The sequence below is a fragment of the Eublepharis macularius genome, chromosome 11, assembly GCF_028583425.1.
Source record: "Eublepharis macularius isolate TG4126 chromosome 11, MPM_Emac_v1.0, whole genome shotgun sequence".
Taxonomy (NCBI): domain Eukaryota; kingdom Metazoa; phylum Chordata; class Lepidosauria; order Squamata; family Eublepharidae; genus Eublepharis; species Eublepharis macularius.
Window position 1 is genome coordinate 73,632,808 of NC_072800.1, and position 72,089 is coordinate 73,704,896.

The window sequence follows — 72,089 nt, forward strand, 5'->3', positions numbered from 1 at the left end:
TGATATGTTTGTGTTTTGCCATTCATCCATGAAGATTATTTCAGGTTTCAGAGGAATTTTATAGTCAGCTATTTGGAAAATCTGATTGAGGATTTCTTTCCAGAATTCTTTTATCATTTTGCACTTCCAGCACCAGTGGGCATATGAGCCTGGCTCTCCATGTTTTTTGGCTTTTGAAGATTTGAACTGTAGGAGGGTAACATCTCAGTGGTTAAGACAGGAAGTTGGAAGTAAACCTTGCCTCCAGACCCTAAGGGAGGAATCACTCATCAATCAGAATGCCCTTTTAATCTCAGAATAGAAGGGAATATTTATGGTAGGTCCAACACTCCATTTTAGTTGCTATCTTTGCTGACCTATATGTGTGCACATGGGGGTATGGGATTGATTTCCAGAAACAAAATATGTTGAGACTTGAATGAAGGGAAAATATATTCCAGTAAAAGAAGTGAAACCTTGATAAAGGATATTTAGATTCTTCACAAAATAAATGAATAAAAATTCCCCATTTATTATGCTATAAATTGATAATCTGGAAGAGACCTTAAAAAGATGCTGATTGATAAGGCTGGAGTCAAGATGTAAATAAAAACTTAGAATAGCTAAATAAAGTTTCTGGGTGGTAAAGATTAAACAGGTATGAAACTATCTTTTACTTAGAAATGGAAACTATTTCCACAAAGAAGAAAAAAAGATAATATTTTAAATTAAAATAAATGTATAATTTTACTGTGATAATTCAATGTTTGAAGCTTTTTATAGTGTAAATTAATGCTTTTGTTACCTGATTTTGAAAGATAAAACAAGCACCACCATGAATGCAACAAAACAAATGAAGCAGACTCCTCTTCAAAAACGCCCAGTATTAGACTACTCTCCTCCAGGTTTGAAGAAGAAAGGAAAACAAAATTTTGAAGTAAATCCAATGGTTTTACTGCCTTCTGATACACCAGAAAGTATTGCTCAGTATTCTATAGATCTTCCATCAGTAAATAAAGATAGTGTACTAGATGAAATGGACATGCTTAAGAATATCACTGTGCATCTAAATCAGGTAGGATATTCACTTCTATTTTCCTATTTTCATTCAATTTTGACTTCTTAGTTTGGGTGCAAATACTATTTGCTTTGATTCTTATATTAAGTGGAGATTAGATACTGTTTACCCCATAAGGACCTATCTGCACTGCACTTCTTTTTTGCTTATTTTGCTTTTGGGGGAGGGCACAGAATTGCATAGGTACTTCCATTTTTCCTTGTTGCATAGATAGCCCTGCCTTGGGTAGTGCTTGGCGGCTTTTGGTCCCTTCCAATTTCAGGTTTTCCTTGTGAGATGATTAGGCAATATGGCTATGAAGGTTTACAAAACTGGTTTGGAACTTTCTGCAGATTGTACAAACAATGGAACATGTCTATACAAAGGATGACAAAACTCAGGAAGAGGGAGAAGAGGAAGAAGAAACCCTACCTGTATGTTAATAATTTTATATATAGCTTTTAAGGACATCATGCTGTCATGATTTCTAATAGCAATGACAGACTCTGTATGCTGTCTCATATAAATAGCTGCCAATGTCAGGAAAGATAAATGCTTATTGTCCAAGAGGGAAATGTAATTTTTAAAATCATGAACAATTTAATGATATTAATTTAATTTAATTTATTATATTTATATTCCGCCCTCCCTGCTTTCGCAGGCTTAAATATTTTGTAGTACATTGTTTAAGAAGGAGGCATTTCATAATTAGATAGGAAATACTGATTAAATGGAAAAGCTGTAGAGCATCAGATTTTCTAAAAAGATAGATACAATTTTTATAAATTGTACAGTGATAATTTTGTCTTCATACTTATAACAGAATTGGACCCTGTTATCTTTTAGGCACCAGACTAAAACATTTTTTTAACCCAAGCCTTTAATTAAAGGGCTTATTTTTTCAGTTTTATGGTCTACTTATAGGATGAAGACTGATTTATGGATTTTTAAAGGCTTTTCAGTTTTTGTTTCATGAAGTTTTTATGCTCTGGCCTGTTGTTAACGACTTGCTGTAGTACTGATGATTAGTATTGTTATGATTTTATGGCATTGTTTTAATGCTATTTGTAATGTATATTATTTTATCCAACATAAGGCCTCAAATACTTGAGCTATATCCAACACAAGAGTTAAGAATACTTATGCCATTAAAATGTTAATTTTTTAAAAGCTCTGAAACTGAGTTAGTGTGATGTTCCGCCAGGGCCACCTGTGGAGATGCCATCTTCTTCCCATAGTGCCAAATGCAAACAAACATGTCAAAAATGTGTCACCTACTTCCTTACGTACCTACCCAACCACTGTGGTCATTTTTGAAGGCCCGCCTTTGGGTGCCCCCATCTTCTGTGATTAGGTGGGTGGCAACCCAGGAGGTAATCCTGGGAGAGGTAACCTTCTCATTAGTGGCACCAAAACCCTGGAACTCTCTTCCTAGGAAAATTTGCCTGTCAGGGCACTCACTTCCTGTTAAAAGTTCTACCATTTGATCTCTTGTTTCCACTCTTGTTTCCAGTGTGTCTACGCTCGTGGATGTAGAATTTTTTGTTTTGTTTTGTTTTGCTTCTCTCAGTGATCCCTTCTTTCTCCCCAATGTTTTAATCTGTTTTAATATTTATTTTAAATTGTTTTAATGATACCTTTATGTGTTGGTTTCAATGGCTTTTAAGATATTGTATTTTTTAAATTTGTTTGGTGCCTTGATGGCCCTGTGAGGGCAGAAAGGCTGAGAGCCAAGCTACAAGTGACGCCTGACACAGGTTGGACACTTGTCAGCTTCCCTCAAGTTTTGATGGGAAATGTAGGCATCCTGGTCTTGCAGCTGTAATGGGGAGCCAAGCTGTTAAACCAGGATGCCTACATTTCCCATCAAAACTTGAATGAAACTGACAAGTGTCCAACCTGTGTAAGGCGTCACTTGTAGCTTGGCTCTGAATAAAAACCTAGTCAATGAAATAAACAAACAAACAGAGACTCTTTAATTACTTTTCTCTTTTACGATGCCAACTCCTTAAGCTTTGGTCCTGGCCACTGCAACTTTTCTTCAGGGTTAAGTTGGGAGGAAAGCCGATCTGCCTGGGTCAGGTGGGAAAAAATCTTTCTGCTTTCCCTCCAGGCCAGAAATGTCACATTTGAATATACAAGAGGCTCTATACTTCTTATCTGTAAAGGCTATACGTCTGTCTGCTTCCAGCTCCTTCCAGCCAGCTGCCATGTTATCTCCTTCAGCAGGGGTCTTTTATTGCTTTTCCCCTGGCTATGCCCAATTCCTACTTCCTTGCTCTTGCTCCTGAGCAGGTCCTTTCTCTCTCCTTGGGAGAGATGTCATTCAAACTCATTTATAGGCAGTTCCCTCGGGGCATTTCGGTGGGTGTTGGCAGAGGATTGGGTTGAACAGGGTCCTATGGGAGGAATTTGTACCCTGGGTAATTGGGAGGCACTCTTGCCCTCAAATAAGAGCAAATGTGGAACTCTTCCAGGGGTTCCACAGGATAACTTGGCAACTATTATGAACAACAGAGCTGCCTCCTACACAGTTACTGTAGGCTCTTCACAATGAGACTGGGGCACTATATTCATAGCCCACAGCATTAAAACCAAGCCAGTGAAGTTGCAAAAGCATGTCTGGAAGAAATCCAGTGCATCAGGAGATCAAAGAAGTAATGGATGGGGGAAATTACAGTGCCTGGAGTATCAGATGATTTTGGTACCTTGACCTAGTGGGAAAATTTGCTAATGCATGAACTTCCAAATAATCAACTGTCACCTGTTTCACCTATGTCCCAGAAGGAGGCATAACTGAATAAGCAAAGGAACCTATTTCTCAAATCCAGATATGGGTGTAGAGCAATTGGTAAATCCTCTTATACACAGATATCATGAAAAAACTCTGTAGCAGTAGTGTTTCAGTACCTAGTAAACTATCATGTAAACTCAGCGTGGGACTTCATAATGGCTTATATGGATGACATTATCATATTCATCCAAAATGAGAAGGACTAGTCACATCATTTTTCCAGGTCGTAAGTTAAGCAGTATTGCAATTTAGCCCTGACGAGTGTCATAGCTTGCAGGCAGATAACAGTAGGTAGGTTCTATCCTGGCACTACAGGCACTACAGAACCTGCTGGAGCCAGCCACTAAAAAGCAGGCTAGGTAACTACTTGGCTAGTTAGCGATTATAGTGAGTTCTAATCTCACTGTTCTTCCATATTTCCTCCTTTGATCCATTAGAGGAAAGCCAGTAGGAATTTTAATTGGTCATCTTTCCCATCATATCAGTTCTAAGGAGCCCATTTTTTTTAACAAAACCACTCTGTTTTGTGACTGGTGTCTCAGAAATGAGACTGTAGGCAGTGCTATCCCAGTATGTGTGTGTGCATGTGTGTGCACACACTGCTTTTCATGAGTCAAAGACTGTTGTTCTGGGAGAAGGTCAGTGGGGACTAATAAAAAGGAAGCAATAACATGCACGTGGGCTGTTACAATGCTAAGAAGCCATCTATTAAACAATGACTTTAATCTGATAATGGATCACATGGCCCTCCATTGGGTGCAGACAGTGAGTAATCCTAAAGTCTACATACAATAATGGATTATTGTTAGGATATGCATGTGTCATTCACTTCTGCCATGAAGGGGTTAATCTGTTTTCTGTCTTAGCTAGGCATAATTAATTAGCATGAGGCCAGTTAAGTGTTGAGTAACTGTTCCCGCCAGGGCAAAGGGGAGTTGCATGCCTAATGAACTAATCTAGGATCGATTATTGGCTGACCAGGTTTATTGGGGGCAATTAACATTCTTTCCTTTGTCCAGGACGCCATTGCCCACTAGTCAGTTACACAGTTACCTCCAGCATGTAAGGATGTAGAAGCTAGTTAGCTCTTCTTTATTTTATCACCGATGTAACCTTTATTATTTTATCCTTTATGTAGTAAACATTATTCTAGAAGCTGAACACGTCTCTGTGATTCTTTATATGCTGTGCAAATCTCTACTCTGCTAAATATTATCATAATAAAAAATTATTAATCATTAACCCATCAATTGTTTACCTTACATGTTCATTGTACACAGAACACTGAATCTCCATACAAATGCAGACTTTCTTTCAAAGTGGGTAATGGGGTGTCTGGTCCAAGGAACAAAAGACAAAGACTGGTCACTACGGAGTGGGGTGTGTTGCTCTTTATTTCTTGAAGAGATTCCTGGAGAAGCTGGGATAAAACCCTACTCGTGGAAGGTTACAAGCATGCTGGTAGATAGGTGGGGCAGCCAGTGACTGAAACAGAAGTAGGTGCCCCTCTGCCTGGCTGGCTTCATATGGCAAATGTGAGCTGGTGGCTTCATCACTGGAGAAAATGATTGAGAGGCACGAACCTGGGCCAGGATTTATCACTAGACCTTCCCTTATCCAGCATACCAGAAAGCTTCACCAGCTGACTACATGCCCCAGTGAAGACATCCAGAAGAGGCGATGAATCTAAAAACTTCTGTCTGACCCAAGAGCCCTTTATTGCTGACATAAACAAGACATATTCACTCTATTAACAGCTTTCCTTATTTCCCAGCAAATGATGGGAGATGATCTGTCTTTCCCCTGACTGGGAGACAAGTAAGCATTGGGATGCTCCTTTTCAGTGGCTAGGGTACCATTTTTTCAAGCCACCCCAGTGGTCACTAATGTGTATACTGATCTGAAGACTCTCCTGGTGGCTCCATGTGGTGAGGCTTCCCATCACAGCCAGAGGTGGAGCTGTCGGGCCTGATGTGGTGGTGGTGGCCTACGTCTACCCTTGGCAGTATTGTTGTCTTTGTCCCAGTATCCTGGCAGCCTGCTACTCTCATTGGTAAAAAAGCCCGTACTGGGTACTTTAATGGTAAGTGTGGAGGTGCACTCCTTCATGTCACCCCTGGACACCTGCATTTTTGTTTAACTGGCAATCCTGGTTCACTGTTGATGCCAGTTAACAAAGCTTTTGCTGTAATAAGCAAGACACTTGATTAAAAACTTTAAGTGCTTTGATTAGTATTTTATTTTAGGATATTTTCAGGACAATCCTAAGAAGACTTTTCTGGGAGTAAACTCCCCTGAATAGACTTGCTTCCCTATAGGGATTTAAGATTCACTAGGTTGAACAGGAAATTAATTTGCCTATCCATTATTTGCAGTGCAATTGTAAACAGAGTTATACCCTTCTGAACCCACTGATATATGTCAAGTTGTCAACCTATACGTCAATATTGTTTATATTAAAGAAAATAGTTCTAAATTGCATGAAACTGAAAAAATAAACAGAATTGAACTGAAATTATTGTGTATTTTGTGCCATCAAGTCGCTTCTAACTTAGGGTGACCTATGAATTAATGATCTCCAAAATGTCCTCTCATTAATAGCCTTGCTCAGATCTTGCAAACTAGATGCTGTGGCTTCCTTTATTGAGTCAAGCCATCTCGTTTTGAGTCTTCCTCTTTTCCAGCTGCCTTCCACATTTCCTAACATTATTGTCTTTTCCAGTGAGTCTTGTATTCTCATGATGTGACCAAAATATAATAGCCCCAGTTTTGTCATTGTAACTTCTAGGGAGAATTCAGGCTTAATTTAGAAGCCGCTTATTTGTCTTTTTGGCTGTCCATGGTATCTATAAACCTTTCCTCCAGCACCACATTTCAAGTCAATCAATTTTCTTCCTGTAAGGTTTCTGATCTCATTACTATTTTCAACAACAATGGTATTTTTTAAAATTAAAGCAGGAATATACTATGTAAAAAGCATCTTTTTAAAACTGCAATTTAATGTCAATTCTATGCCTTCTAGCTTTGGAACTCTTTCTTCAGTATGGTATGTCAAACTTTAGACAGTTTGGTTGTCTTAAATAGTTGTTGGCCTACATTGGCTATTTCATTGTCTTGTTTGCTTGCATTGTTTTTCAACTTTGCAGTCCTAGCCTGCTATGTTGTTTTGTTTGTTAGAAATTTAATTTGTTTGATTGAATTTGTTTTCATATTTTGCCTAGATCATTTTACTCTGTCAATATCTGTACAATACCTGTCAATATATGTTTAATGATTGATTTGTATATACAACTCTTAATATGTTAGACTATTTTATTTTATTTTATTTTTTTTGAAAAATTTTTATTGGGTTAGAATCCATTATTTCCACATTTACATTCAATTTTCCCCAATTTTTTCATCTCTAACCCCCTCCCTTCCCCCCCCCTTTTTGTTGACTTCCAACAGCTTTCCAACCCTTTGTCCCCTTTCCCTTACTTTTATTAGCTTCCTCTATCTAAAACAAATATATATTCTCCATTATTCTAAGCAGTACATCCTTAACTATTTTTAACATTATATGCCCAAACTGTAAGCCTTTGTTTCCATCTTAGATAAACAATTTATCCCAATTTTTCAATTTCAGGTATTTCTATATATCATAAACCATATAGATCATACATTCGTTTATATCAAACAATTTGACTTATTCTCTATATATATTACTCATTCTATCTTTTTATAATAGTTCTATATATCTCTCCTCACGTAGTCAATCAATTTGACCCATCTATATCTTCAGACATTCAGTTTGGTACAAAACTTGTCAGAAAAAAAAAGAAAATATTGTTAGTTAATCGCTCCTTATATTTAGTCCTTATAATTAATTATTTTCTCTATGTTCTGTTTGTTAACCTATATATATCTATATATATGTCAATCTATTAATCTGACTGCTTATTAATTCACATTTATCTCTTCTCCCCCCGGTAAAGTCTCCCCCCTCTACTTCAATACTTCAGTAGTTCTCAAACTGCCACAGTTTTCCTCCCACCTCCCATTTCTTCTCCAGGTATTGTTTCAGCTTCTCCCAGTCTGTGTTGAACTGCCCTGAGTCCAGATCTCTCAATTTTCTTGTCATCTTGTCCATTTCAGCCATATACAGCAATTTGTAAGTCCAATCTTCAATAGTTGGCACTTCTTGTACTTTCCATTTTTGCGCATACAAAAGTCTAGCTGCTGCTGTCATATAAAATATCAACGTCCTGTGTTGGGCTGGAATTCCCTCCATTCCCAAGTTCAGTAGCAGGAGTTCTGGGTTCTTATTAATTTGAAATTGTAAAATTTCACTCATTTCTCTTATTATTTCCCCCCAGTACTGCCTGGCTACCTCACACGACCACCACATATGATAGAGGGAGCCCTCATGCTTCTTACATTTCCAGCATTTATTAGAAGTATTCGAATTCCCTAGCGCAATCTTCTTTGGTGTCATGTACCAATGATAGATCATTTTATAAATGTTCTCTTTGATATTAATACATGTCGTTGTCTTCATTGTAGTTTTCCACAAGTATTCCCATGCCTCCATTGTTATTTCTTTATTAAAGTTTATAGCCCATTTCACCATTTGTGTTTTAACTATCTCATCCTCGGTATACCACTTCAACAGTACTTGGTATACCTTGGATATTCTTTTCTTATCTTCTTTAAGAAGGGTCTGCTCTAGTTCCGAATTCTCTATTCGTATACCTCCCTTTACAGAGTCCGAATTATATAAGTCTCTGATCTGTCTATACTGGAACCAATCGTAGTTAGGTGATAGTTCCTCTTGTGTCTTTATTCTAAGTTTGGATGCTTCAGTTTTAGTTATTTCTTTATACGTTAAACATTGTTGTTCATTATCAACAGCTCTCGGGTCTATCACCTCATATGGAACCACCCACAAAGGGGTTCCTTCTTGTAGATAAATTCTGTACTTCTTCCAGATTATGTATAGACTTCTCCGAACAAAGTGATGCAGGAACATCGAGTTGACCTTTACTTTGTCATGCCATAAATATGCGTGCCATCCAAATATTTTTTTATATCCCTCTAGGGCTAATAGTTTCTTGTTCTTTAATGTCATCCATTCTTTCAACCAAACTAGGCAGATTGCATCATGATAAAGTCTCAGATTGGGCAGTTGCATTCCGCCTCTTTCCTTTGCATCTTGTAAAACTTTCACTTTCACTCGAGGCTTCTTGCCTGCCCAAACAAAATCTGATATTTTCCTCTGCCATTTTTCAAATTGTTTGGAGTCTCTGATGATTGGTATTGTCTGTAGCAAAAACATTACTCTTGGTAACACATTCATCTTAACTGCTGCAATCCTGCCCAACCATGACAAATTCAATCTATTCCATTTAATCAAGTCTCTCTCTATCTGAGTCCATAGTTTTTCATAATTGTTTTTGAATAGATCTATGTTCTTTGCAGTTAATTCGACTCCCAAATATTTCACTTTACTTGTTACTTCACAATCCGTTGTTTCCATTAACAATTGTTGTTTCTGCTTACTCATATTTTTGCATAATATCTTTGACTTCTTTTTGTTAATGAAGAAACCTGCCAAGTCTCCAAACTCCTTGATCTTTTCTATCACTCTTGGCATGTTCTCCAATGGGTCCTCTACAATTAACATTATGTCATCCGCAAATGCTCTGACCTTGTATGAATAGTCCTTTATTTTTATTCCACGAATTTCATCATCTTGACGTATTTGTATCATCAGAATCTCCAATACTAAAATGAACAACAATGGAGATAACGGGCAACCTTGTCTTGTTCCTTTACTTATCGTCAATTTCTTGGTCAATTCATCATTCACCACAATTGCTGCAGTCTGGTCTCTATAAATTTCCTTAATTGCTCTGATGAATCTTTCTCCCAATTGTAGCTTTTCCATAGTGGCAAACATAAAGTCCCAGTTTAAATTGTCAAACGCTTTTTCAGCGTCAACAAAGAAGAAACCAACCTCTTTGTCACAACGCTTGTCATAATATTCAATAGCATTGATCACTGTCCTTAAGTTGTCTCTTATTTGTCTGTCTGGCAAAAAGCCTGCTTGTTCCTCCTCTATGACTTCCGAGAGCCACCCCTTCAATCTCTCCGCCAATATCTTCGCAAAAATTTTGTAGTCATTGTTGAGTAGCGATATAGGTCTATAATTTTTCACATTAGTCAGGTCTTGGCCCTCTTTTGGGATCAATGATATATTCACTTCACTCCAAGTTTCTGGAATCCTTTGATCCCTTAAAACCCCATTCATCACCTCTTTTAGGAATGGTGCCAGTTCATTAGCCATTGTCTTATAGAATTTAGCCGTAAGTCCATCTGGCCCTGGCGCCTTTCCTAGATTTGCAGATTGTATTGCCTTACTTATTTCCTCGTCAGTTACTTCACTATTCAACTTATTTCTCCAAGCTTCCGAGATTTCTGGAAGTTTGGTTTTCTCCAAATATGACGCTATTGATTCTTTGTTTACTTCTTTTTTATTATACAGCTTAGCGTAAAATTTATAAAAGGCTCTACTAATGTTAGCCTGCTCCAAATACGTTTTGTTATCTTCGCAAATTTTATTTATTATCTTCTTTTCCCTTTTCTTCTTCAATTGCCATGCCAGGTACTTCCCAGGTTTATTAGCACCCTCAAACGCTTTTTGATTCAGTCTTTTGAGATTCCACTCCAATTCTTTATTGCTCATTGCTGTTAGCTGTTCTTGAAGTATTTTAATTTCCTGGTATACCTTCTTTTTCCCTGGTCTCTTTTTTAGCTGTATTTCTTTGGCTTTTATTTTCTCCTCAATCTCTTGTCTTTTCTCCTCTTTCTTCTTTCTTGCTCTACCATTTAAGTCCATTAGTATGCCCCTTACAACCGCCTTGTAAGCATCCCAAACTTTATTGGTTGGTACTTCTTTATTCACGTTGTATTGTATAAAAAACTTTGTCTCTCTTCTCAGTATTTCCATATTCTCTCTTTCCTGTAACAAGTCCTCATTTATTCTCCATGCTTTCCTTTTTCTCTTTTTTCCAAATTTCCACATAATTGGGTTGTGATCTGAGCCTACCATAGGCATTATTTCTACCTCCTTAGTCCATAATGCTAAGTCTTTTGAGGCCCAGATCATATCAATTCTTGATAATGTAGAATGCCTTGCAGAATAAAAGGTAAACTGTCTGCTTTTAGGATATTCTCTCCTCCATACATCTTCAAGAGTCTCTTGTTGAATCAACTCAAAAAAAAGCTTTGGTAATAGTCCTCTTTTCTTTTGTGCCGTTGTAGTCTTTTTGTCTAGTTCCAAGTCTGTCACTCCATTGAAGTCTCCAGCAAGAATTATCTGGTCGTATGCAAGATCGTCTAAATGCTTCCTTAAATCCTCAAAGAAGCTTTCTTTTGCACCGTTAGGTGCATAAAGTCCGACTACCAACACTCTCTTTAAATTCCAAATACATTCCACTGCTACAAATCTAGCTTCCACATCTCTCATAACAAATTTTGGCTGTAGCTCCTCTTTTATGTACAACACCACTCCTCTTTTTTTCTTGTTGGAGGCCGCTACATATTCTTTGCCCAATTTTCCAGATTTTAAATATTTTACATCCTGCTTTCTGATATGGGTCTCTTGCAAACAAACAATGTCACATTTTTGTTTTAGTAGCCAGTGAAAAGTATTTTTCCTCTTATTCGGTGAGTTTAGTCCATTTACATTCCAAGATAATACTTTACACTCCATACTCATGATCTTGTTGGTAAGTCTTTTTCATTGTCCTTAATAAATCGCTCCATCTCTCGCTCAGATCTGATGCGTTTTTTGGCCCCTCCAAACTCAAAAGACACTCCTTCCGGTAACTCCCATCTGTACCTGATTTTCATGTCCTTCAAAATCTGAATTAGCACTTTATATTTTTTCCGGTCCAGTAACACTGATCTGGGCAGTTCCTTCATTATAATAATCGTCTTGCCATCAATCTCCAATGGATCTTGAAACTGTTTTGTCACAATCCTCTCTTTCATATTTCGTGTTGTAAACTGCACAATCACATCTCTTGGTAGTTTCCTCTGGGTTGCTATTCTCGAATTCACACGGTATGCCACATCTAGGATAGCCACAACTTCCTCCTCCTCCTTCCCCAGGTACTCAGCCAACACCTCAGTCATCTGTTCTTGCGCTGACTTTCCTTCCACTTCTGGCAAGCCACGAAAACGTAGCTGCTTCTCCATATGTTTAGTTTCTGCAACTGACATTCTCCCCTTCACCAATCTCATCTCTGTTTGTTGCGTGTCTGCTAAATTCTCCATCGCGTCTTCTACTGTTTTAACTCTCTGCTGCGTTCCTTGTAATTCATTTCGTATTGTTTCCATACCTTTTTTCACTTCTGACAGCTCCGATTTTACTGTCTGTGTAACCTCTTTAACCTCTTTTATCAGCTCCAATTTCGTGTCCTTAAGTTCTTTAATCATATCTAAAAGTTTTTTGTCCAGGTTTTTATCCAGGTTTTCTATTGCCGATTGCCACTCTTTTTTTGACATCGTGGGGCTTGCTTTAGCTCGCTCCCACGAATCCGCTCTCTTCCTTAACTCCGTGGCGTAAAATTTAACGTTTTTCTATTTTAAATGTCCCGGTCTTCTTATAGAAATTAAGTTTTAAAGAGTCCAAAATGTTGGGCGTCTTTTCTCTATGGTTTCTCTATGATTTTGTAATCCAAGATGGCCTACTTCCTCTTCCGCTGAAGCCGCGACCCTTCCCCTTTCAAAAATGGCGATTCCCTACTTCCTGCCCTCCAGCAAGGGCCGCTTCTCTCCAGCCACTCTATTGTTATTACGCACTTCCTGTCTCCCGTCTTCCCACAGCAGATCTCGCGATGGTGTCTTTTTCTCACAGCTCCAAAGCCACAGGTATTCAAAACAATAGTCCCATTTCTTTAATAACTTCTTTAAACTTAGTCTCTTTTTAAATTCGATTCCTGCCGAGTCTTCCCCTCCTTTTCACTAGTCTGTTGCAGTTTAAAAATCTACTTTTTTTCCTCTCTGTTTTTATCAATCTGTCCCGTCTCAGAAGATAATGATCTTTACCTTCTCTTCACTTTTCTCGGGTTGTAATCGCTGTTTCGATTTTAAGTTCTCCTCTCAGCTTCTTCCCCCAATCGATGCTTGGGTATGTAGGTCTTATGCCAGCCGAATTGGCCCCAAAACTGCCGCAGAGATTATAGCCGACCCGTCGCAAGGTGGGACCTCAAGGATCGGGGGGAGACTCGTTGTGTAAAGCCCCCCCTCGTCCGAGATCTAGCTCACCCTAGGGTCTTGAGCGTTCTTTGCCTGCTCCCCGCCTGAGAGCAGTCGGCCGCGGGCTATTTTCACCCCGCTGGCCGGTTAAAACGGCAGTCCGGTCAGCTCCGCAAGTGGAGCTGCGTTAGACCTCCATGGATCCCAAACAGGAAGTCATGTTAGACTATTTTATGTGTGTGGATTGTAACGGCTTTTGGCCACAAACAATAAACTCTCTACTACTACTATTTTGTAATTCACATGGAGTCTTGGTGAGAAGGGCAGGCTATAAATGAAGATGATGATGATGATTTTGTTTTTTTAAAGGATGAATGTGAAGATATGCTCTCTTTCCTGGTATTTTGTTCACAACTTAGTAATCAATTAGAGGGTGCACTTCGTGAAGAAAAGCAGGTAAGTAATGTTAAACATATTATGTTTTGTTTTTAGATTTACTCTCTTTGTACTTGTAAATTTCTGCCTTACTGTAACACCTTACTGCACCCTATTTAAATAAGATAATCAACTCACACATGCAGGTATATTAAGGGAAAGCAAACTTTAGGCATGCATTACCATCCCTTTTGCCGTACTCATTGGGTCAGTGGATTGGAAAGGTCCCTCCTCACCTTAACCTCCTTTCTGTATGGTGGTTCAGGTTTTGAATCATTCACTTCCAACACCCCTTGACTTATACGACATTGTATTACTCAGCTATGAGACCAGTATACAGTCTCTGGAGTGATTGGGCAGGACTTACTTTGCCAACCCATCAAAACAATACATATATATATAATATATATGTATTGTTATAAGATATAAGATATAATTAAGATCTTTACTAATAATAAGAAAAGAACAACTTTAGTATAAAAATAAGGTATTATTAATAACGGGGGGTTGGAGTGCTGTTGGAAGTCATTATTGAAAAGGGGTGAGGGGAGGGGAGGGGAGGGGGAAATGTACACAGGGGAATTGAAATGAGGGTAATTCATTTTATGAGGAGATAGTAGAATTGGTTCTTCATGATAAGGCAACTAGCATCAACAAGCTACAGAGGCTCATAATTGCTAAGAGTACAAATAGGAATGCAGTAGAATCCTGAGGCATGATGAACGTAGTTTGGGCTCGCCCTAAGAAATAGGATGGAAGTGGCATTGTTGTGAATTCTAGCCTCTTAGTTAGTGATACTGCAGCCCACTTGAAATTGCTTAGCAGTTTACCTGTGGCTGTGGTCTACATCTGCTCACCTGGACATACATTGCTTAATATCTCATGATGTGATTACCCAATTTAATGACTTACAGCTGCATTTGTAAACTGACTTCTTGGAAAAGGAGTATATAAAGGGGAAACTCCATGGTACATGTAACTAATGAAGCCCCAATGCAACTTTTCTTTAAAGAAAAGCTGCTTTGGGGATAAGGTGTCTTTTGAGTAGTGGAGTATGTGTGTGTGGGGGGGGGGTGTAGGAGTAAATATATATCTGTAACAATTGCTTTGGAATGGAAAAAATGGCTACACCAAAAAGAATAAACACCCTGCTTCTCCCCTCACCTCTACTCAGAATTGCAGCTTCCAAAAACAGTTTTCCTTCAAGAATGGCATTGGAACATTGTTGCATGTAATTTGTAATTTACCCGGAAGCTGACAAAGCTCTGTCTGTTTGATCTATGATATCTTACTGACATTTCAATTGAAGTTTCAGTTAAGTGAAGAACCTGCACATGTGAACATTTATTCATATGAAAGTATCAGATTATATTTGTTCAGAAAAGTAGATTTGTTGATGTTAAATATTGAAAAATAGTGATTATAATTTTCTTTTCTAGATATTAGAATCATTGCTTAAGGTAAGAAACAAAGGTTTAAAAAAAAATTTTTAAAGGCTCTGTTATTTCTGAAAAATGTAATTAGTCAGTGGCTGATTGTTATTATTGTTTTTCCTTCAAGTGGTTTGAAAAGGAAGTCCAGATGCTGGAGGAGGTAAATTACATATGACATCTTAGGTGATAATATTTAATAGAAAATATTTTGAACATGTAACCATGTAAAGTATTTCTCTCTATATTTTGTTGTTTCTTATTTATGATTAACATTATAATAGTTGGGCAGGAGTGGGAGACCTGTGATTTTGTTCTTAAACATACACACTGGTAATTCAGGGTTGAATCTTTTTCCCAGCATCAACAGCAAAGAATCTCTGCCTGAGTTCTCTCATTTATGCATATCAACTGCTCCCTGTTACTTGCTTGTGTCCTAGCAAATAGCTCAGGTGCACTGGGAGAATTTGTTGTTGTTTTCAGTAAAGAAAAAGAGCTAATTTTTAACTTGAGAGAAAGGGTTTGGTGTTGAATTTGATTTGATTTCTGCGCCTCCAGGTGTTCATCCTTCTTAAGTAGTTCTGTCCTAAGCAAAGTAAATCCTAACTCCATTGAAGTCAGTAAGTTTAGAAGGGTGTAACTCTTCTTTAGGATGGCACTGTTACAGTCAGGGGTCATTTTATAGAAAAAGAATTGTAGGAACTCATTAGCATAACTCGTTAGCATATGCCAGACCCCTTGCCATCACCGGAAGTGTCATTAGCATAGCTGATTTGCATATGCCACGCCCCCCTGACATCCTCTATCCTGGCTGTTTTGGACCCAATCCTGGCCATTCAGGGCCGAAATTGGGCCCAAAATGGCAAAAAGGGGGCTGAAAATGGCCGAAAAGGGGCCCAAAATGGTCAGGACTGGGCCACTGCTGAGTGGGAGAGTGATCCACCACCCATCAGAGGCCTGATCTGGGCCATTTTGGCTCCAATCCAGGCCCAAAATGGCTGAGAGTCAGGTGGGCAGGGCCACCTGACATGTGACCTCTTTGGGGAACTGCCGGAACTGTGTTCCTGCGTGTTCCCCCTCAAAATGAACCCTGGTTACAGTGAATATTTTCCTGGGAATATTTTCCAAGCTCCATTGCATACACTTGAGTAGGATTCTGAGTAATCCCGTTTAGGATTGCTCTCTTAGATTTTCAAATAGATAACTCTTATAGGTGAGTCTATGCATGCTTACTTGGAAATAATGCTCACCGAGTTCATTGAAGCTTACTCCCAGTAAGAATGAATAGGATTGTTGCATTAGTGCATGCTGTTTAGGTTACACATATTTTCTGCCTATATTTCTCTAAAATATTAGTAAATTGTATGCTTCTTATATAAAAGAAAGTGATGTGCAGAAATGTGCCATTTTGATATAATCATATCTGTATAGCATTCTTTTGGGGCAGTTTATTAAAATGTATTTGAAGTGGTCTTCCAATTTATGAAAAGTTTGGTTGATACCTGTATATGATGATTTACGTTAATACTTTGATATTCAACTATGTTTTAGCTAGGTGAGGAAGAAATTATACCGGATTCACAAGTTCCAGCTGCTGATAAAAACATAACTGATAACATTAATAAACTAATTAACCGCATCCAGAGACTTGAAGACTTGAAGGGCCGTGTTCAAGAATTGCCCAAATATATCCGGACTTCTACACCTAGGTAGTAAGAGTGCTGTGAAATAGGGTTAAGATTAATAAGAAAAAAAAAGGATATTAGAAAAATTCAATAAGTAAATATTTTATTGCCTGATGGATTTCCCAGTTTCATTTACTTAATCATAAAAGACTCGGGGGGGGGGGGGTTCTCAAACAGGATTCGTCATAGAGGCCTGTAGATATTATTTCAAATCATATTTATCTGTGCAGATTGATCTTTGATTGCTGTTTCACACAGGGAAATTAATGCAGAAATTTGGAAATAGGTATGATCAAAATAAAAGTATATTATGATTTTGACTTGCACAAAATTTTATTAAGAAATTCCTCTTCCTTCTCTTGTATATCATTTCTATGCTACTTGTCTTATAGTACAGCTTAAATAGAAAAATAATATTTATCTGTATGCATTTTTGTTTAGAAATTAGAATAACCTAATTATCTCAATAGGTTTTCTTGATGTAGGATAGATGTTATTATAAGCAGAAGAATTATGCAAAATTGGAAATCATTGCCAGAATGTTGTTATTAATATGCATTTTGGAGAATTTGATTTAACATTTGCAATTCTGTATATTTTTACAGGGAAAGGAGAAGACAATTAGGACCACCACCGCCTATTCCAAAAGACCCCAAGAATATTATAGAAGGTAAAAATTATAATGTTATTGAGAACTCAGAAAAGCAAAAGCTATGGGGTTGGATCCCATGATAAATTTCTGCTAACGGAAGGGAGATTTTTGCTGATTCCCTCCTCTTAATGCACATCTGACTCTCCCTTATGATGTTCCTATTTTAATCTGTTTTAATAATTTTAACTAATTTACCAAATAGTAATTACTTTGCTTTGTTTCAGAACTTGCTATGAAACACACAACTGAAGATGTAATGAATATGGTTCAGGTTTTCCAAGATGACTCAGGAGCACCACGTAAGATCTTCAGAAGTTAAAATGTCTCTATCTTATGTATTGATAGCCCACCGTAGTCAAGTGGCCCTGATCTGTAGATACTTATAACTGGAGACTAGAGCCATGAATGGACAAGACATATTCCTACAAACCTGAGGATGCCCCAGTTTTGCAGAAAAATCTGAAATCTAAAAAAAATACATTGGGGGATTTAAAAAAAACCCAAATGATAAGAGGAACACCTGTAGCTTTAACTAGATGTCATCAGTGGCTGTTGCTAGGTAACCATAACTGTTTAGTTAGTATTTCCGGCTTGATTTCTGTCAGTAAAAGGCAGGGGGAGGGGTCAGGTTCCTTTCCAGGGCTGTTTTGACCTTTGAGGGAGAACTTATTGGGGCTAGGCCCCCAGAAGCAGCCACTTGACTTGATACCATATAAATTGCATTACTCACTCAGGCCTAACTTGCATTACTCACTCAGGCCTAACTGTTTGCTGTTGTTCAACAGCAGCCACCCTCCATAAAAGCCCGTGTAGTGTAGTGAATTTGATTAGAGTTTTAGAGTAGGATGTTGGAGATCCAGCTTTGAATCACCACTCTGCTGCAGAAGCTTGCTGGGTGACTTTGATCCAGTCACGCTCTCAGAGTAACCTACCTCTCAGGGTTGTTGTAAGGATAAAATGGAGGCAAGAATGATGTAAGCTACTTTTTGATCCCTACAGTGGAGAAAGGCAGTATATAAATGGATTAAATAAATAATAAATATAGATGAAGATGGAAGGCAGATAAAAAGTGAATTGTTTAGTGAGTTTGAAGGAGCAAAGGATGTAGTTGTAGGGAAAGGTGAGTATATGGAGGGGCGGTATACATCACCCCGACTCCCTCTCAATCCACTCGCTGGCCTGCTCAACCTGGTCTGCTTACCCTCTGCGTCCCCCATCATCTCCTTCTCCCAGAACTCTCCTCCAAGCCTCCACTCTCGCACTGCTCTGCTCTCACTCCACACCATCTCTCCTTACTCACACCCACCACCTCAGAGCTCTTCCCAGCCACCTTATCTAGGGTTTCCTTTCCCCACCCCACCCTCCTTCTAGGCTTGTTCCCTCTCCTGACTTGGCCCAGGTGTGCCTTCCCTCAGGTGTTTCCCTCCTACCACTAATCCCTTCTTGGCTTCCTTGCCTTACTGGCAGGGTGGGGTTGAATGCGAGCCATCCCCAGCTGAGGTCTCCTTGGCCTTGCTCACGAGGAGCTGCCCCAGTAGGCCTTTGAACTGCAGAGCTTGCCTGGCCTTGCTCACGAGGAACTGCCCCAGCCGGCTGCTGAGCCTTCTTGGCCTTGCTCGCGAGGAATTGCCCTGGCCAGCTTCTGGGCTGCCTACTCATTGCTGCTGGGCGGGGCTACCCATCTCCTCCCCCAGAATGCCTGTGGCAGCTCCACCTGGAGGGGCTTGGGTCCTAGCAACTCCTGAGCCAGGCTACTGTCCTCTTGCCGGGGTGTGGCTCTGGGCTGTAGTGGCTGCTTCTCCTCCTTGGCTGGTGAGGGCTCTGTTTGGGCTGTCGCTGGGTCCCTATTCCCCCTGCCTTGACCCTTTTCCTCTAGCCTGCTTAGCCCTCTCTCTTCCCCCTGGACGGTGGGACTAGCTGGCCTCTCCGTGCTCCCCCCAGCCTTCTGAGGCTTTGGCCTTTTGCCCCTTCCCCTTGGAGTAGGCAGGTTCCGGCTCTGTTTGCCAGTCAGAACGGTTGAACTGCTGTCTCCCGGCTGCCCCCTGCCGCTGCCTGCCAGCAATTCCGGGGGCTGGGCTGCTGATCCCGGACACCCTCTCTGTGTTTCACCACTGAAGTGTAACGCTGTGTGCTTTTAGTGCACGCAGTAGGGAACTCTCGGTTAGAGTCCTGGGCCATGCACCCTACCTGCTGAATTATGGTTTGTCGAGGCTGGGGTTTATGTAGTGCTTGTGGGGCTGTGATTGGAAGCTGGGGAGGGGGTGGGTTGGCCACTGCTGGGGAGGGTGTTATTGGTTGTAGCTGTAGTCAACACCTTGCGCTGCACTGGGGCTCTTGGGTGGGACTGCCCCTGTGGGGGGTGCTGGGCCTGCCCCAATTTATGGGTGCCTATGAGCTACTTCTTGGTTTTTGATGGGGACACTTTCAGCTGGTTTTGGAGGGTGTTCTTGGGCTTAGGGAGCTGATTAACTCTTGCCTCACCCCTGGGTATGCCTCTTTGGCACTGCTCAATGCCATTGCCATGCCAGTGCCTGGCAGAGACATAGCACCACTGAGGTGCTCTGCTGGTACATCTAAGATATGATGGTGCCTTTCAGAAATATGCCAGTGGAGTGCCTCATTGGCTCCCTGTGCTCTTTCACTCCTTCCCTCAGGATTGTGCTGTTAGTCTCTTATAGGTATACTTCCATATTTTCATTTTTTGTTATTGTTCAGAAACTATTGAATCAATGAACAGTCACGTGATAGAAATAATGAAAATATTTGAAAGACAAACAAATAAGCTGCACAGGTAAATTCTGCAGACCCATTTTTTAGGTTGGTTAACAAAACTTATTTATTTATTTGGTTATTCATTTATCTTTTGTTATTGTTCAGAAACTATTGAATCAATGAACAGTCGCATGATAGAAATAATGAAAATATTTGAAAGACAAACAAATAAGCTGCACAGGTAAATTCTGTATATTGTATTTCCGCTCAAACAAATGTATTGTTTTAAATTATAACATATATCAGTAATATTATCTGTACTTATTTGAGCACAGGGGTCATACCTGGAAAGGTCTCCTAGGGCAGTGGTTTCCAACCTTTTCAGTATGGTGACCCACAAGTCTGAATTTATTTTGTATGGTGGTGACCCATCCAGGGCTGGCCTAAACAATTGAGAAGGAGCTGGGGGAGGTCACCCAGCTGAGGAAATCCTGGAAGATGGCAGGTGTTGGAGGAGGTGGGAGGCGACTTGATGCAGTATATCTCCGACAGCAGGTAGAGGGCAGTGAAACACTGCAGGGGTTGGGCAAGAGATTGGGCTGCTAAGTAGCAGTGCCAAGCCAGAGCCTGCACTCACAGACACCACTTTCTTTCCTCTTCTCACTTTTCCATGTGCTGAACAGCTTACCTACTCTCTGGGCCGGATCTAGGGGAGGGGCAGGGTGGTCACTTAACCTGGGTGGCATGGAGGCTTCTACGTGCACGCATGCATGCAGAGCAAGCCTGGCCACCAGCCACCACCCTTTCCCTCTTCCTCGACTGAGTGCCCGACTGCAAGTGGCAGTGAGGTGGCTGCTGCTGTATGCACGTGTGCATGCACGCAGGGCACGTGCTGTGGGGAGCAGAGTGGGCAGTGTAAGAACCGGGTCAGGCCTCTTTCGCGGGCCAGTCACCTCGGCAGAAGTTGTCAGGCTGTCAGGGAGGGAGGGAAAGAGGCTGGCAGTGGCGCTCACCCCTTGCTGTCTGGAAGACAGCTGCTCTGCCTTTGGGAGGCTGTGTTTGCTAGCTGGGTTTGGTGGAGAGGCTGTCTGGAGTGGAGGAATGGCAGGCAAGGAAAGAGTTAAGCTTTTCCACAGGTTCTCCCCCCTCTGCTTCTTCTCTGCTTCCCCTCTCGAAGTAATTTCCCTTCAAAACAACAAACGCCCACCTTAGTTTGCCCTTAAAATGCCTTTTGTTCCTACAGTAATCACAACTAGCCTGGTTATATCTGGAATTGGGAAATTCAAGGATGGGGCTTGGCACATGTTTCCTGGCACCTCTCTTTTAAAAGTACTGGAGACAAATAGAGCCCACTGCCTATGTTGGGATCAGCTCCATTTTCTCTGATGGGGCACTTTAACTGGCTTTGCACTTCCTTTAACCTCCAGGGCTGTTTTTCAGAACCTTTATTCAATAATGTCTTTGGAATCTCCTAATACATGAATGCCTCTGTGCATGTGCAGAGTGCTTTCTTTGTCTTATTGCTAAGCTCCTTGTAGACCCCAGCTTAGCTGCATCTTCAAAGCCCCCATTTGGGGAAGGGGTTCCTGATTGTTTCTTTGGTAATTTCAAAAGATAGGATTCGCAAGCCTCTCTTTAAGGAGTCTCTTTTTTGGACTTTTGTGTAAATCTCCATCTTTTGCTGTCCCAAAGGTTCAGAGGAGGCAATATGTGTTCAGTGGGTCAAAAGTGGGGTGGGGGAAACCAGAATAATGGTACTCACTTAGTTGTCGCATTGCCAGCCTGGAAAAATGTTTTGGAAACAGCCTTGAAAGTAAGTCTATGAAAGGTTCTAGACCTCAAGCCCCCCTCCCTTACCTGTCTGAATTGTGATTATAAAGTTTCTCAGTCTGGTTGCTATTCTGCCTCATCATTGGCAATCAGCCCAGCTAGAAGACTCTTGGGTTTTGGCAGACTTCCAGTGGAAGGGAATACCAGGGTTGTAGGGCAGCCATCCTACATCCATTCTGTCAAGAAGCAGCTTTTTGGAGGAGGATTAATGCCAGGTATAGAGAGTCCAGCTGGAGCGTTCTGGCTGATTTATTTTTGAAATAGTTCTTATTTGCACAATAACCCTGCAGGGTAGGACTCTACTTCCTCTCAGCATATTGAGATGTATTGATATGTCTAAGGGCATACAGTGAGTACAGCTGAGCAAACGTCCAGAAGCTGCTTTGCATAGGCCTGTTCCTCTCTTGGAGGGACAACAAGGATCTGCATGTGTGAATGAGCAAAGTGAAGGGTGGGCTCTCCTAAAACTAAAGGTAAACCATCAAAGCTGACTCCTCCTGCCGAAACATATTGGGACAAGGCTGACATGGCCAGGGAAAATTCCCAAATGCAAGCTGAGCTCATATCAGAGAAAGCCCAACAGAACCTAACTGAAGCACAGGAATGGAATCCCTCCCCCCCAACGAAAGTGAAGAAAGGAGACCAACACCACTTAAAAGAATCACATCCTTTCCTCCCAAACCAAACTGAAGCAAGGCAGACAGCTGCGACGTAAGCCAACAGAAGCAAACTGAAGCAAGGGAATGCCTTGTGCTTCTGGTTGGTTACTGCTTGGTTCTGTTCTGTGATGTTTCCCCACTGGCTGAACCCAGTGCCAGACTGCTGTGAATGACACTGGTTCTGTTGGCCTAAGTTCCAGCCATGTCCCTTCCCTCCGTTTGGTTTGGTAGGAATGGATGTGATTCTCTGATTAGATGTTTGTCCCCTTCCTTCACTTTGGTTGTGGGGGGATTGTATTCCTGTCCTTCAGTTTTGTCAGTGTGGGCTTTCTCTGGGATGAGTTCAGTGTGCATTCAGGAGTGTGCCTACCCATGGCAGCCTTGCCCCAGTAACTTTTTGCAAAGGGAGTCAACACAATTTATTCTGTTGTTTAAAAGAGTTGTTTATTATATATCTATATTAAAAACATTGATCATATACGTATATATAAAGAAAAAAAAATATAAGGGGCGCCATTTTTTACTTTGGCCCCCACTCAAAAAATATGTAGATCCAGCCCTGCCCGAGCTTCCCTCCCTCTTCTTCCAGCTACTGTTGTAAAGTTACTAGTTGCCAGACAGTCGTCCCACCTCATTATTGTTGCAAAGGGCGGGGCAAGGTGAGAATAGGAGAAGCTGGCAGGAAAGAAGAAGAAAGAAAGAGCAGGAGTCGTCATTAGGGATGGCTGGTCTGAGACTCAATTTCAGAGGTTTCATCGTGACCCACTTTTGCGTTCTGACCCACAGGTTGAGAAACCCTGTCCTAGGGCATAGCAGAGTTATGTCCTCTCCCCTTCAGTTCATATGCTCAAACACCACACCAGTCCATTATAGATGCCTCCCATATCCCTCTCCAATTTGTTCTCTTAAATTGGTACAAGTTCGGAACTCATGTTTCTTCACTGCCCAGGTTAAAGAGGGCTGTATAGGGATGATGGATGTGTGCATAGACTCATTTCCTGTACTGGCCTGGCGTACTAAGCGCCTGAACATTTGTGCTGGGTGGGGGTAGCAGATGAAAACAGTGCTCTGCTGTGCCCCATGTAAATCGATTCATGCATGGCAAGAGTGTGCATGTGGGGGTGTTTTTTGAGCCATAGCTAGAAATTACTTTCTAATTTATTCCTTCTGCCAAGGATCCAAAGGATCAATTTTATGTGATGTAAATTTATATAATTTGGTTTTCGTGTACCTTTGCCTTTCTTTAAATGTTTTAATCGTTTATAAAATGCAAATTTTAAAAGATTAATTTTTTTTTAGAGTTACAAATGAACAAGATGTCCTGGAAGGTGTAAGTATGCTTTAATGATTTATGCTTATGCAAATGTTCAGAACAATCATTTGATACAAAAACCTATAATAGAAAAATGGTTAATATATTTTATATTTTTAATATAACTGCAACATTTTACAAAGCTCCCCAGTATATATCTTCTCACCACAGAATCTGTGGACCTCTATATTAGGTATGATGTGTGCATTTGTTCATTTATCTACAGCTGGTGGTGGGATACCAGGTTTTTTTTCACTCACATTGGAATGTGTAGATGAGGGAAGGTAAAGCCAGTTTTCCAGCTGTGCTACCAAATTGGGCCAGTCTCGAGAAAAAACATGTTTAAAGCTATTGAAGGGTATAGAATACAATAAGGTGGTGGTAAAGAAAAGAATTTAGTTCTGTTGCATCCATACAGGCTACGTGTGAGTTTGATGCCCCCAGGCAAGAAATACAGAATACACCATAGTTGGATGAAAAAAAGGCACAATTTCATTGATTACAGCCATTGAAGCATTGGCACAGCATAAGAGCAATAGATCCACTGCATCGGCCCCTCACCGCTCGATGTCACGCATTCCATAGCCCTCTTGCTGGGCAGTACAGGATGGCAGGAGATGTAGCACCTGTCCAGGCATAACCCTGGCAGTCCCTGCCACCCAGGGTGAAGCCTGCAAGAGTCACCCCATTCAGCTTCCCCCAGATCCTTTAAGTGGACCCCAATGAAAGGGGGGTGAGCCACTCCACCAGCAATACTCACCCCAGTGGATTCGCCCCTGCTGGGATGTGACGATAATTCCCAGCAGCAGCTGGCACTTAGGGAGAGAAGGAGGGGAAATGGCCTGTCTTTCTTCGCTGCCATCCAGGAATGTTGGGGACAACCATGAGGGGCAGATGGCAAGATCCTAAGCCCTTCTTGCACTTTCCATCCTCTTGGCAATCTCCTATTTCTGCCACTGCCAGGTGGTCTGCCCATGCTTCACCTCCTGACTGCAATGTAGCCTGTTGATAATTCTGCGAGCCTTCTTTCCTATGTACTCTTACTTTATGTTTAAAAAACATTGCACACCCAACATGAATGCCCTTGTAATTCTTACTTTCGCCCTATAGCTCTCTCTTTCTGAAACAGATCTGAACAACTGGGTGAACCTCAGTAGTAGTAGTAGTAGTAGTAGTAGTAGTAGTAGTAGTAGTAGTAGTAGTAGTAGTAGTAGTAGTAAACATTCAATTTATATACCACCCTTCAGGATGACTTAACACCCACTCAGAGCAGTTTACAAAGTATGTTATTATTATCCCCACAACAAACCACCCTGTGAGGTGAGTGGGGCTGAGAGAGCTAGAAGCTATGACTGACCCAAGATCCCACAGCTGGTTTCAAGTGGAGGAGTGAGGAATCAAACCCAGCTCTCCAGATTAGAGTCCCGCACTCTTAACCACTACACCAAACTGGCTCTCAAGGAGCTATTGTGGGAAGTGGGGGTGGTGGGAATCCCCTTTTCTTTATCCTTCCTATTTATTTGGCTTTGCAGTTGAAAAGACTTTACTAAAGACTTCAATGGCAAGGGTAATTTGGCATGGGTGATGGATGCTGTTATGCACCTATTCTTTGATCTTGATTCCTACCCTTACTACATTTCTTTATTCTGTTACTCCCACTTTGCAGCTTAAATGTATGTTTTGAAGTTATTAGTTAGAACATGCTGTAAAGGTAGCACTGAGTCATTACTGACCCATGGGGGGGGGGTGCGTTGCATCACGACGTTTTCTTGACAGACTTTTTGTTACCGAGTGGTTTGCCATTGCCTTCCCCAGTCATCTACACTTTACCCCCAGGAAACTGGGTACTCCTTTTACTGACCTCAGAAGGATGGAAGGCTGAGTCAACCTTGAGCCGGCTACATGAACCCAGCTTCCGCCAGGATTGAACTCAGGTCATGAGCAGAACTTGGGCTGCAGTACTGCAGCTTACCACTCTGCGCCACGGGGCTCTGTAGAACATGTTGTACTCTGATCCTAATTAATTATCTCCAGACTGATCAATTAGACTAATAGGAAAAGATGCCCTGATCCTTTCTATTCCCAGTACCTCCAAGAATTGGTGCTTCTGCAAGAGAAATTCCTTGGCACTTTTCTTTGTGCAGGAGAATCACTGAGGAATCTGCCATACATTGTGCTGAGTCTCAGAGAGAAAAAAGCCTCATTTGTTCCTCTGCCAACTTCTCCAAGGCTCAGTGCTGTGAAGGGTATTCCTTGTTACTTTTCCTTGGATAAGAGAAGTGATGTGAAAAGGCTGAAGGATCTCAAAACCATATTCTCATAGCTGAAGAAAAAAACCTGGTAAGGTACTTGCTTCCCTTGCAGCTGAAATCTTTTGTGCTGCCAGGGTTCAATGGTAGCATGAAGATTGTACATATACATAGCCCTATTGCTTCCTGTTTGGGAGAGGAATGTCTTTTGATGGCTGTTGGCAGGAAATAATGGCTATATTTTACCATTCTAACCAGCTAAGTGCCTTCCTTCAGAATAAGGTCCAAACAATGCATTACATTTAATGTTTTATCACACATGGACTTGCAGACATATGAAAGCTGCAAGTAGGGTAGTGCACCAAAAAAAAAAAATCCCGGAAATGTGGATTCAGATTTCAGAGATCTCAAAAAAATCCAGGATTCCAGAAATCTGAGAACAATTAATCTGTTTAAGACAGATTAGAGAACCCCACATTTATTTGAACAAGGTGCCTCCAGCCACTCTTCATTGTTTCCTATGGGGGAAACATTTCCAATCAGGCTCTCAGGCAGAAACACAAAGGGACAAGGCTGCTGATGGCCAAAGACACACTCCCAAATGCAACCTCAACCGAAGAAGGCCAACAGAACCAAGCTGAGGTTCCCCCCAAATCCAAGTGCTACTGAACAAGGTGCCCAGCTATTTTCCATTGTTTCCTATGGGGGAAACATTTACAAGCAGGCTCTCAGGCAGAAGGGAAAGGCTGCAAGGGAATAGGTGGAATCCTCCCAGAACCAAAGTGAATCAAGGGGACCAACATCAAACCAAAGAATCGTGTCAAAACAGAAAATTCCACCCAAACCAAACAGAAGCAAGAAACACTGTTGCAGCTTAGCCCAACTGAGCCAGTCTCACTACAGAAGCCAGGCACACAAGGAGAGCTCCTCCATGGATTGGCCGCTCACCCCCCCGCCTTACTCCCCCTCCATCCTGCCTCTGCCTCCCCCGTTCCCCTCTTGGAGAAATAGCAGGAGAGGCCCGAGAAGGACCCCCCCCTCCGCCAAATTTCAGATCCAGATTGCACACCCCTTGCTGCAATTTCTCCTTGATAACTCAGATTAGAAGCACTGCAGTGATTTGATTTGGATTGGGACCTGTATGGAGGAGGCTCCCTCCCCAATTTTCCTCTCATCTATGGGTCTTGTTGCCCCAATAGGGAAGTTTAATTTTGCTCTGTTTTGCTCATCCAGATTATGTGAGTGATTAGACGCTTGGGTTAAAGTGTGATTCTTGTTTATTTCAATGCGTACATGTATTGTTTTGCTATATCAAGTTCCAGCTTTGGTCTAAGTTCAACAAAATAAATAATTTAATACAGATTGGATCCAAGGGCGTATTGATGCAAACGTAATCTTCAAAAACTTATCAAGTAAACACAGGAGTTGCAATAATATAGTAACAATAAAGAATGAAGAAGTGCAATGTGATTGACTCTTCGAGAAATGGGAAACAGCTTTGGCCACATTCATACATGACCCCTAAAGTGCTTTTTAGCCCTTGGAAATAAACTTGGTTCGTTAACAAAGACAGTGAACATAGTGACCAGAGTGTAGCAAACAATCATGTCTTGTTTGACACACATGCATACAGAAGCTATCCCTAGCAACTTCTGAAACTTTCCTATGTTTAAGAAGAACAGTATAGTTAAGAAATTAGGGAAACTGCCAGTAAGCTCTCGTTCATATACTATTGCTTGTGTACATGTTATATGGCTAGCTAAACTGCAGTCAAAAATGTAACAGCGGTAACAAAATCTTTAATAATATTTATTTATAATTGCCAGAAACCAATTCACAAGAAAGGGTCTATAGCTTCTCTGAATAAAGATGGCTTGATCATTAATTTCTATAGCTGTAATAGCATTATGTGTACTGTGTCTTTTATATATTGTGTCCAATACTGTATTTTTAGCAACAAAATATAAAGTGGTTACTAGATATTATGTGTTAGAGGACCAAGTGGCATTGTTAAAAATTGTCACAGTCCCACCTCCTGCCCCAAAATAATGTCTTAAATTTCAGTTTGTTTAAGACTTTCAAAAAGATTTCTTGGTTTTGAGACACACGTGCACAATTATTCTTCACCTCCACCCTCATTTTTCTTCTCTGTGTATTTAGAAATTACAGAAGATACAACAAGAATTCCGAAAGCTAGCAGAAGAGAAACAAATAATGGAGGATGAACTTCAAAAGATGAAAACTTCAGATATAGCAGTGAGCATATTACCTGAAATTGGTTTAAGAACAAAATATGGAAAAATAGACTCTACTGGAAAATAAAGCTTCAGGATCGTGTTTCAATCTTGTGCTAGGAGTTTTTATATCTAAAGTATTTTTGACATAAGTCTCTCTCTTTAAAATTGTTAGTACTGGAACGTTCATATTACAGTAGGACAGTTGGTTTTCTGGGCATATCTGCATGAGCTCTTTAGGAGTGGGGGAGGTCTTTGATGCATTTATTTAGCCATTCAAATTTTATACTACAGTTTTACTGTTCAGCACACAGTGGTAATCCTCCATCTCTGTGGTATGTGTGGGGTGGAATCATGGAGGGGAAGCAGCATTGTAGATTGCAGACTCATTGGGCTAAAATGCTGAGATAGTATATTCATCTGTAGCTTTTTTTTGTTTTATTTAAGAGAGAAGTAATAACCTTATTTTGTTTGCCTTTCTTCCCCTCTCTCCTTTCCCCACTCTATTTGGAACCTTGGTTTACAGGGCAAGTGCGTACCATAGTTTGCCAGTGGTAAATAAATCATTTTGTAGGCCCCAGAAACCTAATTAAAGGATTCCATGTTTGGGCCGTTAGCAGAGTCTATCATGTGGCATAGGAAGCGTGATTATAGGTGGTTGTGAGCTGGTTCTGCTGGCTGTTGTGTGTGCAGGAATGAAAATAATAAAAGCATACACTTGGTTTATATTTAGAAAAGAAATAAGAGTTCTTTATTGCAGGAACTCCGTACTCTGATAGGAAAGGAGGAGAGGTAGATCCTAATTACCTATCTAGTCTAAGGATGGATATGGATGGCAGGGCAAGGTCTGCATCCATGCTGCCAAGGTGGAGGGAGGAGAAGGAGAAAGGTGTTGCCTGGAACAAAGCCAGGAAGAGAAGGAGGGAGAGGGAGGAAGTCAGGAGGAGGAAATCCTGAGAATAGCAATCTGCATATTAAAGGACAGTCAGAGCAGTAAACAATAGTAAACAGAGCCCTGACCTCTCTATCTTCTGTTAACTGTTTGGTTTGTCCCTCTCTGAAACCTGAGAAGAGAGAAAGCACTGGATCCTCCTCTTCCAACAGCCAGTTTGAATGTAATGGCACAGAATGGTGGGCTGCAAAAGTGAAAGTAAAAGTGAAAGTGGCTTACTGCATGGGAGTAGAAAAGACAGGTAGTGGGAGAACATAGATCATGTGAGCTTCTTCAAGGCCTGCTTACATAGCAGCAAACCAAATAAAACAAAAGAGACATTGTATGAAATGGTGTGGTACTGTGGTATCTTTTTGCTCTCACCATTTCGTGCTTCTTCCTTGCTGCGGGAGATGTTTCCTAAGAGAAATGTGTAATGTGGTTTGGTATCTCTGTGGTGGCCAGGAGAATAACTGAACAACAGAGAACTGATTCCACATGATGAGTTGCATCTGAAGTGTGAAAATAATTTAACCAAGGGGTGGGATGAGCTCTTCTGCTCTGTCAGAGCTCTTTGAAAGGGTCAGTGCTACAGCCTGTTTGCATACACTTCCCAATATATGATTGCACAGATGAACGATATTGGCAGATAAAGTAAGTTTTTATCATCTATGCAGCTGGGAAAAGCATCGACTGATACCAGGAAAAAATTACTAGCGAAACTGGAAAAGGAGAAAGGAAAAGTTGAAGAGAAAACTGGTGCTCAGCCAGAAAAGTAAGGTCCAATTCTAAGAAAAGTATTACATGAACGGTCTAGTTAATTTTAGAACAAATTCACCAAATATAGCAACAAGGTAATTCAAATTTTTTTTTTCTCTTTACTGATTTACTCTGGGGTTTGTTGCTCACATTTTGTTGTGCCACATATATACATTATATACCACTATTCAGTATTATACCAGTAAATTGGGGTGCATCTCATGGGGCTGCAGTCACTTGAATACAAATAATTTGGTCTTTTCCATTGAAAAAAGTGGAGCTTCAAAGTACTTAACTTACAGTGCAATCCTATGGAGAGTTACTCCAGTCTAAGGCCATTGATGTCAATGGGCTTAGACTGGAGTAACTCTCCATAGGATTGCACTGTTAGATTGTATCTATTTTATTGACAAAATATATCATTTGTTTTCTTTTAATGCCTGTTAAGAAAGTAGTTGTCTCAAGTGTAATGTTACACATGATCAGGACGTCTCATTAGTACTACTGAAGCTATAACATTTCCTTTAGGAAAGTTTATTTAGTACTAGAGACTATTTGGAATCTAATTCTCCTTTTGTAGTACCTAGAGTTAAGGGCAGCCCAGCCCTAAGGAGGGAGGTAGAAAGCGCACAGGGAAAGGATTAAGGCTTATGTGGGTGTAAATGGCACTTATGTGGGTGTAACTCCCCTCTGCTGGCGCCCACCTGAGGCGCACTACTGCAGATGGGTTGATGCCGGTGGGCATGCTTGGTGGCCGAGCAGAGGCTTAAGTGCAGTGCAAGTTTTTGCTCCGGCGCCGGAGGGGGCGGGGTGGGGGATAGGTTGCAAGTTAGTCGACTTCCAAAGCTGCCCCATGCCCAGGAACATCCCCTGCAGCGGCGGAAAGTTACGCCAGGAAAAAGGGGGCATAGCTCATAGGCACCCATTAACTGAGAAAACTTGGGGCCCCCTCCCGGTACTCAGCCCTGCCCACGCAGCCTGAACGGGGCATAGCATGGCAACTATCGTGGGGACCAATCATCATGTGCCCCCGTGGTGGATGAGTCCCTGTCCCTGCGGCAAATCAGCCCCCCAGGCACCCTACATAACCTCCAGCTGCGCTGCCCATGAACCCAGGTAAGTAGAGAGGCAGCAGAGGCTTTTCCTAGCATAAAACTGGTATATTGTTATTCCAGTTTTATGCTAGGAATGGATAGCTGTGTCCAAGTCACAGAAGGCTTCCATCAATATATTCATCAGAATATAGGTGTTCTTGTCTTAACAGCTGTAACTCAAATGGTTCTCCCCACCCTCAGCTGATTAACATCACTGACAGGGCCGGCGCCAGAGGTTCTGGTGCCCGCCCGCCACAGACTGCCGTGGTGACGTCATCGCAGACATCATCACGCACTGCAGGGAGGCTGGCCGGCGCACAGAGGAGCGCCGAGCACAGAAGCTGCGAGCTGCTGCTGGGGTGGCGTGCGGAGGCTGCTCTGTGCGCCGCCCCAGCAGCAGCTCACGGCTTCTGCGCCCGGCTGGGATGGAGGAGCGTGCAGCGGAGCTGGTGTGGCTGGCTGCAGCTGCTGCTGCTGCTGCAGCCAGCCAGCCAGCCAGCCAGCCCTGTGCTTCCGCTGCTGCCGCCACACGCCCCAGCTGGGCGCAGAAGCTGCGAGCCGCTGCTGGGGCGGTGCGCGGAGGCTGCGCCCAGCTGGGGCGTGTGGCAGCAGCGGCGGAAGCACGGGGCTGGCTGGTTGGCTGCAGCTGCAGCCAGCCACGACAGCTCCACTGTGCGCTCCTCCGCTGCTGACACCCCCTCCTGCGCCCCCCAGTGCCCTCGCACCCGAGGCCAGTGCCTACCTGGCCTCAATGGGCGCGCCGGCCCTGATCACTGAACTTGCAGTGGACATATGGATGTTAAGGAAGTTTTTATGAATATTGTTTGTGTGGGACATTGGAATATTTATGAGCATTTCACAATGTCACAACAGCTTAGCCATTGGTAAGGTAGAGTTGGCAGGCAACAAAAAAGGCCATTGTAAACTAAGTATAACTCTAATGCATCTAAGGTTAAGTATCTAATTTTGAATTGCTCCAGTAAAGCAAAACCCTCCCTGAAAATTTGAAAATTCTATATTCATTAGATTAGGAATTTCAGACTCTGGAATTTTGAGAAAGAGTTTTAGAATTTTTTTCTATGCTGGCAGAGGGAATCTGTTAGAGTTTAGATTTGTGAGATGGGTTTTGGATTTTTAGAGGCCCCCTCTTTCTTGCATATTTTAAAATATGATTCCAAAGAAATGAAATGTTTGGGAAAGGGAATGGAAGATTTCACTTTTTGTAGAGGATACAGAAAGGAAATGACCCTTTCTCAGTATAGTTTTCCAAGCTTACTAACATTTATCTTGTCGTAATGCATTGTGCTGGGTTTCAGGAAGTGATGTCACTTCCAGGAGTGACATCACTTCTGGGAGTGATGTAATCATGCATTTCCGGGAGCGTGCGCACACTTTGCACGTGCACATGTGATAAAAGAGAGTTCCATCACCTCTTTTCCCAGAAAAAAAGCCGTGGTTAATTTGTTATCCTGTGTTTTCTGAATTGCAGGGGGAAAAGGCCTTCAGGTACTCAGAGGGTAAAAGAATCTGAAGCTGTGAAAATGAAAGAAGATTTAGTCAAAGCTCAGGTAATAAAAGCAGAAAATAAGACAATTTTCTGGCAAAATGAAGCTTCCTGCAGCAGTATTTGACTGTTAGAAAATTTTAAAACTAAAACTTCTCTCAAAAAGGATTGGGAAAGGAAGAGTATTACATTCAACCAGACAGATCCTTTAACTTCTGCATAGAAGTTTGAGCATTATATAATCTTGCTAATTTGATCCATTTTAAGTAGTCAAAAAATTGCTAATTTTTAAAACTGCTCCAGAACTATAAGAAGCCGCTTCCACACATCCGTAAAGAGATGGCATACTCACAGAATGCAGGCGGCTTTTCCACTTCACTCCACACGTCTCCGTTAGCAAAATGGGTGTGGGTGTTTATCAACCGTTTTTTAGACGTTTCTTCCACGAATACACTTTCTCCAGTCTTTCCTTTTGGTGTGGCTTGACGGAGCGCTTTTTCTTAGTTCCTGGGCATGTGAATGGCAAAAGCACTCCAAGGAAACCTCTGACCAGTGCCCAGCTCCAACCCCCAAGCTCTCAGCAAGTGATCGTGCATGTGCAGAGCTAAAAAAAAATTTGAAAGGGAGATGAGTAACGGTGATGAAAGGGCCCGACCTCCCTTCCAAACCTGCTTTTTCTAGGCGCTGCTGAGGCTGCCTGTGAACACAAAGCGCAAGGTAAGCGCTTTTGTGGAGTGTGTATGAATGCTGAGTTCTCAGAGCGACTCAGGAAAACACACACAATGAGTGGGACAAGGATGGGAAAGAGTGGCTGTGTGGAAGCAGCCTATATGTAGTACTTTGTTAGTGATATGCTCTGTTCAGTATCAGAATGGAAGTTGGGATTCTCTCCTTTTAAATATTCTAAAGACTTCAAGGTTGCAGTGCTATAGCTGTACTTAATATATGTCAATGTTCTAGATAGTGTAAGGATTAAACTAAATGAAACACTGAAAGACGGTGAATGGATCTCCAGCATGTGCGTTTTATTGCCAAATAGCTTCTCCCCTCACTTTCCCTTTCTACCCACCATTTTCCTCCTTTCAAATGTCACCTCCCCTACTATTTCCTGCATTGGAGCGGACATGGGTCTCCTGTTTCATTAAACTTTCATAAACAGCAATTGTGGTGGCCCTGACTTCAATTGGGACCTTACGGCTGAGGATTTAACCCTTTCCCCCCTGCACCTGTTTCCTGATATAAATAGGCTTTCTCTAGTTGCTTTTTTCCTAGTAAAGAAAACCTGCTCCAAATGTCCTCCTCCCCCAAGCAGCTACTTTCTGAAGTTTTAGAAGACATGACCATGGATTGCCAAAGTTTCATCCACCTTGGTATTTTTTCAAGAGTAGAATTTCTAAATGAATTATGATTTTACAGGTGGGGTAGAAGAAAGGGGTAAATCAGGATAGCAGTATCATATTTGGGTCTGGAAAGTGGGAGGGTATAGAGACTTGACAAAGAAAGGAGGAGTAACAATTATATATTTAGAAGAACTGAGGATTTATAGTGCAGTCCTAAGCAGAGTTATGCCCTTCTAAATCCATTGAGGTCAATAGGCATAGAAGATTGTAAGTCTTTTTAGGATTGCGTTGTTGGTTATGTGGACCTCTAACATTTTCTGAGTCATTTTACCCCAGATAAACTATAGTTTGAAACTTTCATAATGCTGTTATGATGGTGTTATTTCTTCTTTGTCATACAGATTTGCTTGAGCAAGCAAGGCAGATACCATTATTTGTTCAAATTGATGCCATGCTAGTTTGTCTCCCTTCCCCTGTTTACAGGAAACAGAAAAAAATCCACTTTGTTAATTCAAGTTATTTCATGCTTCAACGCCTTTCTTTTCTTGGCCAATTAACTGGATGCAATCAGTTCCAATTGGAGTACATTCTCTGGCTTAGGACGGGAAAGCCAAATACATTGGTGAACTTCTTTGGGATGGGTGGGGAATACATTCGTGATTAGGGTTAACTGGTCCCCCTTGCCTCCCAATGGGAGGTGGGGGACCCAGTGCTTACCTTACTGCCATTCCCATGGTTCTCCTTGAAAACGGCTGGCATGATGATGTCCCTTCCGGGAAGTAACGTCATCACTCATACACGGGGGTGTACACGTGCTTCGCCGTGGGTCTAAATATGTATTGACATACTTAAACACATTTTTGATATTGTAGGCAAATATTCAGTCTCTTGAAAGAGAGAAGAAAATGCTTGAAGAAAGACTACAGCAAGTTTTAGAGGTATTGTTCCCAGCCATTTCTAAAACCTTTAGCTATAACAAAGAAATATGAAGTGGAAATATACTTGCATGCTTACATTTTGCAAGTTATTATTACTAGAAATCTCTATCCAAAGAATTTGAATGGTTAATGCAAATCAATATGAATTTCATCCCACACTTCCATCTTACTGCTTATTGGCCCTTTTTTGCCTCTGCAGATTGCCAAGTCATAGCGCTCCAGTGAGAATGGATTGCACAATTGGCAGAATTCCTCTATGAGGCTCTGGGCTTCATAAAGGACCTAGACCTAGGAACTAGTAATAATTGAACAATCATATTATGCTGGATGTCATGATTGCTTCCCTTCCCTCATACTTCTCTTCAGAGCAAAATTCTATGAGATTCTGATAAATAGCCTGGAGAGGATTCGTGTTTGTTTGTTTGTTTGTTTTCTCATTTTTTTCCTGTTGTCTATGGCAACTGTAACATGTAGTTTGACCCTAAGTGTGTGCAGTTCCCATCCTTATTATAGCTGCTGTCCCACATTGCTTTTTTTCATATAAATTCCATAATCCTGAGGATAGCCTTTTGGTGGCCAAAGAATACCCCTCCTCCATTTTTCACCGGTGAAAAAGCTGACTGAATCTAACGTAGTATCCAAAATAAGAAAAATACCTACATTTGCAAGTGAATTTCCCAACTTTTCAGACATGCCTAAGCAAATATTAACAGTTACATTTAAATGACAGCTAGCATTCATCACTGCATGGTGGTATTTTCAAGAATTTGTGTCTGATTGTCAACATTTATAGATGAATGCTGAAATTCACAGAGTTTTACACATCTACTGTTATATGGCAGGAACTTAAAAACTGAGATCAGATGTGATTGCTCTTCACAGTTATGCTGTAAATGAGAAATTAGGTTAAGGTAAATGTTGTCTTTAACTTTTTAAAAACAGGAAGCTTATAAGACTAGGGGTGAACTTGCTGAAATACCCCCAGATATTCCAGACTGGGAGTTTCCTTATACAGCTGTTGAAGAAAATGAGAAGGATTTACCTAAGAAAGGCAAAAAAGGAATAAAACTTAAAGGCAAAGGAGAAGATCGAATAAATATAAGAGGAGCATCTGTTACTGATGGAACTGTTCAGAAAACAGCAAAGTTTGACACTGGGAAAGCAGGTGAAACATTACCCGGTAAGGGTCAGGAAATTGCACCCCAAGCAAGAGATGGTAAATCCAAGAAAAAAGGGGCAGATACGTCTGAAACTGAACGTGGCTCTCTTCATAAAGTACTTTCCAGTGCTTCAGAAAAACTTCCAAAACAACCTGGAAAACCAGAGATCGTAAGAAATGTTTATTATTATTTTGAATATTAAACATAGATTACTTTAAATAAAGCAAAATTTGCAACGTTGTTATATATATTAATATTTTTCCTAGCTAAATATATTAATATTTTCTTTTGCATTTGGTGAGTTAGACTGCTGGAAATATATGCAGTAAACAGTTAGATGAAGCCTTTTGTTAGAGGAAGGAATGATAGGGGAGGGGGAATGGCATGGGGTCAACCATTTTGAATCAAGCCGGTGACCAATATCCTGTCTAAACAGAATCCAAATGTATTTATTTATGTTAAAAATTATTATTCAACTTTCTAGTAGAGCAGATCATTGTAGTGGGTTACATCATCATTTTAATTACAGCTGCTAAGCATGTTGTGGAGTGCTGCTCAGTTTATAGTCTGGTCACTCTAGTCTCCCTTAGAAAGCATGGTTGACTGCATTCAACATTGTTGCTTAAATTACACTCTTAAGAGGACCTTACATTTGATGGGATGGAATTCTTTAATTCACAGATTGATGAGGCTTTAGAAAAAATCTGTAAGGATAATTTTACAGCTGGGCTTTGGGTGTCAAACCTTGCCATCAGCCTTTTTAAAGGTTGACAGTTTACTTCAAGTCATACACTCATTATTACAATTATCCTTATTATCGTTTTCATCCTCCTCCTCCTCATCACAAGCCTTTTCAATCTTAGGATATAAGAAACAGTAGATGCCACCCCAGGGCCTTCCTAGAAGAAAATTGCAGACTTAAACAGGAAAATCTAGATACACATCTAAACCCTCCCATCCTCCACAGAAACTGGGTTTCAGACATTTCCTTCTTTTTCCTGACACCTTTGCAGTTATACAAGGACCTGTCCGGTTTTTGGAGGGACATGACCAACCAGTGGGTTTGCTCTTTTGTGGCATAGGAATGCACCTTGGAATTCAGGATCACTTCTTCAGGCCTTTCCCTCTGTGCCCAGTCTTCCATCAACACCCCCCCCCCCCAGTTGTAAAAATTCACCACTCTTCTGAAGAAGGGATAGTGGAGTTGGGCTCATGTCAAAACAGCACCAAGGCTTTTATTCAAATTATTTTTATAATAGACAAATAATGGTGGCAAGTGCACTCTATTAGATGGAAGGAAATTAAACAAGTTCTTAATAATGAAAAAGTTCAGGATAGGCATAATTTTTCCTTTATCATTTTTCCTTTATCATAATCAGGAGCATGATTAATAACTCTGGATTTGCTGAATGGTTTAGTCCATGTCTCAGTAAAACCCAACTTCAGAAAATGTCGCTGCTTTCAGTGCGGACAGTTATTCGTGCAATACACTGTTTTGCCTTTCAGCCTTGCCACCATACTCAGATATTATTGCAGTAATGGTCATCCACTTGAGAAAACAGGAATAGAAGGTCTTCCCAGATCTGGACACCTGGCTTATCGTCTCAAATTCCAGAACCCAGCTACTCTCTTACCTGTGCCTGATTTTAGATACTTTGAATTTTTTAAATCTTGAGATCAACTCAGAGAAATCAAATGTAGAACCTGTGCAGTGAGTCATTTTTCTTGGGACTGTGCTAGACTTGGAGCTAAGCTATAAGTGACATCAGACACATGATTTTTAATCCAAGGGTAATCCAATGGCAAGGGAATGGAAAAAAATTAACTGTTTCTGTCTGAAAATTACAATTCTGTGGTGGATTATATTTTGAATGTTAAAGATGATATCTGGAAGAATCGGTATTTTTTTTTGTCTTGGCTGGGCACTTATGTAAGATTATTTCAGAATTAAAAGCAGTAACGGAAGCAACCTGGTAGTATCTGAGATCTGAAACTTGCCCCAACCTCTCTCTCACTGATCAATGGATTTATTTATTTAAAAAAAAACCTTTAAACTCCAATTTGCATGTTCTTTCTTTCATGAGGATGGCCACTGCTATGTGAGGAGTGGTTTACAGTCTAATGACTTTAGGGTATACAAATGGAAGCTGTGTTTAATAAAAGAATCGAAGAGAGCTTCCCAGTTCTCATTCACTAAAGAGTTAATTAAGAGCTTTTAGGCATAATATTCTGCAAAGTGAGTGGTGAATGATCCACTGATAGAAAGAGAGAGATATTCCTTCAGATTGTAAGTACTTTTCTGAAAACGGGTCTATCAGTTGAGAAACATCATTAAAAAATATGGGTGCTTTATGTGAAGGGTGCTTATGATAGTAAATGTGTGATAAATGGAATGAACAGATGTTTTTCCTGTACTTCCTTTAATTTTATTTTTTGATGTAATTTTATTATATGATTCTTATAGGCCACAAAATCCAAGGAGACTGTAGAATTGAAAAAACGGCGTTCAGCAATGAAAGGGTAAGCACATTTCAAAATGTCTACTATTATGGTAATACAGTGCTCTTCAGCATTATACTTTTATATAGGTGGACACTTGTTAACTATCACTTATTAATTTGGGATTGATGCAAAAAAATAGTATGGTTACCGATATGGAAAGCTCTGATTTCTCTCTTTCCAGAGTATGATCTGGTGTGGTAATGGATTAAGATTTGTGAGATCTCAATTCAAATCCTGTCCCTGAATTCCACAAAGGGAGGGCAGGATAAAAATGTACTAGATAGCTGCATACTATAGCTGCTTCTGATTACAAGCTGTTGTAAAATCTATCTGAGAATTCTAAGAGCAGTTACTTGTTTAGTTTTCATGAGTATCCCAAATACAATTTACCAGAGCATTTGGACTTTCCCATGTTTTTATTTGCTGAATTTTTGATATCCTTGATGTTTATCAATTGTCCATATTGTGCAATATGTAGATACGCTTAAAGATTACCTCATATAGATATCCTGATATTTGAAGTCTGAGGACAAAGACTTTTCAATGAACAGGAATACTTTGTTGAACTGAGCAGGATTTGAACTGTACCCAGAAAACTACAAACATATTACTATACTTACCGGTGATCCTATCTTTTTTTAAAAAATAAGAAAATTTTATAGAGACTGGAACTCAAAGAAACTTTGCAGGATGGCAGATATAGGTTAAGCATTAACTTTTTTTAGTTGTAAGAACAATTCAGCAGTAAAACAGTTTGTTTGGTAGGTAATAGAATCTCCACTGGAGGTTTCTATGAAAAAAGTATGATTTGGCTATATTTCAGAATTAGAGATATATTATGCCTGTAGGAGAGTTGGTCTCTGTGTTATAATATTTCCTAAATACTTCTCTTTTTTGCAATAGTGAACTTTTCTTCTGTTTTTACTAGCATAGGAAGTTCTTTAACATGAAATGAACAGCTGGTTTAAGGTTTTAAATCAGCGAATAACTTTTTTCAAGCGGCTGTATATTAAAGCATATGACAATGTGTACATAGTCAGATCTTGGAATCCTTTTCAAAGCAGTATCTACTGAGGAGACATCTATCTATTCTCTCCTCAGACTACTCTATTAGGGTTCATAATGAGCCTCCATTGAAAAGCAGAATACTCAATCACATTCATTTGTCATATCTTCTAATAGCATTGTGTACAGTTGTGTAATGACAATCCTTGTGTCTTCCAAGTTTAGTTTTTAGCAAGCTGTAGTTAAACTAGATTGATTCTAGGGGGATTCTAATCACCCGCCATGGGCAGAACAGGTAGCAGCTTCCATCAAGAGCTTGGACAATGTATGGACAGGTTGGCTGAGCAGGAGGACCATTGACCTGGGATAATAGAGCATACCCAAGTGGTGTTATAGCTAGTAGTCCAATGCTACTAGTTCAACCCCCATCTTTTGACCTGTTTGCCTTCTCATTTGCTGCCTATGTAACACAGTACTTTTCCATATCTAAGGACTAGCACTTCTTGGCCTTTTGGCTAAGATCAAGTGTAGTATCTAAGGACTTAAACACAGAGATAATGTATACTTTGACCTATTTATGACCTACAAGTCTACTTTACGTGTTTCCCCCTCTTCCACTCCTGTCAAGTGTCCTTGATAAGAGTGAGAGGGAGAAATCCTAATTGCACCCATGCCAAATGTCCCTGATTTGTCCCATAGTCTTGTGTACTGGATGGTAACAAATGGGGAGAAACAGTTTTCTCAGCTAATGAATACTTTTACTTTTAACCTGACAGTGAGCCAGGATCCATTCAGTAAACATTTTCCTTGGGCTGTGTTTATTTGTTAGTTATTCTAGTAATTCATTTTTTTTAGCAAGATATAGTGTGTGCTTCCAACTAAGGGAGTAATGGCTAGCTCTGATACAGGCATGCGATCTATTGCCTATATTCACTTAGACAGATTCTAAGGTGGGTAGCTGTGTTGTTCTGTAGTAGAAGAGCAAGATTCAGGTCCAGTATCACCTTAGAGACCACTGTTGGTCTCTAAAATGTATAATAGTTACGCTTTTAGAGACTGAATTCTTCTTGTCTGTCTGTGACATCTCAAGTGAAGCTGATTTTTCATAAGAATACTTTTCTGGTGTATGTGAGCTAGATTTTGTTTTTACCTGAGCTGTTGAAGACTGTATAACGGGACATTTTAGAAATGTTTAATTGGGAGTCCAAGAGATGTTGTTTTAGAAGACCTATGTTAGTTTCACAGTGGGTCAGTGTGGTGGCACCAAATGACACAAGATGCTATTCGTACAGTGTGAGATAAATGCCCTTTTAGTTAACAGACAATTGATGGACATCATTTACTAAGGGTGGAAATACATGTTACTAAATATTTAGGAACACTCAAGTTAAACTCATTTTATGCACACACACCCCCTCCAACTTTCCATGCACTTGCTCACAGAGTCACACTTCAATTTGCTCTACATGAATACAGCGTTTGATACCAATTCCTCCTCAACTGATAAAAATATTCCAGTTTCCCCCACATCCATTCATTGAAATGCAGATCTTGACACTTCCTCACATCTTAAAGAAATGCAAATTGCAAATCAAAGGAGCCTAGTTCTCACAGTGAAAACAGAGCTGAATTGGCGTTTTGCCCTCCAGAATCACTTGCAGATGCAATCATGCAAAGGGAGCTTCTGTGAAAGTGGCATTCACATGCACTGAGCAAGAACAGCCTGCACGTGAATTAAGGACTACACATACAGTCCTGCACTTGAGTGTCCCTAGGTACTTAGTAACGTGCATTTCCACCCCAAGTCTCTTATAAACGTGTGTATGTTGATGGGAGCATCTATTGCATAAAATGAGACAAAATCTATTACTAACAGAAGCAGTGTCAATATTTTACTACAAAATTCTAATTGAGACATAGTATGACAGTTGGATTTTAGTCAAAAGTAAGCAAGGGTAGGTGTATTGCCTCTCCAGTTCTACTCAGCACAAGTTACTTGTAACCCAGTGACCTTGAAAATGGGAGAGAGGGGAAACAGTTACCAGTGTTCTCCTTTCCTCCCAGCCTTCTTCCAGTATCAGGAGCTAGGGAGAGGCACAAACTGGGAAAATTCCAAACTGTGCAGTTTATAGTTTCACGAACCATGCACTTTCACAAACTTGCCCCAGTTCACGAACCAGTTCATTTGGTTTGTGGTCTGTCATTTCCTGAGGCCCTAGACCAGCCCCTTTTACAGTCAGAGATGCCAAACTTGCAGGGAGTCTTCAGCAGGCTCTCCTCCAGCCACCGTCCATGTTTGGCAAAGATTGCATTTTGGATGTCTGAGTTGTAGGAACCGCCCCCCCCCCCCCCCAAAAAGCAGGTGCCCCCAAGAAAGTTCCATTAGATATAATGGGAGCCAGCCACAAATGCCAGTTGTGTCAGGCTCCTGGCTGGGTTTGTTGGAGCCTGGGGGTGGCACGCCTCCAGGTTGGCCTGGGCAGTGGCTTGCGGGCTTGTTGGGTGGGCTGTCATGGCCTAGTGCGCTGGGCTGATCCACCTCCTCCTCCTCCACCATCACCGCCAAACTTCCCTCTTCCATGCCCTCTTCCCTCTGGCCAGATCGTTTTGCCTGGAACCTGAGCATCTCTCTGCGGAGGTCCTGCATCCATAGCTGGAGCTCAGGACTGCGCATGACAATGCCGCCCTTTATACAGGAGTCGCAGATGCAGGCCAGAGAGGATACAAGTGGGTGGCCACGCCTGCCTGCAACCCCCTGACTCTGGGAGGAAGGGCTTTCCCCCGCTCCAGTTCTTTGGTCTGTGCCTGTTCCAACCCGTGGATCAAGGGGATGGCTTGCCCCAGGCTGGCTGTGTAGGAGCAGAGGAGGTCAGTGGTGTCCTGAAACAGTTTCAGGACACAGACCATTTAGGGGAGGGCTAGCCAATCAATGGAGCTAATGTCAAGCTCCTCTGCCTCCTGCAGAATGGGTAGATTTGATGATCAATGGGTTTAGACTGGAGTAACTCAGTTTAGGATCGCACTGTAAGCCTCCCTTCCCCCAGATGTCAACTGTTAGACAATTAACAGTTGATAGTCTTGTGGACAGAGATCATTAAGTCTACCTGCCATAGGAAATAGTGGTTCCATTAGTTCCAGTAACAGTAAACCTGGCCTCCCATCTCCCTGACTATTAGCTTTTAGTCAGCATCAGCTGTTAAGCAGAACTTCTAGTCCCTTTGAAGTTTAAAGGGATGGAAACACTGACTCTTATCTATAAAATAATATTAACCTCCCTTGCAGGGTGGTTGTAAGGATTACAGAGATGATATATGAAAAGAACTTTGAATACTAAAATATTATATAAAGTTGTTGTTATTCTGTATTGATACAGCTCAGTTTTATTATTAATGTGTTTAGATCTCAGTTGATTTCCGTGTAAGAATTGTTGATTACAGTGTAAGAATTAACTTTAACTGGACTATGTCCTATATCAGTAGGTAAAATGTTTCAGGGACAAACATAGCTCTGTATTATTCTTGAATCGCTTCCTAGTCACAATTTCATTTTCACATTTCCTTGAGTGAATTTTACCCTTTCTACGAGGCATGTATTGTTTTCAGAAGGTTAATTGTCTTGTATTTAAAAAGCCGGGGTAATATACAGACATGCCAAGCAGGCAGTTGCACAATAAAAGTTCCCAGCAGGAAATACATGCTGTTTTGTACAAAGTTTATTTTAGTGAAACGTATAATTAAATTTGATGATCAACTAAGATGGCTGTTTTTCCTGTTAGCTTGTTCCATATGCTTTACATACTAAAACAGGAAAATGTTTCATAGGTATTGTAATGGAGTGTGTAACATGTAGGTCGCTGAAAGTAGAAAGAAAGTTAATGGTCTGTAAAGAAGGATTCTTTAGGCAGACTTTGATTCCTTCATGCGTGTTCCACACCTCTTTTTTTTGTGCAGCGGAATTCTAGTTTGTATTGTGCTGGATTTGAGGGAGGGTTTGAATGATATTGAAGAGACTTGGGTGTTCTCTTGCTTATATACATTCTCAGTGGATGTTGCTTTTAAGAGGGTTCTAAGGTCTAATAGCACATACTAGCCAGTCCAACATACACAGAGATGCATTTAAATGTAGCTACCTTCCAGTAGTTTCTGATATTTTGTAAACGTGAATAGTAAAAGCAAATGTACAGTTAATTTACAAGGGAAAAATGACATCAACCTGATTTAGCACACAGAGGGAGATGGATATTCATTGACCACATTTACAGTGGGAATTTTCTCTAAGCATATAAAGAAAAAGTGTGCTCTTGCTTGCCATAGAGGTGCATGTCTGATTTTATAACCAATCATCTAAGACATACTATTGGCCCTCATGTGCAGAGAGAAAACTGAGGCTGTAAATATGCTAAGTATGCATCCAATTTCCCCCTAATTTTAACACAATTAATAGAAAATATAAATAACTGTTGTCCACTGAGAGAAAGCCTATTAAAATTAATCCCGGGTTACTCTTTAGGTCCTAAAAGAATTCCTGAAAATCTCTGAAGAATGGTTTCCATACTTCCACGAGGAGTGAAATAAAATCAAAACAAGGATGCCGGGTCTTGCTGCTCAATAAATAAGATGGTTTGAGATCCAATATGTTGTGCAGTGTTATTAGACATTAAGAAAGAACATTAATGGAAAACTTGTGCTGTATTATGAAAGAAATTTTTCCTCTTTGGTCATTTTTCTTTAATCTTCATGTATTCTTTCGTATTTAAGAATGTTTTGGCTACCTTTTCCAAATTGCAGTGTTCAAAGTGGCTCATAGCACATACGTGCAATACAAAATGAAAATAATCAAATATAAGGCATTTAAAACGACAGAGGAAATGTAAGCTGGTCTGAAAACTAGTATGCTTTCAAAAATAAGTAATGATTTTGTGAATGCCATTGGTATCTAAAAGTTACAGGCTACTTACAAAGATTGGACGTGAAGAAAGTCCTTTTGCATGCCTTCCACATAATACCTCCTTTAATGCAGATGTTGTCTTCTCAACTTACTACAAACTATTCAGGAAGTAATAGAACTGGATTCACTAGAGTGGATCCAACCATCCTCTAAGTGGCCTTTTCTCCAACTCTAGCAGCTCTTCCTCCATTTAAGTTGGAGGAAGGTTCCTTAGACTGGAGTAAGACTTCAAACTTGAGCCAAAAGGTAAGGCAGGACATAATTTAAAAAATAAATAAATAAACTTTGCTCAGTGAAGTAGTAGGATTAGGGGTAGGATCCACCCCGCTTCATTTAATCTGATTAACATTCAGAGGTGACCCAACCAAACTTTAAGCATCCATGTTGTACTAAGATATTGAACATGTAAAGCTGCCTTATACTGCGCCCAGTCTCGTCTATACTCACTGGCAGCAGCTCTCTAAGAGTTTCAGGAAGAAGACTTTCACTGATCCTTTTAACTGGAGATGCTGGGAACTGATCCTGATACCTACTACAGAACCAATATGTTGTGCAGTGTTATTAGACATTAAGAAAGAACATTAATGGAAAACTTGTGCTGTATTATGAAAGAAATTTTTCCTCTTTGGTCATTTTTCTTTAATCTTCATGTATTCTTTCGTATTTAAGGATGTTTTGGCTACCTTTTCCAAATTGCAGTGTTCAAAGTGGCTCATAGCACATATGTGCAATACAAAATGAAAATAATCAAATATAAGGCATTTAAAACAACAACGAAATGACATCAACCTGATTTAGCTCCACTCCTGAAAATCCTTATAGATCAGTTGTTTATAGAAAGGCCAGCTGGACATGGTGTAGACTTACTTAAAATATGTCCTTTTGATATGTAGTTCAGTCTTTCAAGAACATGATTATCCTATCTTATCCATATCAAGTCTGTATGTAAAATAATGTTATGTAGATGTATGCTGGTATATGAATTGTGTAAGTTGTGCATATTGTGATTAATGTCCTCACAGGAACAGTATGCATTTGTTTTGTGTACTTCAAAAAGTTTTCAGTGAAAGCTATTTGCCACTTGCAGTGAACATACTCAGCAAATAAATGCGGCTGTTCAAAATCTCAATGTACATAGCCAAAAATAATGTCACCTGAAGAAGAACTACAAAATAGCAAAGTCAGTTGAAGGCTAACAAACTCAGTCCCTTCCTTTGCTCAGTTTTGTTACTTGTGTTTATCTCTGGTACACTGGGATGGGGTATGACATATACGTTCCTGAAGTAATTTCATAAAGGGTACTTTTAGATTGATTTCCTACCAACACTTACATGTCTGAATGGATTGAGTGCTTTCTTAACTCAGAGTTAACATTGGTATTGTCTTCACATCTTGTATATAAGTACATTTTGAAGTGGAGTATTTCCCTGCTACTGCCAGAGGTAACACCACAACACATCCTTGTGTTTATGCAATCGCGTTACTTCTGCACACAGAGAGGAAACCATAGGCCAATGAAAAACCTGGCAGTTCTAGCTGCATTCAGCAATCAATGTTGCTTTCAAAGGACATTCCTTCCTTCCCACTGCCTTTTCTCCATACATCCTTCCCTGCTAGTGATGACTGGCAGTGCAAGAATATGCTTCACAGATTTAAAATGCAAAATAATGCCAAGGGGAGAGGAGAGGCTGCAGAATGTTTTGTTTCAGAGTATTCTTTAGAGAATGCATTGAAAAAATGGATTGAAAGGGAGAGCAGTTTGACAATTAGCAAAAGTGTGTGCGTCTGTGTGCACGTGATCATATGTGTGGATGTGAAAGATGTTCTAAAGTTTAAAAGTTCAGATCTGTCGTGTATGTCTGGTACAGGAACCAAGGTTTGTAACAAACCACAGCTATGAAGACATTTGAATGCTATTCTGATTTCTTAAATTGTGAAGGGATACTTTTAGGTGTTCTCCGAATAAATCTAAGCAGTTTGTTCTGAATAGTTTTTATTTTAGCTAAATGGGTAATTACAAGAAATTGTAAAATAATTGTAGGAACGTCTAAAAATAGGATTCTATTGTAGAAGTTTTGGTTTATGTGTTTTACTTTTAACAACATAGAGACTGGTGTGCACAAACATTTCCTGCATAAATACTAGGGTTCTGAAGTGAGGCACTCTGAATTTAATGGAATAAATAAGAACATATTTACTTGCTTTTTAAAGCACAACCACGCCCCCCCCCCCCACCGGATTACTAAAATTAAGTATACTGTCTGCTCTCTAATAACATAAAATTGTGCAATTGAATAAAATGACATCCTGCTCAAATGGCAACATTTATTGTTTGGGAGGAAAAGATACACAAATGAGTTTTGTAATCTTTTAAAGCTAATATTCACTATTTTCAAATCTTAAAGTACAGGGAAAGAGCCACATGGCAGCACTGATACAGCTGTCCCACCATTAGCTCCAGATCAACAAAAGCAGGCAGAATCTGTTCCGATCACTTCAGAGAAGAAAAAAGAAGCACTTCCTGCAATTATCTCCTCCGTTAAACTACAAAAAGAAAAGACTTTGCCTGTCATTGAGCCAGAACCTGCAGATTTAGTTCATCCACTTTTAGCTGAATCTGAAGAATTTATGGGAGTGTCTGAAGTAAGTCTTTTTTGATCAGTGGTAAGACATGTGTAACATACAAAGATTGCCAGCAGCTTTCACTCCAGAAGAGGTACAAGCAAGTGTTACTATAGCTAAGGAGATACCTAGACCCAATGTATAGTATTATCTACTGAAATAATGTTACATGTTTGGTTCCAGGTTGTCCTCTCCTTAATTTATAACAAATGTTAAGACACGAAGAATAAGTTTAATTATCATTCTGAAAATACCATCTCTAGAATTTCAGGATGTCTTGTACTTGAATTCATATATTATGTTAATCACTGGATATCTGCAACAAGTAATAATGTTAATCTTTGGCAGACTGAGAATCATAACACAGTATGGCTGTTCACCCATTCATTTATAAATGTGCGTGTGTGAATCTATCCTTAAGAAATTTTCATAAGTAGCACTGAAAAATGTATTTTAGTCTGCCATGAATTACTTCTGAGTGTTGTAAATATGACAGAGAAAGCAAAAGCATTATTTTAATGCAGCCAAAATTGCTTTATTCAGTTTTACAAACAGAAGAAATTCAAAGAACAACGCTATTTCTGCACAGGGATTTCTCTGCTCTGTTTGGGAGCTTCTGCACAATGCCATACACTTTCTGAACATGGTTTCTGGGGCTCCAGGGCTTTCCCATTTCAGTTGGAGTAAAGAAAAGCCACCTTTTCTCCCACTTAAAGCATAAATAGCAGGCTGGCTGCAAGCAGAGCCTCTATATAAAGGCTCCACCTGCAGCCAGTCTGGGATGGGCGGAGCTTAGCACCACCATCAAAAGGGTGACATTCATCTTTGGCATCCCCCCCCCCCTTTAGCCCTTTAACAAGGCCTTTAATAACTGAGTTGTGGCTCAGTTGTGAGCTGCAGCTCAGCTGTTGGAGGGGAGGGGGTTCAGGATTGCTTGGCACCAGGGAAAATTTTTGTCTGGTTAGTGCTTCTGCACCAATGTGTCAAGCAGGAAGGGGGTGGAAAGGGGTGGTGACAGCAGTGAGCAGCATGGGGATGAGGCATGGGGATGCTTTCCTCATGTGCCTCCATTCCACTTGCTGCCATTTCCACAGTGGGGGCAGCTTTTCTCAGCCTTGTGTAGATGCAGCCCAGGTTGAGTGTCAATTGTAGAAATGGCATGACATCATTAACATAGTTATTTACAAGATCGTTTAATAGGCCTACTTGTCTTGAAGATTAGTAATTTCTGGGATTCTGCATAATTGCAGCATGTCATGTGAAAACTAAAGTAGACTGCTGAATATTTATAACACAGCTTTTCATGGATATTACTACCAGTTTCTGGATTAATCCACATGCACTCACACACAGGTCACAAGCTGGGGGAAACTTGTCTTCAGGTGTGAGGAAAGGACTCATCCTACCCCAACTGTTGCACATGAAAGATAAAGATATAAAGGGGAAATGACTTCTCCCTCAATTCTTTTCTAACCAGTGGAGACTATGCACAGAAGATGTTGGATTTTTATCTCCCTTTTTAATTTCCTGTTTCTCTTCATGTAGTTTCTCTAATGTTCTGGATCCATCGTCTGCCACTTTGATAACCTTAGCACTCAAATGGACATATGAGTCAGATCATCTAGGCCAGTATTGTCTCCTCTAACTGACTGGCAGTGGTTTTTTAGGCTATAAGCATAGAAAGGTCTTTGTCAACATGCTGCTGGTGATCCTTTAACGGGAAATAGCAGTGGTTGAACCTGGGATCTTCTGCATGTAAAGCATGTGTTCCTTTCCCTAACTTCAGCAGTTTTCTTCTAACACACCTGATTTCTGTTCTTGGATCCAGCCTGGGAGAAAAATGACTGTAACATATATTAGAGAATTGAGTTTGGTTCCCATTGCCTGTGTACTCCAGTTCATTTAAAAATAAAGCACCTGCCCACTTATTTCTTTGCTCATAAATGGGAAGTTACTAGTCTTTTTTTCTCCCTCTGCCTAGGCTGATACAAGCTGGGAGTACAGCAATTTCTCCTGCAAATTGCCATGTCTGCTTGCACATGAAATTATAGACCATGAATGATCTTAGTAATTCTCACTGTTCTCTCAACTAGATCTCATATCCTTCATTATTACAGATTTCTTGTGTGCAAATCTGATTTGATCATGCTTTTCAGGGGAGCATTTGCCTCTAATACCTAACCCAGCCTACTTTGTAGTAGCTTACCTGCTTACATTCCAAAGAGTAACAGGGTTTCCCCCTTTCCCTGCAGGTTTGTGTATATTCTCCAGTATGATTGTGCCTAAAATAAAAATCAACAGCCCTTATCATGGTTTCTTGAATATTGGGATAAAATCTGAAGTCTTGAATAGAATAGATCATAAAGAGAGCTTCCTACCAGCTGAGTGGCAATGCTGAGTTCATGGGCGGGGGGGGGGAGAATAATAGTTGATGTTATTGACATGGCCATATGTGGGAGGGGGGGTGCGCAAGGAGCAAATCCTCCCTTTCTTTGAAAGTTAAAACCAAACAATCCCTTCCCCAAAGCAAAAAGCTGGTCTCAGCTTTTCTCCTCCTCCTCCATGCAGGAGATGCTTCAGAAGATTGCAGAAGACATCCCCATTGCTGCCAATTTGGAAATTCACATTTTGTAAACCATCCCAGTACTGTGTGATTGTTTTGCTCAAATAGTAGCCATTTGGGGGTGGTGCCCATTGCCCTTTTTCCAAATCCTGAAAGGGCCTATGCTCTCAATAGGATTGGGAACCTCTGGTTTGGCACAGTTGCTGCTAATGTATGTGTCCTCACTTTCTCAGATTAGGTAAGCACCAGAGGCAGGGCTTTTTCAGTTGCAGTGCCTTAGTTGTGGAAAGATATCTCTTCATTGACTCATCTGACAACTGCCTTCTGGTTTCTGAGCATCATAAAAATGGTTTATTTTTTCTAGGCTTTTAGTTACTGTGTAAATGTTCTCTTTCACCACATCAACTGGAGTACTTTCCTTAGCTGTGTATTAAAGAACCAGGGTAGTGTAATGGTTAAAGAGTTGGGCTAGGATCTAGGGGAACCAATTTTGAATTCATGGAAGCTTGCTGAGAGCCAAGCTACAAGTGACGAATTACACGCTCCTGATCAAGTGGAGCACAAGTGAACAGGGAGGAATACACGTGAGTCTGTTCACTTGCCAGGCAAGTGTAATTCATGACTTGTAGCTTGGCTCTGAGGGACCTTGGGCAAGTCACATACTCTCATTATAACCTACCTCACAGGGTTGTTGTGAGTATAAAATGGAGGAAAGGAGAATTATGTAAGCCACTTTGGGTATCTATTGCGGATAAAGGTGGGCTATAAATAAAGTAAATAAAATAAATTATTATTTGCCCTCTTCCATGCTGTTGATTGCTTTGCTGGTCTATTGTTTCCTGTGTTCTTTGAGCTGCTTAAGGGGTTTTTAAATTGTTGATATTAATATTTTTATGGTATGGATTTTATTTGGATTTACGTTTTACTGGATTGCCTTATTTTTAAGAAAGTTGATTCAAGAGCATTGTACTTTGGGCAGCTTTTAAATTGGATGTTCCCATTATTGGGAAGAGCCAATAATAGATCTCTCAGTGAATTCAGATGTGTATGAACCTGGCTTGTTGCTGGGTTTCTTCAAATGCCCTGCTCCTTCCTTTTCCTACCTCCCTTCTTGTATGGAATGTAATGAAGGAATTATGGTTCACTGTCCGTCTTCTGTGCAGCCCCACATGGGACTGCGCCTGCGCAGGCCTGCCGACCGGATTTTTCTTTCTAGCAAACGTCCACTAGGGGGCGCACGTCCTTCCCAATGCGCATGTGCGGCCGTTTCCCGCCCGAGCGACATTGGGCGACGTCGCCCCCTTTCCCCTCAGTTTCTTCTTTGCTGCCGACCGGTAAAGATCTAGCTGTCCGCTTGTGAGGAAACTTTTCCTGTGAGGATCCTACGAAGATGTCTGAGAAGTCGCTGTTCAAGCGCTGCTCCAACTGCTCCACTAAGATGACAAGGACGGACGGTCACGCCGTTTGCCTCGAGTGTCTCGGCGAGGGACACATCGTCGGGAAGTGTGAGCACTGCCAACGGTTCACCCCGAAGGCCAGGGCTGAGAGGGCTAATAGGCTGAACGCCTTACTGTGGAGACGGGTGATGCGGGTTTCGGGGGCTCCCGTTACCCCGGAGGGACCGCCACCGGCTGGTGGGATGGGTGACACCCCCCCTGAGAAGGGGTCCCAGAAGACCGCGTCCGCTTCGCGTTCCCGCTCCCCGGATTGTCGCCAAGCCCGGCAGTTAACCCCGGATCCGAAGGGGACTCCGTCGCCGCACCTGTCGCCTCCGCTGCACCACTCGTCTGATGATGATGGTGATCTGCCCGACGCGCCACCTCCGGCCCAGCAGTGGCATGCGGATGATTATGCGGACCGTGTGGACCGGCGTTACCACCTGCCGCGGGCTGCTTTTGACAGAGAGAGTTCCCTGTATTCCAGCTCTCCATCATTTGGCAGGGAGTGTTGGGGTGACACTCGAAGTGAGTTCTCCCACTATGGTTCTCCCAGACACGGTTCACCTTACTATCCTGCTGAACCCTACCAGGGCCCGAGTCCCAGTCCTCCATCTGACCCATCTCCAGATGACGTCATCATTGGGACCGGTTGTGTGTCACCATCTGAGGACTACCGGCTCTACTCTGAGCAGATGGTCAGGATGGCCCGTTCTCTCGACATCGAGATATCGGCCGTAGATCCTAAGCCAAAGGACAAAATTCTTCAATATGTCCAGTCCGGGAACCCTCCAACTATTGCCTTCCCATTCACTGAAGGCTTGGTGGAGATCATCCACGACATCTGTGAGAAGCCGGCCTCTGTGTACGCGACGTCCCGCAAGCTGGAGGCCCTGTATAAGACACGGGATGATGTTTGTGCATACCTCTTTGCACACCCGCCTCCTTCTTCCCTCATTACGGAGGAAATGCAGACCTGCCAACGCCAGGGGTCCTATGCGGTGCCCATTGACAAGGAGAGCAGGAAGTTGGATTCTTTGGGCAAGAAGCTATACTCTTCTGCTGCCCTCACGCTGAAAATCTCCAACTATTCAGCCATCATGGGGGCGTATCAGATATTCCTTTGGAACCGCATGGCGGCCTTCCTAGAGAAACTCCCAGCAGACCAGAGAGTGTTGGCGAAGGTGATCCTCGATGAGGCCCTGAGGCTTTCCCGGCAACAAATAAATGCGGGCCGTGACACAGTTGACACCTCTGCGAGGGCGCTGGCTTCTTCCATCGTCCTGCGCCGGCACTCGTGGCTCCGCACAACTGCGTTGCCAGTGGAGACACGCAATAAGGTGGAGAACCTGCCATTTGAGGGGCAATCCCTGTTTTCTACCAAAACAGATGACTACCTGTCGCAGAAGCGCAAGGATCGTATTACAGCACGATCCTATGGTATTCTCCCGGCCAGACCACCCACCGAGAATCGTGGCCAGTATCGCCCTGCCCAGGGTTATCGTGGACGACAGCACCGGTACCAGCCGTATCCACGCTATGGTTCCTACCGGCCATTCCAACCACCAGGCTCTTACCAGCGCCGGAAGCCTACCTACCGCCCTCGTCGCGGCCCTCCTGCCGCCGATGCCAAAGAGTCAGCTACGCAACCAAAGCAGTTCTGACTAGAGCTCGAACAGGCTGTCGTGTTTGGAAACAGATTGGCTCAGTTTGCCTCTGCATGGGCGGAGATTACGTCCGATAGTTGGGTTCTTAAAATCGTTACAGTTGGATATAAAATTCAGTTTGATGTTTACCCAGTGTTGTCTCTTCCTGACCACTCAATACAATCCTTTTCTCATAACTTACAGGCTGAGGTTGTAGCACTGCTGGAGAAAGGGGCTGTGCGGGAGGTGCTCCCTCAGGACCCCCCTTAGGCTTTTACTCCAGGATGTTCTTGGTAGACAAGAAGGATGGAGGGGTACGACCCATCTTAGACCTACGGGAACTGAATAAATTCGTTCTCGTCAAGAGGTTCAGGATGCTTACCTTGAACACGGTCCTCCAGTTAATGCCCGAGGACATGTGGTTCGCTGTCCTGGACCTCAAGGATGCATATTTTCATATTGCCATCCATCCTGATCATAGGAAGTACCTTAGGTTTCTATGTAACAATAAAGCCTACCACTACCAGGTGCTTCCCTTTGGTCTCTCAACAACCCCACGAGTTTTTTCTAAGTGTATGGCTGTTGTAGTGGCTTATTTGAGGGAACAGGGTTGTACCATCTATCCCTATCTTGACGATTGGCTTCTAGCAGCTCCCTCTGCTGATGCACTCCTGGCCCAGATTCGTACAGTGATGCTCACCTGCTCCCAGTTAGGGCTTTTGGTTAATTTGCAAAAGTCTAACCTTACCCCGTCCAAGAGAATACTGTTTATCGGTATGGAATTGGATGGTGGTGTAAACAGAGGATTTCTCCCCCGGGAGCGTGCATTAAGAATTGGCAGGATGGTGAACCTTTTTTCCAAATGCAGGTTCCAATCCGTGACAGCGATCCAGAGGCTGCTGGGCCTAATGGCCTCTTCTACAGCAGTCACCCCTATGGCCCGGTTGCACATGCGACCTCTCCAGCTGTGGTTCCTGTCGGTTCATGATTTTGAACACGAGTCCCAGAGTAAACGATATTCCATCCCCAGAGGGATTATCCGGGCCTTACGATGGTGGCTTGATGAGACTAACCTCCTTGGGGGTGTGGCGTTTGGGTCCATCCAGACCGAGATCACAATCTCGACTGATGCCTCCACAGTAGGATGGGGAGCCCGGTGTGGTGCCCTGAGGGCACATGGGATTTGGTCGGAGCAGGAAAGGAGAGATCATATTAACCTGCTAGAATTGAGAGCGGTCCGTTATGCCCTTACCGCATTCGCAGACACGCTGCAGCAGAAAGCGGTTCAGGTGCTCACAGACAATTGCACCACGATGTTCTACCTGAACAAGCAAGGGGGCACTACATCCAAGGCCCTCTGCGACGAGGCCGTTCGGATCTGGAACTGGGCCGTGGACAGAGGCGTGTTCCTTCAGGCGGTCCATATTCCCGGCACCACCAATGTCATCGCAGACAAACTGAGTCGGATGCGATTCGACAGCTACGAATGGACCGTAGCAGACAATTACCTGAGCTCCATCTTTTCGGACTGGGGGTTCCCAGACGTAGACCTTTTTGCGACGGAGGCCAACAAAAAGGCCCCGCAATTCTGCTCCAGGGGAGGGCTAGGTCACCGCTCCCTGGGGGACGCGTTCCAAATACGCTGGACAGGGCACTTATTTTATGCCTTCCCTCCGTTCCCACTGCTGTCTCGGGTCGTCAGCAAAATCCAGAGGGATGGGCCGCACTTAATTCTGGTGGCCCCCTTCTGGCCCAGACAAGCATGGTTCCAACATGTCATGCAGCTTTCGCAGGGGTCATATTATCGGTTTGCACTGAACCCGGACCTTCTGTCCGACAAAGGGGTTTGGTATCACGACCTGCCCAAACTCAACCTTACTGCTTGGCACATTCGGGCACGGAGGGGATGTCTGACAGGGTAGCTGAAATTTTGCTGAATGCCCGTAGGGGCACCACTCGCAGGTCATACGCAGCTAAATGGAAGCGTTTTGAGGCCTGGGCTGCTGACACCGCAGTTAATGTTTGGGATTGCCAGTTGTCTTTTATTTTTGAGTTCCTCCTGTCCCTAAAGGATGGGGGACTCTCTAATTCCTCTATTAAAGTTTATTTGGCTGCCATTTCAGCCTTCCACCCTAAAATAGATGGGAAGACGGTGTTCTCCCACAGTTTGTCGAAGTCTTTTTTGAAGGGGTTGTATAATATGTTTCCACAAGTCAAGGAAATTGTTCCCCAATGGTCACTGCAGGTAGTGCTGACGGGACTTATGAAATCACCCTTCGAACCACTGGCTACCTGTGATTTAAAATGGTTATCCTGTAAAGTGGCCTTCCTGGTTGCCATTACATCTGCTCGCAGAGTTAGCGAGCTTGCTGCCCTGAGGTGGGATGCTCCCTTTTTGAAGGTCCATCAAAATAAGGTGGTGCTGAGACCTGACCTTCGTTTTAGACCCAAAGTGTCCACTCAATTTCACACCTCACAGGACATTGTCCTACCTATTTTTTTTCCTGACCCTTCTGATAACTCTGAAAGGCCTTTACATTCCTTGGATGTGAGAAGGGCTATTTTATTTTACCTCCAACGTACATCACAGTTTAGGAGTGCCAAACAACTGTTTGTGTGCTATTATGGGCCCAGGAAGGGAAAGGCTGCTACAGCCCAGTCAATTTCCCGTTGGGTCACTCAAGCGGTTAGAGCTTGCTACTCGCATGCTAAGTTACCTTGCCCCTTGGAACTAAAAGCTCATTCCACCAGAGCACAGGCTGCTTCGGCGGCCTTCCTTAGGGGCGTGCCCTTGCAAGACATCTGCAGGGCTGCAACGTGGTCGTCTTCTGACACGTTCGCTAAACATTACGCACTAGATGTGTGGGAAAGGAAAGAGGCTGCTGTGGGTCAAGCAGTACTTCAGTCTCTTTTTCGGTGAGAACACATGCCCGCCTCCTGGGTAAGTGGCTTGTGAGTCTCCCATGTGGGGCTGCACAGAAGACGGACAGTGAAAACAAAGTTGCGCTTACCGTAACTACTGTTCATTGACGTCTTCTGTGCAGACACACAACCCTCCCTCCTACCCCGCTGTGTTCTTCCAGATAATGTGAAGACATTCGGCGGCAAAGGAGAAACTGAGGGGAAAGGGGGCGACGTCGCCCAATGTCGCTCGGGCGGGAAACGGCCGCGCATGCGCATTGGGAAGGACGTGCGCCCCCTAGTGGACGTTTGCTAGAAAGAAAAATCCGGTCGGCAGGCCTGCGCAGGCGCAGTCCCATGTGTGTCTGCACAGAAGACGTCAATGAACAGTAGTTACGGTAAGCGCAACTCTGTTTTATTCATGGTGTACAGAAGTAGGTGTGCTGGCTAACCAGAGTTAATTTTTCCCAATAACTGGTATTCTCAACCAGTTTAATCTGGGCACATAATCTTCATTAATTGAAGGGAAGATACTAACTCTGGTTAACCAAGGCATCAGCATTCAAGTCATGGGTGTCTAGAATTGGTGTTTAACTAATTTATTTCTTGTGCTGTGTGAGAAGCATGGTAGAAGGGAGGCATGTATGCAAGCCTGGCGACAAGCTGGGTTTGTGCATATTTTACCATAACTGTAGTTAAGCTTGCTATCTGATTCTAACCCCAGTATTTTACGTGTGTTTGCTCTTAGTTAATTAGTTCTCTTAAATATCTTTGGTAATTTCATTATTTTCCAATTAAGGAGTCACCTCTGTCCACCAAAGACTCTGATCAGTAAGTATTTGGTATAAGCTATTTTAGTGGCATGTTTCACAACAATAGAATGTAATAAAAGAAATTCTAAATTGTGACAGCAGACAGTACTCAAAAGAGAAATATGTAGTTTTTTCCTTCCATTTTTCCTTCCATGTTTTTTCCTAACATTTCTCATCAACCAACCAAAGCAAAAATTGAAAATTTTTATTTACCAATTTTTCTTTCTTTTGCTAGTCTTTAACTTTGGAGAAAGCCTCAGCTATACCAACAACTCCTCTAGTAACTTGGGCAGATGCCACAGGATTTCCAGGTTATTGCTATTTTAATTGTCATCCGCCAAAAATAATATAAGACTACAGCTTGCGTGCAAAAACCAGTTATGGTGTAATTTGGGAGAATGCAAAGCTAGTGACTTTAGGTAGAAAAACATCCAACAAAGAGACACACGTGTGAAAGTTCCTGAACTAATTTTTTAGTTAAATCATAGTTACACCTTCTCAAACTGTTAACAGTACAATCCTATGCAGAGTTACTCCAGTCTAATCCATGACTTTAAACTGGAGTAACTGCATAGGGTTGCATAACTCTTTTATGCCATGTATTTTTCTTCAGATTTATGATTCTCAGTCAGTGCAGGAGGTAATCTGATTCTGGGTGGTTTTCCCTGTCACTGAGAGCCCTTAGTTAAGGAGAAAATAGTCTGTGAAAGTATAATGTAACAGCACAAAGACAGCTGTACTTTTTTTAAATTAAGGTGAGCATCTGCAGTAAGCAATAGATGTCCCACAAGAATTATTTTAGGATTTCTGGTGATTCCCGCCCCCCCCACTATTATAATAAAGCAAAATTATATCAGCTACGTGAAGTAAAAACACAAAATGTGAAAGGATGTATTTCTAATATAAACAAAGAATGTGTTTTATTGTGTGGTTAACTCTGTTTTATTGATAATCTCCATAATATTTTCTGCTTAGTTTGGACATTATCAATGGTAACCCTTTGCAGAATTACTCCAGTCTAAGTACATTGAAGTCAGTGGACTTAGACTAGAGTAACTGTATAGGATTGCACTGTATGTAGCTGATTTTCATAAGAGAAAAAGGAACAGAATTTTCCTTTGAATTTTTTATGGAAGATGAAATTAAAGACTTGGTCGATGAAGGAGTGCTACAGCTTGTAGATCATTTGACAGAGTTGAAGGGAATGCCTGAAGCAGAAACTTTAGCTAAACTCTTGCTCGAGCCAAGCAAAGGCCTGGGTGAGTATAAATCATAGCTCCTTATTTTGACCATTCTAAAGTTATAGCTCATGAAGCAAAGGCATCCTTACTAGAAATCTACAGTTATGATTAGACTACATCTGAGAGACTGAGGAGCAGGAGCAGCCAATTACATCAAGTTTGCCATTACCATGTGGGTCTTTGGGAATAGATTATATTCCCAGTTAGATGAAACATGTGAATTCTTCTATCCCCTGCCCCCAATTCTTGATCCAAATGAACACATGACGTTATCAGACCGTTGATCTGTTAAGGTCGGTACTGTCTACTCTGACAATGACTCTCCGAGGTCTCAAGAAGAGCTTTTTCTCATCACCTAATACTACCTAATTTTTTAAACTGAGATTGAATTTTGGACTTTTTACATACATAGCAGATGTTCAACTATTGAGCCACAACCCTCGCCAAAATGAATAACCGTATATGTTGTCATAATTTTAATCATATACAGAAAAACTTATCTGGAAATGTTATTAAATAGGAAAAAATCGGGGGACCGAGAGAATCTAGCATTGGCAGAGCTGTGTCTCATCTGAATAAATGAATTATTTCAGTTCTGTCTAAACATTCTGAGCAAAATTAAACAGATTACCTTAAGATTGTGAATTGTAATAATTCAGAGGATCTGACAGAAAGGGTTTTACAAAGCCCTTGAAAAAAGTGGTTATTAGATCACTCCTTAATTAGGCATTTTGAGAATACCTTTATCTTAATACCTTAAAAATAAACATGGTGATGAGCTAGATTCTAGAAAAACTTGCAGAGCTTATGATGGGAATTAATTTACCAAGCAAGACACTAAGTTGAATGGAAAAATCACATCCACATAATGCAGTTTTCTGTATTAAATGATACAGGTGTATACTACAGTTTTGGGCGTAGCTCTGGCTGAAATAGATAGGCAAGATGAACATTTGAAAGTGAAAGAAACCAGTGTGTGAGGTGGAAAACTGGAGTTTGACAGGATGGTTTCACAAGTGTTTGTCTCAAACAAATATTTTTTAAAAATTTATGCTTGCCAGAGGATTGCTTATGATTTAGTGTGGCAGAATTGTTGAGCTCTCTCTTGTTCACCTCGCACAGGATGTTGCTGTAGTAACAGTTACGAGAAGTTATAGAGATAAGCTGATTCTTAAAAATATTACTGTGTATAATATAACCTATTATCAGAAGCCATCAATAAATAATTCTGTCATTTGTATTCACCAATGAGACAGAAGCATTATCAGATATACAGAAACTTCAGTTAATAAATCATCTAATGGCTCCAGATGGACAAGCTCAAATTCCAGTAGAAGAAGGTCAAAATGTTGGTAAGTTGGTAATACAAATTTTGATAAATTATGATCATATTTTAAATCCATATCGTAGAACATAGTGCAAACTGGAGAGCTAGTTTGGTGTCATGATTAACAGTGCAATCCTGTGGAGAGTTACTCCAGTCTAAGCCCATTGAAGTCAATGGGCTTAGACTGGAGTAATTTTCCATAGGATTGCACTGAAAGAATGACAGGACTTTAATCTGGAGAACCAGGTTTGAGTCTCTGCTCCTCCACTTGAAGCCAGCTGGGTGACCTTGGGTCAGTCACAGTTCTTCTAGAGCTCTCTCAGCCCCACCCACCTTACAGGGTGATTGTTGTTCTGGGGATAATAATGACATACTTCGTAAACCGTTCTTAGTAGGTGTTAAGTTGTCCTGAAGGGCAGTATATAAATCAAATTTTATTATTTATTATATTTATTAATTCATGCCACTCCTACCAAAAAAAATAGTGTTCATTGTCCTATCTATTCAAATAATTTTTAGGGAGATGCATCTGGAAGGCCTCATCGCTTGTCACATTCGAAACCTCAGGCAGATGGAAGTAGGCCTTGAGAAAGTGTGGGAAGAGACGTTGTTTTTGGACTCTCAGTAAACCAACTAATTAGCTAACCCTTGCTTCAAGAGGGACACCAATAAGGGCAACCATACCCTCTAAAATACAGTGCATGGGCCCTGGCTGACTGGCTGATTCTAGCAGATTAAATTTTATTTGAATTTCATTCAGTTCACAGTCCACAAATACTTCAGCAGCATTTTTGCTACAGTTTGGTTCTGTTCATTGCTCTTTTAAATGTATTTATTTTCTTAACTTTATCTCTGGACAAATAACTACAGCTTTTAAGATTTGTTATATTTTTCTTACTTTATGAGCCATCCTGGGCAGATCTCTAGAGAGGCAACATATTCTAAGTAAATAAATACCTCCTTCCCACAGTGGAAGGCTTCAGACTGTGCTGAGAAGAGGGGTTGGAACCACCCTCTTATTTTTACAGCTTATAATTCCATCCTTGAAGGACCACCTCCTTCCATACTGTCCAGCGTGCTGCTGTGATCTGCCTCACAAGCGCTGCTCGCTGTGCCCCTGTCTTCAGAGGTGAGACAAGCATCTCGCAGAGACTGTCCTGTTTCAGGGGTGGCACTTCACTTGCAGAATGCCCTTCCCCTTGAGGCTCACTTTATGCTACTCTCCTTTAGATGCCAGGGCAAAAGATTTCCTTTTAACCAGACTTTTAATTCAGGGTTAGCCTTTTAATATTATTTTATATTCTGCTTATAGCTGAGAACTGTTTTATGAGACTTGTTTTAAGCTGCTCCATGTTTTTTATTGTGTTGTATGCTTGTGCTGGATTTTTAGTGCTGGCTTTAGTCGTTTATTAATTGTTAACAACTTCTGTGGTGTTTTATGTTTTACTGTATTTTTCTTTGAAAGCCACTTCAAGCAGGTTCTCTGGAGAGGTGGCATAAACATTTTCTAATAAAATAAATCCTAAGCAGAGTTGTAATAGTCTAAAACCATTCATGTCAATGAGCTTAGAAGAACATAACTTTCTTTAAGATGGCACTGTCATTGTGGTTGCAATATGTTTTTCATGATTGTGATAAACTGGAATTTACTACTTCCATGCTGCACGTAGCTAGATTTGGTTAGGATAGACATCCCCTAATAATAAAATATATAAAAGAATACATTTCTCTTAATAAATGGTTTCTCAAATCTTTTACTCCCTGTGCATAAAATTGATGAAGAGCAAAGAGAGAAGAAAAGACGTGTTCTTGCAAATATAGCATCAACTTTAAACCTTCTGGATGAAACACAGGCTCCTGAAACTGGCCAGACAGGTAGAATCTATGAGATAAATGCAGCAAATAATTTGATAGATTACGCTAACTGCTGTGCAAATGTAGTGCCAGAAGATATATACTACTACAGTGACGATTCTAGCATGTACACAGAAAAAAATTTACTTTGTTAGATTTTGTGGGGAGATACAGTTCATAAAAAAAATTCTGTCTTCATAGAGGAAGAAGTTAATGAAATGGCAAAGATGAGAAGGCTCTTGCTTGCAGATCTGGAATCAAACTTAAAGGACCTTCAGCAAGCACCAGCTGTTGTTCCAACTCAAGAAGAGATTGGTGGGTATTGCCAATTATAGTCAAATCATCTTTGAAAACATGTTCAACAATTTATTGTTATTAATTGCATTCATGTATATACATTTTTGGGCCAAAAAGCAATTTGCAATAAAGAGTACAAATGTACACAAGATAATACATTAATAAAAAGAAAAGAAGGTAAACTAATAGCACAAAGCATAAAAACAGTCTTTCCATGACAGATTTGTCATGGTGCATGTGTCTTCTGTGGGGGGAACCATTCCTTTTAAAATAAACACATGGGAGCAAAAGAGTCTATTTGTCTATGTTAAAGCAGCACTTTAACCACTAACTGTGCAATCCTAAGCAAAGTTATGCAAGTCTAAACCAATTGAAATCAATGGGCTTAGACTGGAGTAACTCTGTTTAGGATTGCTGTGTAAACCACAGAACTATATTCAAAAGGCTGTCCTCCAGCTGTTTTCTTACAGGCCAACAGCCTTCAGGCTTGAAGAGAAATCAAAAATTTATTTATTCCAGGTATAAAGTGAAAACTATGTATCCCAGCCAATAATTGCTCATGGTTGTCTTTTTAGACTTTTATTAAAATCAATTTTGCAATAGTCTGATATACAAGAATAACTAAAATACAAAACACAGTTACATATGCAAGATGTATTAGAAGCAGGCATGCGTATGTATCATAATTCCTTATCCTATACATCTTAGATCTGCAAGATAAAATAAAATTGTAAGAATGGCAAAGCACTTTTTGAAAGATTATGCATCTCTAGTCTGAGAGATTCAGGGGTCTTTGGGTTGTGGCTATCTAACATAGATTCCCATCGTGTAAAACCCACATAACCAAAATCTTCTAGTTTGTCATTTCCGTATGGTATGTCACAAATTCTTCTCTGAACTGAAGACTTCTCATGCAAATAAATGTAATTTACTTTGTACTTGTTCAGAACAAGCTGTTGAAAGCAAGCTAGGCATCCATCTGATCATTGTGCTTTATCTTATTCCCAAATCCAGTCACCCACAGCTCAAGCACAGGACCTCCATCTTCGTGGGATTTAGTTTCAGTCTACTCTGTTTCAACCATCCAGTCACGGCCTCAAAAGCACACTCCAGGACATCTGGGGCTGAGTAGGGCTGGCTGTCCATTAACAGATACAACTGGGTGTCATCAGCATATTGATGGCACCCTAGTCCAAAACCCCGCACCAGCTAGGCAAGGGGGTGCATATAGATATTAAACAGTAACAGGGAGAGTATTGCTCCTTGTGGGACACTGTACACCAAAGGGTGACAGGATGACAATTTCTCCCCTAGCACCACCCTGTCCCCGACTGTGGAGAAAAGAGATGAGCCACTGCATGGTAGCCTCTCGTACCCCCCCATTGGCAAGGCAGTGGGTTAACAGATTGTAGTCAACCATACTGAACGCTGCTGAAAGATACAATAGTATCAGCAGCCCCAATCTGCCTTGATTCAGATGCCAATACAATAAAGGGGGGGGGGAGGGAATCCCGCGAGGGGTTGAAACGAGCAATGCTCCAAGACAACGAAGCTTATGAAATTAACTCACATGGAATGAACCTCAAGCTCTTGAACCAATATCAATAAAGTCTACAACTTTCAAAGCTCCAAAAAAATTTTAAAGTAAGCAAAATAAACTTACAATAGGCAACGCCTTACTTTTCAATGCTCCAAAAGTTTTTTAAAAAAGCATAAACTTACAATAGGCAACGCCTTACAGCATATTCTTCAAAGGGGAATACAAACACAAGTACCAATAGGCGACGCCTCACAGCATACAGGCTAAGTGGTTTAGCACTGTTATAACAAACAGGCAACCCTATTATGCAGTATGTAATACAGGCTAACTATATACAATTGCAATCCATATAAACTACGTGACAGTCCATTGAGTGACAATAATAATGCGTTGGAGAGAGGAGGGGGCTCTTCATCTAGACACGCCCAATCTGGGGCCGGCTGAAGCACAGATTTCGTCCCTCGCCTCGTCAGGAGCGTGTGCGTTGTGTTGTCTTGTCCTTCACGTTCGCGACTGTGTAGTCCTTGCATCTGTTCACTCAAACAGTATTCGTAGCCTGCATATTTTCCCCGTGCTAATAGCAACCGGCGGCAGTGAATTCCTTAGCGACGAAATCTGTGCTTCAGCCGGCCCCAGATTGGGCGTGTCTAGATGTTCAACGACGCTAGGGTGGCCTAGCCCCCTCCTCTCTCCAACGCATTATTATTGTCACTCAATGGACTGTCACGTAGTTTATATGGATTGCAATTGTATATAGTTAGCCTGTATTACATACTGCATAATAGGGTTGCCTGTTTGTTATAACGGTGCTAAACCACTTAGCCTGTATGCTGTGAGGCGTCGCCTATTGGTACTTGTGTTTGTATTCCCCTTTGAAGAATATGCTGTAAGGCGTTGCCTATTGTAAGTTTATGCTTTTTTAAAAAACTTTTGGAGCATTGAAAAGTAAGGCGTTGCCTATTGTAAGTTTATTTTGCTTACTTTAAAAATTTTTTGGAGCTTTGAAAGTTGTAGAATTTATTGATATTGGTTCAAGAGCTTGAGGTTCATTCCATGTGAGTTAATTTCATAAGCTTCGTTGTCTTGGAGCATTGCTCGTTTCAACCCCTCGCGGGATTCCCTCCCCCCCCCCTTTATTGTATTGGCTTTTGGCGAGGGTAGCCTTTCTTTTCTGCTTGATTCAGATGCCTGCAAAGCTCGTCTGCGAGGGCAACCTGCAATGTCTCTGTCCCATGTCCTGGGCAGAAGCTGGACAGGGATGGATTTAGAGCTGAGGAATCCCTCAGAAAAACCTGGAGCTGTTCCACCATTGCTTGCTCAATCACTTTACCCAGAAACAGGAGGTTGAAAACTGGGTGGTGATTGGTTAGATCAGTAGGGTCTAAAGATGGTTTCTTTAGGAGAGGTCTCACCACGGCCTCCTTTAATGTTCCAAGAAAGACTCCAGAGCCCAGGGACAAGTTAATAATAGCCTCCAAGGACATCTGTAACCCATCGGCACCAGCTTTTACCAGCCATGATGGGCATGGGTCCAAAGGACACTTGGTGGGCATCACAGTTCACAGGGTCATGTCATCCAAGTCCCCCAGCAATAACAGTCCGGGATACTCCAAGGCCCACCTCACCACTACCTCCAAGGGGCACGGCAGGGTATCTGCTGGTGTGCTAGGTGGTCAGTACACCAAACTGATAGTCAAACTCTCCTCAGAACCCTACACTAGGCCAACACAATCAGTGCTAGAGATCTCAAGAACGGGGAGCAGCTTGAAGGAGAAAGACACTCTGGTAAGAATTGCTACCCCTCTCCTACGGCCTCCCGTTCAGGACTGATGGAGGACTGAGAAACCCGGGAGAATTAGTTCATTTTGACCATTTTGCCTTCCCCCATCCAGGTCTCAGTCATGCATACCAGGTCATTATCATTCATTGCGAAGAAATCCTGCAATGTTTTGGTTTTATTATTTATGGACCTGGCATTGCACAACATCAGTGTTGAAGTGGGGCTGGTTTTTATATTAACTCCACAATCAGCATATCTCAGGATGGGATGCAGGTTAGAAGGACACTGACTCATACCATATCTCTATGGCCTTCTCATGAAAGTGTTTTCTGTTTTATTCTCCAGTAGAATGTTAGGCAGCTTATCATGACCACCTGTAAAGACCACAGTTCCATTTTGCGTATATGAGTGTTATGTGCTGTCAAGTTGCTTCTGATTTATGGTGACCCTATGAATGAACAACCTCCAAAATGTCCTATTGTTAACAGCCTTACTCAGATCTTGCGAACTGGAAGCTGTGGCTTTTTTCTAATAATGGATCATTTTTGTGTGTGTGCTTTTTTAAGAAAAGGAAATTAATGAGCTGACCCAAAAGAGAAGCTTACTGATCTCAGCATTGGAATCGAATCTGAAAGATTTGAAAGAAGCCCAAACTATTGCAGCTACTCAGCCATCAGAAATGAGTAGTAAGTTCTCTGGGTGCTTATTCTAAGTTGTGTACATATACATCCAGGGCTTTTTTTCTGGGAAAAGGGGTGGTGGAACTCAGTGGGTTGCCCTCTGAGAAAATGGCCACATGGCTGGTGGCCCCGCCCCCTGATCTCCAGAGGGGAGTTTAGTTTGCCCTCCACGCTGCTCGGTGGCACGGAGGGCAATCTAAACTCCCCTCTGTCTGGAGATCAGGGGGCGGGGCCACCAGCCATGTGACCATTTTCAAGAGGATCCGGAACTCTGTTCCCCTGCGTTCCTGCTGAAAAAAAGCCCTGTATACATCCATTTATCACCATCCTACGTTTTGCCCTCCATAGTTCTACTTTCTGTGGGTTGTATCAGTTAAGATTGGCTTTCTAAGAACTTTAGGTAGAACTTGATGGTTTGGATTAAACTAGATAGGACTGTGGTTTCACCTAAAATTTAGGTTTAGTATGAAAATTGGAGGGTGGGGGAAACCCTACTAGCAATCTAACAATCTAATTGAAAGCAAGTCACATTAAGTTGGAAAGGGGAATAGATAAAAGCCAAGATGAAAATATGTTTTTTGAGTTACAGAAGTGAAGAGAAACTGTTAGGTGGGATGGAAAGAATGTTCACCTGCTTGTTTTAGATAGATGGTAAACTCAAAGTAATGTATAGGGAAGTGAACATGTGAAAATCATGAATAACAGTGCAATCCTTAAGCAGAGTTACTCCAGTTTAAGCCCATTAATTTAAATGGGCTTAGACTGGAGTAACTCTTTTGGGGATTGCTGTATAAGTCTATGCCTACGTATGACAAAGCAATTACACATTTGAGTGTTATTTGATGTCTGGACCACCAAGCCAATTTAAAATTAGTAAGGTTGACTCCAGAGCTAAAGAGATTCCCCACATACATTACAGAAGAAGTTAATTATTTGTATTATTGACGGTTTTTAAAAATAGTTTATTAGGTTGTTAGATGCCTCAAGCAGGTTCTGAAGAAATGGCACACAATTTTTCTAAATAAATAAATAATAAATGTGAAGTATTTGTTGTGTTATCTAAAAGCCTTTTTGTATAAAAAGTGATAATTATTTTATACTTAGTCCTCAAAGAATTCAGACTTCAAGGAATCATTTGTTTTTTATGGTGTTTCTATATTTCTGGAGTGACTATTCATTAATACAAAGATCATTTCTATTCTTAAATTGCTTCCTTCCATATTTCAAACTGCAGGTAACACTTGTTGAATTATTTAAAAGTTATTACATGCACAAAAATACTCCTCTTTTCACAGAGAACAAAGTAAAAGAGTTACTACAAGAAAGAGCAGCATTAAATACTTGTCTGGAGGAAAATCAGCAGGATCTACAAAGAATAAAATCTCAAGAAGCAGTGCTGATAAGAAAAGTTAAGCATGGTAAATGCAGAACAAATAAGTTTTTAAAAGCCCACATATACCAGATATCTCATCAGTCAAGTGACAAAATATCTATACATTCATGCTGGTCACTGAAGATTTAGTAGCAGTGTGCCTCTGTTGCAAAAGATGAAGAAGGAAAAACCATAGAACTGGACATATTCAATATATAAGAGAAACATTTTTTATAAGGTGTAACATTTCTATAAGTGTTTTTCACTGTTTCAACAGATACAGTTTTGGAAATATATGAGACTCCATAAAATCATAAAATAAATCATTAGCCAAAAACTCAGTGGGAAAATAAGGAGTTTGGCTGAAGCTCCCCCACCTTTGCTCTACGTAGGGATTCAGGGATGTTTGTGGGGGGCTGCAAAAGGATCCTCATCATACAAAAAATAGTGTACAGCCTCTAGATTTGCTGTATCTAGGGTCTGTTAAAGGGCCTAACAATATTTTACATTATCCTTAGAGCCTAACTGGACATTACAAGCTGCATGAGTTTACCTTGGGGATGAGTTCCAATGGCAACTTGCAAGTTGCACCAGTGGGGGAGGTATGAGAGGCCTGCTGAATAGCAGTGGGGAAAGGGGAAGATAAGAAAGAAAGGAGGCATGAGGGTCTGCAGCTGCAGCTCCACTCTCCTCTCGCCTCCTCCAGTGTCACTCTGCAGGTTCCCCTGCACCTTCCCCAATAGGGTTGCCAGGTCCCCTTACCCTCCAGGTGGGAGGTGGGAGACCTGGTACTCACCTTAGAGATGTCCTTGCACGCATGCAAAATACATGCACACATGCTCTCAGGCTATGCAATGATGTTGCTTCTGGGAATGTGGCCTGCACAATGATGTCACATCCAGCACGTGGCCTGCACAATGATGTCACTTCTGGGAAGTGACATCATTGTGCAGGCCACGTGACGCCCCTGGGAGCACTCCTGCACTCCCCAGTGGGCCAATTTTTGCCCGTTTGTGCCAAAATTGGCCTGCTGCTGAGTGTGGGAGCACTGCCAGGGCAGCACAATAGGCCCTGGAGTGTTCCTGAGCTCCACAGTGGGCCAATGTCAGCCTGTTTGGGGCTGAATCAGCCCTCTGCAGTGCGCTGGAGTGCACTGCTCTGCCTGGGAGCATGCTCCGGGAGGTGTGTTCCCCTGCCTTTTCCCGTGCTGGCAAGGTAAGCGGGGGCAGGGAGGAGGGTGGGAATGGGGGATCCTCCACTCCCAATGGGGGAATGGCAACGCTATTCCCTAACCACACAACACTCATTCATGCTTCCCTAGCTTCTGTCATGTCAGTGGGACTTTTGGGGAGGAGGGAAGTTACTGGTTATTGCTCCAATTCTGTGACATGCTACATTTGAGGAGTGTCTCAGTGAACAGAGCTGGACTTCTTGAAGGTAGCCAAACTGCTTGTCAAGGAGCTAGCTCCCAACTCAGGATGGATGGGTAGTTAGTGAGCATTGCTGGCAGATGTTCAAGCAACCCTAACATAGAGGTGGTTGTAATCTATCATTTCCTTATACTGAATGCAGAGGGTTGCTTAGAAGAAGAGATTCGCTGGACAACAGTTTGTCTATATAGCTGTCCAGTGATTTTATAATTTCAGGGTCCAGGAGGGCATTCATCCTAGAATCTTGTCTCACTGGACTCTAGATTATGGAGCATTAACTATTAGTAGCTTATTTTAGTTTTACAACTTGAAAATAATGTTGGGACATTAACCTTGGATATACATCGTCCTTTTGATCTTGTATTATGTATTCCTGAGGTTTCCCCCCCAATTCTTATTCTAATTATGATTCATTAAATAAAATCTATGTTTATGATAAGGTCCTCTTCCTTCCTTGTTTACTGGAGTCTTTTTTCCATAACAGGATATTTGCCTATTCTGGGATTCAATATTAAAAATAATATATTTATTTATTTTACTTTATACTTCTAAACTGTTTCTCACTTTGTAGAGGAGGAAGTAAATGAGCTTTCAGAAAAAAGAAAGACCTTGCTAGATGAACTGGAACAAAACCTGAATGATTTGCAGGAAGCACAGGCTCTTGCAGCTATTGAACCTAGCAGCATGAATGGTAAATATAATCTTCATATGCATATATCAGTTGTCAGGATTGTATCATATGTTAGTCAGATAATGCAGGAACCCAGACTAGGATTATGCACATAAGGGATAGGGCTTTGTGGATAATGGTGGCCTAATTCCCAGTGAACCCTTTTGAGTTCTGTGGTAAATGGGCTGCAATTTGTTATACAGCTGAGAAGCTAAAACATAATACATATTTAAAACGTTATGATTACTAGGAACACAACAGTATAGCCATAATGTGTATAGAAACCTTGGTTTCTGTCAGTAAAAGGCAGAGGAGGGGGCAGGGTCCTTTCCAGGGCTGCTTTGATGTTTGAGGGAGGACTCACTGGAGCCATGTGACTTGTGTGACTCACCCAGGACTAGCTGCTTGCTACTGTTCAACAGGAGCCACGCCATAGTACAGTGTTTAGAACTTCAGCCTAGGATCTGGGAGACCCAGGTCTGAATCACCACTCTGCCATGTAAATTCACTGTGTTACTTTGGGCCAGTTACACATTCTCAACCTAGGCCGTTTCCTCACGGCTTCCCTCTGACCATAATGACCCAGTAGATTGCGCAAAAAATGCGGAAGATCGTGTTTTCTCGCGCGAGATTTGCACGACATCACGTGATGTCGTGCAAATCTTGCGCGAGAAAACGTGATCTTCCACGTTTTTTGCGCGATCTACTGGGTCGTTACGGGCAGAGGGAAGCCGTGTGGAAACAGCCCTACTCTACCTCACAGGGTTGTTGTGAAGTTAAAATGAAGAAGAGAATAATGTAAGCTGTTTGGGTCCCCACTGTGAAGAAAGTTGGGGTATGAAGTAAATAGATAAATGTAGCTGAAGATAAAATGTAGGTTGGTGGGTGGGTGGCAAGGAGAGAAGAAAATAGGGAAAGTTGAGGATATGGAGGTATTCAGCTGTGGGGAAAGTGGAAATAGTATGGGGAAGGGGATAAGGGGGAAAATGAGGTGTCCCCCTGCAAGTCCCTGGGGGTTCCCCACTACGCAGCTGGATCTGGCCCAGTGGCCAGCAATGTACCTGTCAGACTGTGGAATCCCAGTTATCTAGAGGTCGTCTCCCTCCTTCTGCAAGAAGCACAAGGTCTCTTGATTTCAAAATGTTTATTGGAAGAATATGCTCAGGATACAGGGGTCCACGATCCAAGGACTTGAGGCCCTTGGCTGAACCAAAGCTTTGTTGAGAATGACACATAAAACTAAAGTAACAACACTTCAAACACCCATTCCCAGCCTCCCCCCTTAGTCCTGTCTGGAGAGCCTGGGAAGGCGAGGACGTCAAGGTCAACCAGCACTGGGTGATAATAGAAGTCTTCGCTCCCATGGATATAGGTGGCCTGGACAGCACCTGGGTCTGGAGGGAGAGAACTAAACAGCTACAGATTATAACATGAGAACATGGCATAGCTATGGCTCAAGAACTGGACAGCAAACTGACACTCTGACAGTACAACTTGGCCATAGTTTTCCTGGGTAGTGGCTGCCACAAGAAGGGAAGGAGAGCAAGCTGAAGATGGGTGAGGGAGATTGGCTGGTGGGTGGGAAGGAAGCAGGAAAAGGGAAGAGACTGTGGCTGCTTGAAGGGGAGGGAAGGGAAGGGAAAGAGGAAATAATGGGGGAGGGGAAAATGAGGTGCCCCCTGCAGGTCCTTACAGGTCCCCAACTTATAATACCTATTTTGAAAGAGCTATACTGGTTACCAGTGTGTTTTGGCCTCAGTTAAAGTGCTGGATCTGACCCTTTATTGAGAGCTCAGAATTTAAATATTTTAAATAAGGAAATGTGTATTTATTCATGTGTAAAGCAGTGGGTGGTGAGCAATATTCAATACAAAACTGTGCATGTGTGAGAGGAAAACGTAGCTATCTCTACTCCTAACATATCACTGTGTTCCACCGCTTCAAGTCTGTTTCTTTAATCCTGGCTCATGTCTGATATCCAGCCTTGCAGAAATGGATAAAGTCTTAATGTGGCTGTCAAATGGTCTTGAGAAATGCTTAACGTTCTGGAGTTTAGTGACATGGGGCAGAAGAAAAAATGCCTGTAGCTTAAGCCTCCAGTATCTCTTCCCAAAAGCTCTCCCTCATACCTTCAGGTTTTCTGTGGTGGCCTTGTTTTGTGTTTTCTAGTTTCCATCCCATTTCCAAACTGACCAGTGTGGTTGCTCAGACAAGGGGGTTGCAGAGCTAAGAACTCAAGTACAGCCTGCTGGGTGACACTACGGATCCATCTAGCCCAGCATCTTGTTTCACACAGTGGCCAACTGGGTACCCTGGTGGGCCAAACAAACAGGGCATAGAAGCTGAGTCCCTTCCCTGCTGCTGCCTCTTTGCACTGGTATTGGGAGGTTTGCTGCCTCTGTATATGGAGTTAAAAGCTGCCAGTTGCAAATGAATCAGTACAGGAGCTGTCCACAGAACATGGAGCTGGGAACACAGGCAAGGAGGCAGCTGAAACCCTGGAGAGCTAGGACTTGTTCTGCAGCTCAGGGTGCAACACAAGCTTGTCTTACAGAATGTTAAAACAGCAACGGTTAGACTTGAATTGATTAACTTCATAGGATCAGTTGGCCCCATCTTTTCTGTTGCTTGAATGGGAGTTCCAATCCTGACAAGGCTCAGAGATCAACTTCCCAGTTCAGTTAGGTGACTGGATACCCTGGGCTGCTGGTTAGATGAACCTTCTACTGCTCCTAGCTACTGCTGCATCCATAATTTTTGGGGTCCCTGGGTGAGGGGACTGTAGAGATCCTGGAAGCAGACTGGTTTAATCAGGAGTTCCTGGCTCTCCATTTTCACTAGCTCTCAAGACAGTGTGTTGCTATGTGATCCCCTATGGCATGGACTGCGGTGGGGGGCAGGGGGGGCAGGGGGCTTCCTGCTTGGGAAAGCTTTTGGTGCTTTATTGTAATGGTTAAGGCTGCTGGATGTGTTGTTGTCATACAACTGCTGCTAATTGTCTACTCCGTTGTATACATTTATTGCATTTTAAATATAGTTTTATCAATGGATTGTACTTTATCGTTTGTTTGGGCCTGCAGATATCTTTAAGAGGTCAGGGTAATGAAGTGGGACATAAATTTTTAAATAAATAAATAAATTTTGCATAGCTGCTAAACAGTACATTTGTTTGGTATAGATTGTTTTATCTGAAGGTGAAGTACGAAATATGTAATTTTAATAAAATATACACTACATGTACAATGTATTCCTGTTTCCTCAGATCAAAAGATAAAAGAGCTAACAGAACAAAGAAACCTTTTGACTGCATGTCTAGAGACAAACCAACAAGATCTGCAAAGGGCACAAGCTTATGATGCAGGTCTAACCGAAGAAAGCAGACTTAAGCGTGAGTACCGCTTGACTTGCCATGTCGTTGACAGATCATGTTCTGCATTTTTAAGAAATTCCACAATGTCTTATTGCAT

The 72,089-nt window shown here is 41.7% G+C and overlaps 1 protein-coding gene and 1 pseudogene across 1 annotated transcript; both read left to right on the plus strand.

The window, feature by feature from the left end:
* Positions 1–814: 814 nt before the first annotated feature.
* Positions 815–44,179, plus strand: CCDC7 (coiled-coil domain containing 7). The gene is made up of 17 exons (XM_054990960.1): positions 815–1,054; positions 1,390–1,470; positions 13,443–13,529; positions 14,948–14,968; positions 15,069–15,101; positions 16,490–16,647; positions 17,229–17,293; positions 17,500–17,574; positions 20,153–20,228; positions 23,776–23,806; positions 28,198–28,293; positions 29,880–29,977; positions 32,545–32,623; positions 34,772–34,837; positions 35,780–36,166; positions 38,462–38,517; positions 44,014–44,179. The coding sequence occupies exons 1-17, from the start codon at positions 815–817 to the stop codon at positions 44,018–44,020; spliced, it is 1,656 nt and encodes a 551-aa protein (XP_054846935.1). The 3' UTR covers positions 44,021–44,179.
* Positions 40,000–40,165, plus strand: LOC129338093 (U2 spliceosomal RNA; annotated as a pseudogene).
* Positions 44,180–72,089: the final 27,910 nt, after the last annotated feature.

Coding starts and splice junctions, on each gene's coding strand:
- CCDC7 (XM_054990960.1), top strand. CDS start 815: ATGAATGCAACAAAACAAATGAAGCAGACTCCTCTTCAAAAACGCCCA. Junction 15,102..16,489: donor AAGTCCAGATGCTGGAGGAG/GTAAATTACATA, acceptor ACTATGTTTTAG/CTAGGTGAGGAAGAAATTAT. Junction 29,978..32,544: donor ACTGGTGCTCAGCCAGAAAA/GTAAGGTCCAAT, acceptor TCTGAATTGCAG/GGGGAAAAGGCCTTCAGGTA.